This window comes from Podarcis bocagei, assembly GCF_964188305.1.
Source record: "Podarcis bocagei genome assembly, chromosome: W".
In the NCBI taxonomy this organism is placed as follows: Eukaryota; Metazoa; Chordata; class Lepidosauria; order Squamata; family Lacertidae; genus Podarcis; species Podarcis bocagei.
This window is the reverse complement of record NC_138131.1, coordinates 89,720,340-89,781,063: the sequence shown is the minus strand read 5'-3', so window position 1 is coordinate 89,781,063 and position 60,724 is coordinate 89,720,340. Positions and strand designations below refer to the sequence as shown.

Below are 60,724 nucleotides of genomic sequence, written 5' to 3'. Positions count from 1 at the left end.
TAAGAAGGCCTTCTTGTCTCTCCTTGCTATTCTTTGGAAGTCTGCATTCAATTTCCTGTATCTTTCACTATCTCCCTCGCATTTTGCTTGCCTTCTCTCCCCCGCTATTTGTAAGGCCTCATTGGACAGCCACTTTGCTTTCTTGCATTTCTTTTTCATTGGGCTGGTTTTAGTTGCTGCCTCCTGTATAATGTTGCGAGCCTCCACCCATAGTTCTTCAGGCACTCTGTCCAGCAAATCTAAATCCTTAAACCTGTTCCTCACTTCCACTGTGTATTCATAAGGGATTTGGTTTAGATTGTATCTTACCTGTCCAGTGGTTTTTCCTACTTTCTTCAGTTTAAGCTTGAATTTTGCTATAAGGAGCTGATGATCTGAGCCACAGTCAGCTCCAGGTCTTGTTTTTGCTGACTGTATAGAGCTTCTCCATCTTTGGCTGCAGATAATATAATCAATCTGATTTCGATGTTGCCCATCTGGGGATGTCCATGTGTAGAGTCGTCTCTTGTGTTGTTGGAAAAGCGTGTTTGTGATGACCAGCTTATTCTCTTGGCAGAACTCTATTAGCCTTTGCCCTGCTTCGTTTTGATCTCCAAGGCCAAACTTGCCTGTTGTTCCTTTTATCTCTTGATTCCCTACTTTAGCATTCCAATCCCCTATAATGAGCAGAACATCCTTCTTTGGTGTCACTTCTATAAGGTCTTGTAAGTCTTCATAGAATTGGTCAATTTCAGTTTCTTCAGCACCAGTAGTTGGTGCATAAACTTGGATTACTGTGATGTTAAAAGGTCTGCCTTGGATTCGTATCGAGATCATTCTATCATTTTTGAGACTGCATCCCAGTACAGCTTTCGCCACTCTTTTGTTGACTATGAGGGCCACTCCATTTCTCTTACGGGTTTCTTGCCCACAGTAGTAGATATGATAGTCATCCGAACTGAATTCGCCCATTCCCGTCCATTTTAGCTCACTGATGCCCAGGATGTCAATATTTATTCTCCCCATCTCATTTTTGACCACATCCAACTTACCCAGGTTCATGGTTCTTACATTCCAGGTTCCTATGCAATATTTTTCTTTACAGCATTGGACTTTCCTTTCGCTTCCATGCATATCCGCAACTGAGCGTCCTTTCGGCTTTGGCCCAGCCGCTTCATCAGCTCTGGATCTATTTGTACTTGTCCTCCGCTCTTCCCCAGTAGCATGTTGGACGCCTTCCGACCTGAGGGGCTCATCTTCCAGCGTCATAACTTTTATATGCCTGTTGTCTTTGTCCATGGAGTTTTCTTGGCAGGGATACTGGAGTGGCTTGCCGGTTCCTACTCCAGGTGGATCACGTTTGGTCAAAACTCTCCACTATGACCTGTTCATCTTGGGTGCCCTGCTCGGCGTAGTTCATAGCTTCTCTGAGTTCTTCAAGCCCCTTCGCCACGGCAAGGCAGTGATCCATGAAGGGGTTCCTGACCATACCGTGGCCCAAAAACGTGGTTTTGAAGCACGGATCCTCATGGATCCTAACGCTTTTTTCATTGGGCCAACCCAAACTCACCGCCAAATCACATATCATAGTCAGGGGCACAGCCTACACAACAAAAATCACGGATTCCCAGTTATCTGGCAACACCATGGACCAAAAACATGGTTTCGAAGCACGGATCCACATGGATCATCATTATTTTTGCACTAGATCAGCCCAAAGTCACCATCAGATCAAACATCATGTCCAGGGGCACAACATCCACCACAAAATTCACGGATCCACGGCTTCCTGGCCATACCGTGGCCCAAAAACGTGGTTTTGAAGCACGGATCCTCATGGATCATCACACTTTTTGCTTTGGGCCAACCCAAACTCACTGTCAAATCACACATCATGTCTAGGGGCACAGCCTGCACAACAAAAAACTCAGATCCACGGCTTCCTGGCCATATTGTGGACCAAAAAAGGTGGTTTTGAAGCACGGATCCTCATGGATCCTCACGCTTTTTGCACTAGATCAGCCCAAACTCACCATCAAATCACACATCATGGCCAGGGGCACATCCTGCACCACAAAAATCACGGATCCATGGCTTCCTGGCCACTCCATGGCTCAAAAACATGGTTTTGAAGCACAGATCCTCATGGATCATCACCCTTTTTGCATTGGGGAACCCCAAACTCACCCTTTATTCACATATCTTGTACATAACCACAGATCTGAACACAAACATCATGGTTCTACTGCTTCATGGCCCTGGCCAGATGCTACCCTGGATATATTGGCCAATTTTTAGGTGGGTGTGCTGGGATGGAGGAAACGGAGTCGGCTGAATCTCTATCCTTTAAGGATGGGCGTCCAATGGCTGGGCCAGAATGATTTCAGTTTGTTTTGCCAGCTCCCAGGTCTTCATGGGGCGCAATAGTCACCTGTAGCTGCCATCAGGAGTCCTGGTGTGATCCTGGATGCTTCTGTCTCTATGGAGGCATTGGTCACAAATGTAGCCAAACTGGAATTTTTGAATCTATATCAGGTTAGGAGATCGGTACCGTACCTGTCCCTTTCCAACGTAGCCATGGTGATCCATGCAGTAGTCACCTGCAGACTAGACTACTTTAACTTGCTGTACACCTGAGCCGGGGAGTGCAGGGTATAAATGTGATAGAGAGAGAGAGAGAGTGAGAGAGATAGATATGCAGGGCTACCCTTGAGACTGCTCCAGAAACTCCAAATGGTCTAAAATGCAGATGCATGAGTTCTTACTTGGACTTTGTGGAGAGCCCACATTCAGTTGGTTGTTCATCAGCTGGATTGGCTCCAGGTGGAGTATCGAATCAGGTTCAATGTTTTGGTGCTAATCTTTAAAGCCCTAAACAGTCTGTGACCTTTCTTATCTGTGGGAATTATCTTCCAATACACCCCCCATGAGTGTGACGCTCATCTAACAGCAACCTACTGGTGGTCCCTGGCCCAAAACATATCCAGCTGTCCTCAACCAGAGCCAGAGCCTTTTTGGTGGAACGCTTTGTCTAATGAGAACCAGGGCTCAGTGCAATCTATCTCAGTTCTCTCACTTGTCATGGTGAGTGGGCTTGCACATTCCTATGACCCTTGTGAGTGAAGCCATTGGGAATCTCGTACTCCCAGCAGGGTCACCCAAGGTGGTAAGGTCAAAGAAAATTAAATATGCTCAGAGTCCTGTAGTGATTTCATGCTCTTTATTGCAGCTTGTAAAACAGTGATTGAATTTCCCCCAAAACCTCAGGCTTTTATATACATTATTTACACAATGAGTCCCGTCTGACTAGCTGATTCTGCTTCCCTCCTGGAGCCTGATTGGTCTTTTCCTGCAAGCCAATCAGTTCTTGCATTCTAGGAACCTACTTGCCTATTGTTCTAGGATCCAAGCTTAGTACATAACAGGGAAGGAGTTAGACAAAGAATGATCCAAGAAGTCCTCAACGGCAGAACAGGCGGGTGATAACAAGCAGTGTGTTACAACGGCTCTGAAGGCGGATGAAGGCTGCAGCAGATAGGATCCACCAGTTTGTCATGACTACTCATGCCATCAGAACAGAGCCCTACTGCGAAGACTGTGCGTTGGTCAGCGTGCACTAATCTACACACATAAAACAAATTCACGCACAGGCGTCTTCCAAAAACCAAACCCAACCTCCCCAAACCCTCCCCCCATGGCCATCACTAAATGGCTACGGGGGCAGGAATGTGAAGCCCCTAGTCATGAACCGACACATGGGCGGTCAGCCGTTCTGACTCAAGGAATGAGGCCATTGAGCAGCTCAGCAGCTGTATCCATGACTGAGCAGCCCTTTTTAGGATCCACTATGCTCACCCCGAAAAGGGGAAGGGGCTGGAAACGGTGCCCTAAACATAGTATGCCTCCCTTTTTCCCTGACTGGATTACCACGCCCAGGTGGAATCTCTTTTCCCATAGTTTGAATCCATTATTCTGCATCCTAGTCTCTAGAACAGCAGAAAACAAGCTTGCTCCCTCTTCAACATGACATCCCTTCAAATATTTAAACATGGATATCATGTCACTCCTTAATCTTCTCTTCTCTAGATTAAACAAATCCAGCTCCCCAAGTCTCTCCTCATAGGGCTTGAATTCCAGACCTTTTACATTTTGGTCACCCTCCTCTGGACATGCTCCAACTTGACAATATCCTTCTTCAACTGGACACAGTATTTCAGGTGTGGTCTGACCAACCAACCAGAATAGTGTGGTAGCATTCCTTCACTTGATCTAGACACTATACTCCTATTGATGCAGCCCAGAATTGTATTGGCATTCTTAGCTGCCACATCACACTGTTGACTCATATTCAGCTTGTGGTCGACTAAGACTCCCAGATCCCTTTCACAGGTACTGTTGTCAAGCCAAGTGTCCCCCACCTGTGCATTTCATTTTTTCTATCCAGGTGCAGTACCTTACATTTCTCCCTATTGAACTCCATATTGTTGGTTTTGGCCCAGCTCTCTAGGCTATTCAGGTCATTTTGAATTCTGACCATGTCCTCTGGTGTATTAGCAACCCCTTCCCAGTTTGCAGTCATTTGCAAATTTGATTAGCACACCCTCTATTCCATCATCCAAATCATTTATAAAAATAGTGAATAGCACCAGGCCCAGGACAGAACCTTGTGGAACCCCAGTAGTCATTTTTTTCCAGGATGAAGGTGAGCCACTGATGAGCACTCTTTGGGTTCAGCCCATCAACCAATTACAAATCCACCTAACAGTAGCTTTGTCTAGCCCACATTTTACTAGTTGTTTTGCAATAATATCATGGGGGACCTTTTCAAAGGCCTTACTGAAGTCAAGGTAAGCTGGTACAAGGGAAAGCAGGATTGTAATTACCGTAAAAATTACTGATTACTTTGGATCAGCAGTTTCAACCTAACCCGCTATGTGGGGAGAGCCACGTGTTCCTTTGGAAGGCAAGTGGAATACAGTGTGATATACTGACAGCTGTTTTAAAAGATGTAACTGTGACTTAAAATCCAGTATCAGGGGAAAAAACAAAAATAGATGGTCCCTGTGTGGATAGTCATGTTTGCATGATGGGGCCACCTCCAGTGACCATGTGGCCTGATATAAGAGGGTTCTAAAATCAGTCCTGAAAGTAGACTGATTGAGAATGACACACGCATAGCTTTTGCTCTGCCATTAACAAGGTGAGCTGAAGCAAATTCTTGCCTCCCTTTGGGCTTAGCAATATTTCCTACAGCATTCTTGTTGAAGGGCATTGGAGAGTTAGGTGAGGGTCACTTTTCTGTTTTTTCATCAAGCTCCCAGACAAGAATGCTACAGCATCAGCCCCAAACACTCAGTCTCATAACAAAAAATACTCAACGGAGTTAGGGCTGAGGGTAGGGGAAGTACAATTATGATCTTTCCAGTCCTCTAGAAGCTGACCCTTTTGGTCATTTTGGTCATGGAGCCAAATATCTGTTTCCAAGTTTAAAGAGTCTAAACAAGTAAAGAACAAGCTTGCCCTTTACATGCAAAAGCCCTGAAATTCAGCCCATTGGGCAATGATAGGCTGGGAGGAGGGAGGTAAGGACTAGCACCTTCTCTGCCCTCCACCTCCAACAGCTACACCTGAAAGTTTCATGATGGGGTTCGATTTGAGAAGCTGAATGTTTATAAAGGCACTTAGCCAATTTCTGCCACGGAAATTCTGAACAGAAACACTCTGCAGGTTCAGCCCCCAAAAGAAACTGCTCTATGGTCTCTGTGTTGGGAAATGGGAACAGATCTTGCTCATCACCAACCTTCCCTCCACAAATCAGTATCACTATGAGGCTGAACTGAACAGCTTGCTCCAGAGTTTTAAGAGATACGTTTCTGTGGTGTAGTAGTTAAGAGCGGTGGACTCTAATCTGGTGAGCTGGGTTCGCTTCCCCGCTCCTCCACATGCAGCTGCTGGGTGACCTTGGGCCAGTCACACTTCTCTCTGAACTCTCTCAGCCCCACCTACCTCACAAGGTGTCTGTTGTGGGGGTGGAAGGGAAAGGAGATTTTTAGCCACTTTGAGACTCCTTCAAGTAGAGAAAAGCAGGATATAAAAACTAACTCCATAAATAAGAATTCTATGGAAAAGGACCATCCCTGCCATGATGATGAAAACTATATGTTTGGATTTTGCTGTATTATACCAACCTGTGGAATATGACAGTTCGCAGTTTCAAAATCTATTTGGCCACAGTGGATTGACAGTCTGGACACACAAAAACCTCTGGAAGATCTTTTGAATCAATGCCTATGCGAAAGCAGTGGTACCAGTCCTTGCAGTTTCCTTCACAGTAAGCCATAGTTAGGTCACCACTGGGCCTCCTGCACCCTTCCTTCAAGAAACATAGTGACCAGCAGCCTTCAAACAAGGATATCTGAGCAATAGGCTAGTGTATCCTTCCATCCCTCTGGGCATGATCGAGACACAGTAATGTAACTCTCGTTCAAGATTTGTCTCTTCTTGGGAGGAACAGCATCAATTTCCACTTGAAAATATTTGTCTTGTCCTTCAAAATAGGTTTTCCCACAGTACTGTATTATTTCTTTTGCAATCCAGGGTCTAATGGCAGCCATATCCTTTTGTATGAACTGTAATTGGGCAGCAGAAGCAATCAGATGGGCAATGGTACATGTGAAAGGACCGTAGTCACTGGAATTACGGTACCTTGCCTGGGTATATCAGTTGGTGCAAAAAATGATCAGCTGCAAAACTATAGGGATATTTTGAATCCATCTCATACAGACATGCTAAGAAGGATGTTATTGCATCAATCACAGAGTGGTTCAATCCATGTTTGGAATCTAGATAGAGCATGGTCTTCCTTTTAAAAATGATTACTATCAGTTTCCAGTGGACTTCTCTGTCATTTACTGGAATAATCAAAACATCTTTCTTTAGCACTCCAAATCTCAAACAGTTCTTCAGAGCTTGCACTGGCAATCTTTGACATATCTGCATGAAGTGGCAAGTACGGTAAGTGGGAAAATTGTTCCATTGTGACCTAGCTCTTTGGCCATGATCACCCTGGAGGCAAGAAAGGCATCTATTATGCGATCATTTATCCAGTTTGATCCTTTCAGTGTGTTTATGTCATAGTCATACACACAGATGTTGCCAACTGAACCCAAGTCCCATGGTTTGTAGACTGAGTGTGGGGAAGGTACAGTTGTGCCATGGGGGAACTGATGTACAAATCAGTGATTTGTCCAAACACTTCTCACTTTGTGTTGAGAATATGGGGCTGCTATCAAAATAATCAATATTGGTCACTGTCAAATCCTCTTTCCCACCTTTTGGCGTGGAGGTCATCTGAGGCTGAGTGCTTTCCAGGTGTCTCATAGTCAGTTGGTGATCTTAAGGAGTCAACCCCCTCAGCAGCCTGCACTGAATCAGATGCTGGAGCTACTGTTATCTTTTCCTGCAGTCTGGGGAACTTTCTTCCCGATCTACTCTTCTGTCTTTTATTTCACTTCAACTGTGTGAGCTGCAACTGGCAAGGCTTCCCTGGTTCTGGTGGCATGCCGATAGATTTTGTGGCAGCTATAATATGGTAACAAGTCCTGGATGATGTCCTGTACGGACTGTGCATGCATGGCTGCCCGTATGGTCGCCAGGAGAGCGGCTGCCCATACAGCCTGTACGGCCGCCGTGAGAGGAGCTGCCTGTACGGACGCTACGCGAGCAGCAGCCTGTACAGTCACCGTGAGAGCAGCTGCCCGTATGGCCCATACGGTCGCTGCGAGAGGGGCTGCCTGTACAGTTGCCGCAAGAGCGGCAGCCAGTACAGCGACCTTACTGTCACTCTCCCCCCAGCATGGCACCCTGGGGCACCATCACCCCGCTGCCCCTTCATATGCCCCTGTAGTCAATCAAATGTACTATGAACAATCTGAAGTCATGCTGGGCACAATTCACCACTAATCCTGTTCTTTTTCTAAAAACACGTGGTGGACTCCAGGAAAGCTGTCAGCAGGCAACATGATTCCCATGGGCACCACGTTGGAAACCCCCTATTTCAAAGTTTGCACTGACAAAATCTGTTCTCAAAAAAACTTGCAGTTAAACCTCCATTTATAATTACTACCCCTGCAAAGCAACCAACTTTTGTCCCAAAACCATTTGTAGCTGAATTGACGCAAGACAGGTGATTGTTTTTCATGGTTACTTTGGTGGTCTCCATCTAGTTGGTTTGATAATTTACATTCACAGGTAAGATCATCACAATCTCTGCCTTGGACATTCTTGAGGTTTAGCAGTGTCAAAAATTTCCAGGTGCAGTTCTTCACAGTGGAAGCTATGAATATGAATGTCATTTTATTTCAATGTTCTTGCTAATGCAGAACCATTTCAGATAGCGTTTGTATTTCGGTCATTCCATAGACATTGGTGTGATCTTACAATATAATTTGGTGGAGTCCATTTAACAATCATGCCGATCCATGAGGATTAAAGTATTTAATATAGTGTTTGTTCCTTGGCTGTGCTCTGTGGTTTTTGTGGTTCGTTCTGTGGTCATATACATCAGGTGTGATTTGATAGTGATTTCAGGGTGACCAAACATAAAAAAACCCTAAGGATCCATGGGGATCTGTGCTTCATGAGAATCTTTTTACAGCATGGCAGTGCCCCAAAGTGATCTGGCCATGAGCAGCATAGGTGGTTGGGTAATGAATATGGGGCGACCCAGAGAACTGTGGAGCCGTAAATTTTAAAAATATATATATATTCAATTTTATAAGGATAAGGAAGTACAGAAAGGGAAACGGGGGAGGGGATAGATAGATAGATAGATAGATAGATAGATAGATTAGAAATTTAAAAGACCTATAAAGATTATCAAATCCTACAAAGTACTACTACTACTACTACTACTACAAATATATTTGTACCCTGCCCATCTGGCTGGGTTTCCCCAGCCACTCTGGGTGGCTTCCCAAAAAATGAAATAAAAATACATTAAAAAGTCACACATTAAAAACGTCCCTAAACAGGGCTGCCTTCAGATGTCTTCTAAAAGTCTGGTGGCTGCCTTGACATCTGGTGGGAGGGCGTTCCACAGGGCGGGCGCCACCACCAAGAAGGTCCTCTGCCTGGTTCCCTGTAGCTTTGCTTCTTTCAGTGAGGGAACTGCCAGAAGGCCCTCGGTGCTGGACCTCAGTGTCCGGGCTGAACGATGGGGGTGGAGATGCTCCTTCAGGTATACTGGGCCGAGGCCGTTTAGGGCTTTAAAGGTCAGCACCAACACTTTGAATTGTGCTCAGAAATGTACTGGGAGCCAATGTAAGTCTTTCAGGACATGTGTTATATGGTCTTGGTGACCACTCCCAGTCACCAGACTAGCTGCTGCGTTCTGGATTAGTTGTAGTTTCTGGGTCACCTTCAAAGGTAGCCCCACGTAGAGGACATTGCAGTAGTCCAAGCGGAAGATAACAAGAGCATGCACCACTCTAGTGAGGCAGTCTCCGGGCAGGTAGGGTCTCAGCCTGCGTACCAGATGGAGCTGGTAGACAGCTGCCCTGGATACAGAATTGACCTGTGCGTCCATGGACAGCTGTGAGTCCAAAATGACTCCCAGGCTGTGCACCTGGCCCTTCAGGGGCACAGTTACCCCATTCTGGACCAGGGAGTCCTTCACACCAGCCCACCCCCTGTCCCCCAAGAACAGAACTTCATTATTGTCAGGATTCAACCTCAATCCACTAGCTGCCATCCATCCTCCAACCGCCTCCAAGCACTCACACAGGACCTTCACCACCTTCACTGGTTCTGAGTTGAAAGAGAGGTAGAGTTGGGTATCATCCACATATTGATGGACACCAAGCCCAAACTCCCTGATGATCTCTCCCAGCAGCTTCCTGTAGATGTTAAAAAGCATGGAGGGGAGGACGGAACCCCGAGGCACCCCACAAGTAAGTCTGAACACTCATCCCCCACCACAACTTTCTGGACACAGCCCAGGAGGAAGGAGCAGAACCACTGTATAACAGTGCCCTCAGCTCCCAGCTCCTCTAGACGGTCCAGAAGGATGTTATGATCGATTGTCGCGACCAAGGCAGTTTCAGTCCCTTGAGGAGACGTGAATCCCAATTGGAAGGGATCCAAATGGTCTGCATCCTCCAGGCGTGCCTGGAGTTGTTCAGCAACCACCCGCTCAATCACCTTGCCCAAGAATGGAAGATTTGAGGCTGGGCGATAGTTGGCCATACTGGCCGGGTCTGAATATGTTTTTTTAAGAAGCGGTTTAATGACCGCCTCTTTCAGCTGGTCTGGGAATGCCCCCTCACAGAGGGAAGCATTCACCACCCCGCAGAGCCCATTGCCCAGCCCTTCCCGGCTTGCTTTTATTAGCCAGGATGGGCAAGGATCAAGGAGACAGGTGGTTGGTTTCACGCATCCAAGCAGCCTGTCCACATTCTCGGGGGTAACGGATTGAAATTGATTCCATGCAACTTGACCAGACAGGGCTCTAGCACTCTCTCGCCCTGACCCTGCTCCCACGGTGGTGTCTACCTCCTTCCGAATATGAGCAACTTTATCTGCATAAAAATTTGAAAAATCGTTGCAGGAGGTCTTGGGGTCTTTACAAGGCCCCGGTGGTAAAGGTGGTTCCATTAAATTGCAAACCACCTGAAAGAGTCTCCTGCTACTATTTTCTGTAGATGCTATAGAGACGGTGAAGAAAGTCTTCTTCACCATTGCTATCGCCACTTGGTAGGCTCGACATTGAGCTCTAACCTGTGTCCGGTCCAATTCAGAATGAGTTTTCTGCCACTGGCACTCGAGCCGTCTCAGCGATTGTTTCCTCACCCGCAGCTCCAAAGAAAACCACGGGGCTGTCAGGGCTCCATGCAGTCGGAGAGGGCGCTTCGGAGCCAGACAGTCGATAGCCCTGGTCAACTCCACATTCCGGCAGGCCACCAGGGAATCAGCTGAAAGGCCATCAACATGGGATAAAGCATGCCCTACCACTCTCTGGAAACCATTTGGATTCATTAAGTGGCGGGGGCGGACCATCCACATTGGTCCCACCTCCCTGCAGAGGAGAAGGGTCACGGAGAAGTCCAGTTGCACCAGGAAGTGATCTGACCATGGCACTTCTTTTGTTTCACTTTTACCTAGTGATGACACTAGGTAAAAGTGAAACAAAAGAAGTGCCATGGTCAGATCACTTCCTGGTGCAACTGGACTTCATATCACCCATGTCACTATTGGTGAACACTAGGTCTAAGGCATGTCCGTGACTATGAGTTGGGCCAAACTTATTCAGGGACAGCCCCATGGAGGCCATGCTTTCCACGAAGTCCCAAACAGCCCCTTGTAAGGTCATGTTGGCATGGATGTTAAAATCCCCTAGGACAACCAAACTAGGTATCTCCAGGAGAACATCCGCAATGACCTGAAGCAGCTCGGGCAGGGAATCCTTGGTGCAGCGGGGAGGTCAGTACACCAAAAGGAATCCTGTACTGCCCCTATTGCCCAACTTCCAGAACATGCACTCAGAGAACTGGGTCTTTCATATGCGCAGAAGCGCCAAATTGCACCAGTGCCTGTGCAGACGTGGCGCTTCAGGATGCGAATGCTGTGGGTTGCGGACGTGCCTCAGTCACGGGTTATGTCTGCAACCCGAGGTTCCACTGTACCAATTTTGTTTTAGGGCTTAATTTGCAGTAAATTTTATTCCTTTATTCATAATTGTTCTCACTGTTCTACTGTGAACTGCTCTTAAAATTTTTGCATCCATTTTGTCATATAAGGTTTTGCTTGTTCGGGCTTGGTGTCATATTTGAGTAATAGTTTATAAATTTTACCCAGAAGGTAGAACTCTGTTATGATGGACTCAGATTCTATCTTTTCACTGATTTTCACTGTATGTTTGCCATACAGTCTTTCTTGAATCTGGATATTAGTTGACAGTATGTAAGCAGTTTCATATTTTTTCTCCTCTTTAATACTTTGGCATGTATTTGATCTGTTCTTGAAGATGAACCATATCTTGGTACAATATATACCGTATTTTTCACTCTATAGGACGCACCGAACCATAGGAGGGGGAGAACAAGGGGAAAAAAATTCTCCCCCTCTCCGCTCAGCGCCCCTTCAGCGAAGCGGGATGAGAAACGGAGCCCCTTCCATTTCTCCTCCAGCTTCACTGAAGGGGCACTGCGCAGAGAGGAAACATTGTGCAGTGCCTCTCCAGAGAAGCAAAGCCTGGAGAGCAAGAGGGATCGGTGTGCACTGACCCCTCTCGTTCTCCAGGCTTCAGGCGGCTATCCGCAAGCCTTCGGAGATCAGCAGGAACTTGCGCTGTACTCCAAAGGCTTCAGGCGGCTATCCCTGAAGCCTGGAGAGCGAGAGGGGTCGGTGCGCACTGACCCCTCTCGCTCTCCAGGCTTCAGCGAAAGCAACGCGTAGCCTCTGGAGCGTGGAGGGAGCGCTCCCTCTGTGCTTTGGAGGCTTCGTGTTGCTATCGCTGAAGCCAAGGAGCCTGCATTCACTCCATAGGACGCACACACATTTCCCCTTAATTTTTGGAGGGTAAAAAGTTGTCTTATAGAGCGAAAAATACGGTAGTCATATATTCTCCTATCGGCACTAATAATAATATTGCAGTGGTGACATTAACAGTGCAGGTAAGGGGATTTTTGTGATTTTTGTAGTGCAACTCATGATTTGTGAGTTGTGCCCGTGGCTATGATGTGTGATTTGATGGTGAGTTTGGGGAGCCCCAATGCGAAAAGAGTGAGGATCCTTGAGGATCCGTGCTTCAAAACTACCTTTTTGGGCCATGGCGCTGCCAGGAAGCCATGGATCCATAATTTTTATGGTGCAGGCTCTGCTCCTGGCTATGACGTGTGATTTGACAGTGAGTTTGGGTTGGCCCAATTCAAAAAGCGTGAGGATCCATGAGGATCCGTGCTTCAAAACCACATTTTGGGGCCTTGGAGTGGCCAGGAAGCCGTGGATCCGAGTTTTTTGTGGTGTAAGCTGTGCCCCTGGACATGATGTGTGATTTGACAGTGAGTTTGGGTTGGCCCAATGCAAAAAGCGTGAGGATCCACGAGGATCCGTGCTTCGGAACCACGTTTTTGGGCCATGGAGTGGCCAGGAAGCCGTGGATCCAAGTTTTTTGTGGTGCAGGCTGTGCCCCTGGGAATGATGTGTGATTTGACAGTGAGTTTGGGGTAGCCCAATGCAAAAAGTGTGAGGATCCATGAGGATCCGTGCTTCGGAACCACATTTTTGGGCCATGGAGTGGCCAGGAAGCAGTGGATCCAAGTTTTTTGTGGTGCAGGCTGTGCCCCTGGGAATGATGTGTGATTTGACGGTGAGTTTGGGGTGGCCCAATGCAAAAAGTGTGAGGATCCATGAGGATCCGTGCTTGAAAACCAAGTTTTTGGGCCATGGCATTGCCAGGAAGCTGTGGATCCGAGTTTTTTGTGGTGCAGGCAGTGCCCCTGGACATGATGTGTGATTTGATGGTGAGTTTGGGGTGGCCCAATGCAAAAGGAGTCAGGATCCATGAGGATCCGTGCTTCAAAACCACGTTTTTGGGCCATGGAGTGGCCAGGAAGCCGTGGATCCGAGTTTTTTGTGGTGTAAGCTGTGCCCCTGGACATGATGTGTGATTTGACAGTGAGTTTGGGTTGGCCCAATGCAAAAAGCGTGAGGATCCATGAGGATCCGTGCTTCAAAACCACGTTTTTGGGCCATGGGGTGACCAGGAAGCCGTGGATCCGAGTTTTCTGTGGTGCAGGCTGTGCCCCTGGGAATGATGTGTGATTTGACAGTGAGTTTGGGTTGGCCCAATGCAAAAAGCGTGAGGATCCATGAGGATCCGTGCTTCAAAACCACGTTTTTGGGCCTTGGATTGGCCAGGAAGCCGTGGATCTGAGTTTTTTGTGGTGCAGGCTGTGCCCCTGGAAATGATGTGTGATTTGACGGTGAGTTTGGGTTGGCCCAATGCAAAAAGCGTGAGGATCCATGAGGATCTGTGCTTCAAAATCACGTTTTTGGGCCTTGGATTGGCCAGGAAGCCGTGGATCCGAGTTTTTTGTGGTGCAGGCTGTGCCCCTGGACATGATGTGTGATTTGACAGTGAGTTTGGGTTGGCCAAATGCAAAAAGAGTGAGGATCCATGAGGATCCGTGCTTCGGAACCACGTTTTTGGGCCATGGAGTGGCCAGGAAGCCGTGGATCCGAGTTTTTGTGGTGTAGGCTGTGCCCCTGGGAATGATGTGTGATTTGACGGTGAGTTTGGGGTGGCCCAATGCAAAAAGCGTGAGGATCCATGAGGATCCGTGCTTCGGAACCACGTTTTTGGGCCTTGGAGTGGCAAGGAAGCCGTGGATCCGAGTTTTCTGTGGTGCAGGCGCTGCCCCTGGACATGGTGTGTGATTTGACGGTGAGTTTGGGTTGGCCCAATGCAAAAAGCATGAGGACCCATGAGGATCCGTGCTTCAAAACCACGTTTTTGGGCCACGGTATGGTCAGGAAGCCTTGGATCCGTGATTTTTGTGGTGCAGGCTGTGCCTCTGGACATGATGTGTGATTTGACGGTGTGTTTGGGGTGGCCCGATGCAAAAAGCGTGAGGATCCATGAGGATCTGTGCTTCAAAACCACGTTTTTGGGCCATGGAGTGGCCAGGAAGCCGTGGATCCGTGGTTTTTGTGGTGGATGCTGTGCCCATGGCCATGATGTTTGATCTGATGGTGACTTTGGGTTGATCTAGTGCAAAAATCATAAGGATTCATGAGGATCCGTGCTTCGGAACCACGTTTTTGGGCCAGGGCGTGGTCAGGCAGGCGTGGATCTGAGTTTTTTGTGGTGTAGGCTGTGCCCCTGGGAATGATGTGTGATTTGACAGTGAGTTTGGGTTGGTCCAATGCAAAAAGTGTGAGGATCCATGAGGATCTGTTCTTGAAAACCACGTTTGGGCCACGGTATGGCCAGGAAGCCATGGATCCGTGATTTCTGTGGTGGATGTTGTGCCCCTGGACATGATGTGTAATTTGAAAGTGAGTTTGGGCTGATCTAGTGCAAAAATCATGAGGATTCATGAGGATCCGTGTTTTTTAACCATGTTTTTGCGCCATTGCGGCACCACGAAACAGTGGATGCGTGATTTTTTTGGTTCCTCCTACAGACTAAGATGTGGTCTACAGAAGCATGGTGTTTTTATTTTGTTTCAATATAAAAATCATATGAATTCATGAGGATCCGTCCCACGGATCCATGTTTTTATGGTACTGCAGCGTGGCAAAGTGTTGGATCCACGTTTTTTATAGTCCAGTTTGTAGGCGTGCCTTCTAGGTGTGATTTGACACTGCATTTGTTGGAATTATTTTTTAAAAAGTGGAGGATCCATGAGGATCCGTATAGATCCGCCTTTTATGCAGACCCTTTTTTTATCTTATAGTTTGGAAATGTACATCCAGTTATTTCCCCTTTAAATTTTTTGGGGGGCCCCAAAAGAGTGGGACCCTAAACTATAGCTTGTTTAGCTTATACGTAAATCCGGCACTGTTCACAGCACAGGCCTGGCTAACTTGGTGGTGAGAGCTGCGAATAGGTCGTTTCCCCTCGCATTAGACCACTGTTTTGTGGGGAACGGGGCATCTCCACAAGACTAGTCGCGAGGTATGTTTGAAAAGCGCGCCTTTCTCGCCTTTCCGGAGCGCGCTGCATCCACAGAGGATCTCTCTTATGGAAAATCGGGTTCCAGCAAAACGCTGCAGGGTGGCTTTGCACAGAATAAATATTCGTAGTCGGACTACAACTCCCATCAGCCTCAGCCAGCATAGTCTGGCATGATGGGATTTGTAGAACAGTTTGGGGAGGGGGCACTTCGTTGGCTACATCTGATTTACCTTGTTTGATTATATCTTTTGGGAACAATTGCATAACTGAGTTGGCAATCCCAGCACACCTGACTTTTCAATGTCTTTGTTGCTTATTCTTCTGAAACTTTTTTGCTTCATGTAATTCTGTTGAGACCATTTTAAATTAAATGAGCTTTCTACAGAACACGGTATTTCTACTTTTAAAAAGGTGCCACCTGCCTCTTTGCTGTGGTACTGTATAAAAATATTGTAACTATGTTGGTATCCATACCACACATTAATGTATCTACAGTTACCATCCTAAAGTTTCTGGGGTTTTTTAAAAACGAAAATGTTTCTGAAGGAAATGTACTTGTTAGTAAACCAATCACATGAGGTGGAAACATGGAACAAAATAGTTGCAAAGCCAGACTATTATTCCAGTTGTGTATGCAGATGAAGCTGTTTCACAAAAAGCAGGCTGTCTCATTGTAAGTACAACTGTTTGTGTGAAAGTGTAGTTGCTGATTTGTACAGCTCCTCTATTATGTACCGTATTTTTCGCACCATAGGGCGCACCGGACCATAGGGCGCACCCAGTTTTTAGGGGGGGAATTCAAGAAAAAAAATCTTTTTTTCCCCCCGCAGCCCCAAAGAGCAGCGTACAGGCTGCACACAACCTCTCCCTGCCCGAGGGGTTGCGTGCAGCTATGGATCAAGCCAAGGCAGCGAGCGGGATGGATCCCGCTTGCTGTTTTGGCTTCCCCTAGCCCCGTGCAGCCTCTCCCTCCCGGGAGAGGCTGCGTGGGGCTAAAGAATCCATAGCCCCGTGCAGCCTCTCCTTGGCAGAGGGGTTGCGCGCAGCTATGGAGGAAGCCAAGGCAGCGAGCGGGATGGATCCCGCTCGCTGTTTTGGCTTCCCCTTTAGCCCCGTGCAGCCTCTCCTTGGCGGAGGGGCTGCACAGCGCTTTCCTGGCTTTACTGGGAGGCGGGGGGATTCCCCCACCTCCCGCAAAACCGGCAGAAGCCGCGCGCCTTTTAAAAGGGCTGCACGGCTTCTCCTGGCTTTCCTGGGATGCGGGGGGATTCCCCCACCTCCCGCAAAACCGGCAGAAGCCGCGCGCCTTTTAAAAGGGCTGCACGGCTTCTCCTGGCTTTCCTGGGAGGCGGGGGGATTCCCCCGCCTCCCGCAAAACCAGGCTCCCCCCCCGCCAGCCTTCTAGCCAAGTTGGGGGACAGCGGGAAGGGCGCGCTGCGCCCCTGCCGCTGTCTCCCGAGTTTGCGGGGCTGGCGACGGGGAGGAGCAGGCTTCTCCCCCCGCCAGCCTTCTAGCCAAGTTGGGGGACAGCGGCAAAGGCGCGCTGCGCCTCTCCCGCTGTCCCCCGAGTTTGCGGGGCTGGCGACGGGGAGGAGCAGGCTTCTCCCCCCGCCAGCCTTCTAGACAAGTCGGGGGACAGCGGCAAAGGCGCGCTGCGCCCCTGCCGCTGTCTCCCGAGTTTGCGGGGCTGGCGACGGGGAGGAGCAGGCTTCTCCCCCCGCCAGCCTTCTAGACAAGTCGGGGGACAGCGGCAAAGGCGCGCTGCGCCTCTCCCGCTGTCCCCCGAGTTTGCGGGGCTGGCGACGGGGAGGAGCAGGCTCCCCCCCCGCCAGCCTTCTAACCAAGTCGGGGGACAGCGGGAAGGGCGCGCTGCGCCTCTCCCGCTGTCCCCCGAGTTTGCGGGGCTGGCGACGGGGAGGAGCAGGCTCCCCCCCGCCAGCCTTCTAACCAAGTCGGGGGACAGCGGGAAGGGCGCGCTGCGCCTCTCCCTCTGTCCCCCGAGCTTGTGGGGCTGGCGGTGGGGCTCTCCTGAAGCCTGGAGAGCGAGAGGGGTCGGTGCGCACCGACCCCTCTCGCTCTCCAGGCTTCAGCGAAAGCCTGCATTCGCACCATAGGACGCACACACATTTCCCCTTCATTTTTGGAGGGGGAAAAGTGCGTCCTATAGTGCGAAAAATACGGTATACAGATTGTAAACGTTATTGCTTTGACAGTACTGTATGGGGTAGACAGTAAAATAGATGCATTTATATATCTGTATAGTACAGTACCTGGAAATCAATTAGTGATTCACATGAGGAGGAGACATGTGGTTTCAGTGTCCTATGGATTCAAGTTAAACTGCTCATGTACATGACAGACTTTCACTGACAAATTATTGGAATTGATTAAGAGGACTAGAATAACTTTATATGTAGAATGATTAAGAGCATTGTTAGTGGATTATTGCATACATACTACAAATAGGCCAGTTGCTATGCAGAAGAATAAATTTAATCTCATCAGAAATTACAATATTAAAAAACTGTTGGGGGGCAATTCCAGTCTCCCAGGACATTGTAAATGATAACAAACTGGCCATCCTGTAATAAGGATACTTTATTCAGACTTGCAATGTGAAACTATATATCAAGAGTTTCCTTTTTTCACTTGTGGGCTGAAGTAAGGCAAATATGTTTTTTAATTAATTTAAATGAAGTTGCTAAGATGGTATACAATTTGTGTTAGAAATTCGGATATATATTTTTGGCAAGACAGCTCTAAAGTTTTATTTTTCAAACAATGGGCTGTGATCAGTTAAACATCTGGATAGTTCAAATGACAACCTGGAGCTTTGAGAACTTGAAGAAGAAAAGTCCACATGTGTATTGGCTTATTCCAACTTCTTTTTATTAATGGTAACTGCTCCTGCTCAGGCTGCAGTCTGAGAAGCATTTTGTTTCCAGAAATTCATTCCCAATTGTGTAGATAAAATATAACCAATAGAATTCTACAGGATGGAGTGTTACTGTATGAAAACAGTCTAGATCCAAGGATCCCCAGACATGCACTTCCAGATGGTGGAAATGCCTAGTGCCTGGTTAATTTTGAGCACTGTATACAATTCATAATAAAAAACGGTAGAACATCCATCATTAAACTACCAATATAACACCTCTTATAACTCAGCAACAGTAGGAGCAGTTGACCTCCAAATGCCAAGCAGAGTAAATGACATAAAGACACCAGCAAAGAGGACCAACGTATTTCTAGTGGAAGGCAATTCTGTAATCGGGGAGCCATAACACAGAAGCCATAACATGAGTCCTTTCCAGAAGCAGGATGTTGGAAACCACAGAATGGGATGGTGCTGTTGTTCTCAAGTCCATTTTGTGGGTTTCCCACAGGCATCTGGGTGGCCACTGTGATAACAGGATGCTAGATTAGGTTGTCAATAGGCCTGAAGGCCTGATCCAGCAGGCTCTTCTTACCGTCTTGTTGTTTGCGTCTTGGTTTTAAATAGAACTATAAGAAGGACCTTTCTGTCAGATCTCAAAGCACAGGCTGGCATATAATGGGGAAAGGTGCTCTTTTAAGTATCCAGGCCATGCAGGACAATACACTAAAGTGAGCACCTTAAATTGGGCAAACACGTAACCAGCACAACTGTTTCAAGAGTGCTGTCACAATATTGTATCCAGTTTTGATACTGAATAGTGAGGTGGGAGCATTTTTGCACCAATTGGAACTTCTGAACTAGCTTCAAGGGCAGCTCTATGTAAACATATTGTAGTACTAAATGAAATGTTAACAAAACATACAAGTTAATTGGCATACAAATGCCAGGATATCTATTATTCACAACTGATTCTGTGAACTATCATTGTTATTTATGTAATTTTCACTGTCTCTATTTTCCCTGCATTCTTTCTGGCCACATTATACCCATCCACCCCAACAGCACCCATGTGTGCAATATTTTGACAGTTGAGGATCTCACTCTGTGCATCTGATGAAGTGCACTGTATTCCATGAAAGCTAATGCCATAATACATTCATTAATTTTAAAGATGTCTTGTTCAAATTACTTGTACGTCTATGACTTTGATCATGTTACTGAGAAATGACTTGAATTTTTTTTAGCAGCTAGTGTTAATGAGCAGCAAAACAGTATACGTGTACAAATAGTACACTTGTATGTGTCTCCTGTATTATATAATGTAATTTGCATTATATGTTGTAGCTATAGACCTGATAAGAGGCTTTTACATAGTTTCATGATAATCTGGGTTTAAGAAAAGTGTAAGAAAATTGTAATTCTCTTGGTGTATTGTCTTAATAGAAAGGTGCTCATCATATATTCTAATTAGGTAAAGTTTTATTGAGTTCTCAATGTTCAATCCTTACAGGTAGGAATTACAGATGAGAAAATGCCACTTTTTGGGAAAATTGTTGTCATTAAAAAGAATGGGAGTGATGGAACTCATTTTCCGCTGACTAAAAACTCTTGTTTGTTTGGAAGGTAAGACTTATTTATTGGAAGGTATTTTGAATGTTGGAATTTAATTGTCTGAACTGTTCTTTTCACAAAGGGAAACAGTAAAATCTTTGCTACAGGAAACTCCCATTTACATGGAGGTTACGTTCCAAGGCACCACATATTTAAGTGAAATTACATATATTGGGGCACCATTGAAAAAGCCTGCAACCACCTGTTAAACTTCTAGAAACGCTTGAAAAAAAGCCAGAAATCCACCCAGCTCCACAATCACTCTCCAAATCTACTTTCTTAAACTCTCAACTCTCCATAGGCGTAAAAGGCTCCTGGGACTGCACTTGCAAAGGCTAGACTCCATTTTTGCTGTTTTCACTCTTTTAGGGCCGTATTTGCTCCTTTTTGTGCCCCTTTTGGGGATTTGCGCGTACCTGCTTGCACTTTAAAACAGCAAAACTTAAGATGTCAATTAAATTGTCAATATGCCTAAGCACTGCATCAATGTGCACATTTTAGGTTTGCACACTGGTGTAAATTTGACCTTTTTGAGAGCTAGTAGATAGGAATTTGTCTTTACTTTTGGGTTTAAATTTAATTTTTCTTCACAGTTTTGAAACTCTCAAGTGAAGCTATAATATTTTTGTGGGCAAAAATTGTTAATAGCATGCTTTCAGTGGGTCAAATGAAAGGAGCAACATTCACTTGCTATTGGAGATATAAGCATCTTTGCTGTTCTCGAATTAATGTCTCGGGATTGTCTGCTTCAAGTTCACCATACATAAAAGTCAATAGAGAGAGCTCTTTTTCAACTTTAGAGAAATTTTTGAATTGTACAACCTGCTCTGAAAGGTTGAACTTTACTAACTCCAATAGTTATTCAACCTTTCTGTTTTACATAAGCAAGTGATATCGGCAACATCTGTGTTTATCATTTCATATCTTTGGAGGGTTTTATTGGATGCAGGTGTTGCTCTGGTTTAGAGTATCTTTTCTCCAAGTATCTACGTGAATAGGTACCAGTGGCCAAGTGCATATTTAATGAAGGCAGGGGAAAGTTTATGGCAGAGGTAGCCAACCTATAGCCTGTGAGCCATATATAGTTCCCCAGGAAGTTTTTTGTGTCCTCCCTTTGCAACCTTCCAATTTGTCCATTAAAAAAATACTATTTCTTCATCGACCAGTTCTACAGGTCCCCTGTTCTGATCCATAAAATGTATTCTTTCCTATGTATATATTTATATTTTACAGAATTTAATAAATAATAATAGATTATCAAAAAAGGCTTTTAAATAGTATTGATAGAATATAAAAGCTTTTTGAAGGCAGCTTGCGAACTGCAATTCTAGCCATGGACACATTTACACTTTGGGCATGCTTGCTTTGGCATGCAGATATCATGGTTCACCCTGGACCAGTGTGGCTCTAGACCCTGAATTGATTAGCCATCTCTGGTTTATGGCATGCCAACAGTAAACATTAGTGTTTTTTTCCAGTTAAAACAAGTTCAGTTTTCATAATACTACATAGTTTGTCTTTATAATTTTTCTAATATTTGAATAGTAGCATTATGGCATTTTTTATATTAAAAACCCCTTTATCTCTGTGTAATATACAAATGTTAATCTGAAAACTGCATGATTATATTTAAAGGAAAAGAGAGTGTGACATCAGAATTCAGCTGCCTCAGGTTTCCAAAGAACATTGTAAAATCGAAGTCAATGAAAATAAGGAGGTATGCATTCTTATTTTTATTTTTTTGTATTGATTTGTTGTGTGTCTCTTGGACCTTTCTTAATTGACTGAGCTGAATATTTTTAAATCTATTTTTAGGCAACTTTGTTTAACTTAAGTCCTGCAAACCCAACAGAACTCAATGGAAATATTTTTCAGCAGCCTACGTACTTAAAGCATGGAGATGTATTCACTATTATTGATCGTTCTTTCAGGTAGGTAACAATGCTATACACAGCTATGGATCTACTTAAATAAAATTACTCTTGTCACGTTGCCTAGGTTGGGTCAAGTCACTGGAATTTTTAATGAGTTTATTTTATGTTCAGGCAACTCCTTTGTGCAGGGGTTGCATTTTGAGTCATATTGTGTGTAAGCCCATTCCATCCCCTTCTGGGTCAGAAAATGGCATGCATGGAAGGCCACACATCAATTGGACGCATGCAAAATGGTCACCACCTGTATTTCACAACTTTTATATACTGCTTGATTGTAGTAAAGCCTCTAAGCAGTTATAAAAAAGAATACGTTAAAATTATCAGTACAAGACAGTTAAAAACAGGTATTTAAAAGCATTAAAAAGATAATTAAAATCAGTAAACAAAGGGAGATTAAAATGCATTGCATCATTCAACTTGTCTGCGTAGGCTAGCCTAAACATGTTTTAAGCAGGCATTGAAAATATTACAGTCAATACTCCTATCTGATATTAGTAGGTAGAGAGTTACAAAGTATAGGTGCTGCAACACCAAAAAATTGTGGTTTTGTAACTGCGGAATGAGTGTTATGTACGTTGTGCTGTGTCAGTTCTGCCGATAGAAGTGGTTGATGGGGAGTATATGGGGTAAAGTGATGCCACAGGTAAAGTGGTCCAAAACTGTTATGGGTTTGTATACTAATAGTGACACCATGAACTTAGCCTGGTAACAAACTGGCAGCCAGTGTAGATATCTGAGCAGAGGTGTTATATGTTGATAGGATCCCAATCATTTCAGCAACTGTATTGCAGCATTCTGCATTAACTGCAGTTTCTGGGTCAGTAAAAGTGAAACTTACTTACAGTGCATTGCAGTAATCCAGCTTTGAAATCATTAATCCATGAACTACTGAGGTTACCTGGGCTTCCATTGACAAAGCTGGATCCAAAAGCACCCCCAAATTGCATACCAGCTAATTCAGCTGAAGTGTGACCCCATCCATGGCACGTAATTGATCAGTTTATTGCACATGGGATCCAGACACCTATAGTGCCTCCACCTTGGCAGGATTCAACCTCAGCTTACTTTCCCTCATCTGTCCCACCACTGTGTCCGGGCACAGGTCCAGGCTCCATGTGGCTTCTGGTGGCTTTGTATAGATTTTAAATAGCACTGGGGGATACAATTGTACCCAGGGGTACTCCATAACATAACTGTCAGAGATTCATAAAGCACTCTTCTGGTGCTGTTCTCAGGACTGCAGTAATGGAAGCCCAGTAACACAGTGATACCAGTGTCCATTCCACTGAGTCATTTCAGGAGGATACTACGGGAAATGGTATTGAAAGCTGCACAAGAGTCAAGAAGCAAGAGCAATGTCACAGTCCCCTTGTCCTGCTCTCTGTAAAGGTCAGGTCTCAGGCAGCCAAAACTGACTCTGTCTCATAGCCAAGCCTGATCCCAGAACTCATCTCCTTTATTCACCTCCCTGACTACTCAATTTGTTGCTACTTACACTTCTTGTTTGGCTCTATGACTGTTAAGGCTGGTGCTTTCTTTGCATTATCCAGCCCAAAGAGTTTTCAACAACTGGTATGCAGCCAGGGCATTTAGCTCATCAGTGGGATAAACAAATCAATATTAAGCCTACCTAATACCTTTAAACAGGTTTGAATATCCACCTTCATTACTTCCACGGAAGAGGAGTTCCAGGTCTCAAGAGAATGAAACATTACAGGTAACTCCATGAATACAAGGAAATGCACCTTTGCATTTTGCTGGACTGAATGAAATATGTAGCTATAGGTTTCCATATTCCCAATCTCCTTAAGTGGGTTTTTTACCTGCAGATGTAGGGTCTCCCTTTTTTATGTGTGGATGGCAACTGTATTCACAGAAACGTTTTAATGTCAGCACTCTTCTCTCCAAAGTAATATATTACTGAGAATGTATGCTTTTAATAGATGTTTTGGAAGCATTCTTTTAACAGCACATTTTCATATCATATTTTTTTAATGATTATGCAAGAACAACTGTATTCAAAGATGATAGATTATTTTCAAGATAGCTGTTACTCCTAGTTTAGGGGGTGAAGATAAATAAACAGCTGAAGCTTTTTCTTAAGAATAAATGGAACTAGGCTAGAGGTGGTGGGTTCTAGTGAAATCTACTCAGTTAAATTATTCGATACCATATAAATATTTACTTCAAAAATAAACCAATTACCGTATTTTTCGCCCCATAAGACGCACTTTTTCCCCTCCAAAAATGAAGGGGAAATGTGCCTGCGTCTTATGGGGCGAATGCAGGCTTTCGCTGAAGCCTGGAGAGCGAGGGGGGTCGGTGCGCACCGACCCCTCTCGCTCTCCAGGCTTCAGGAAGCTCTGCGCAACCCTCGGGAGACCGGCTCAGCTCTGCCCGGGAGCCGGGGGCGAAGCTCCGCCCCGCTCCCGGTGGCTGTGCAGAGCTGCCTGCGGTCCTGGGACCAGCGCAGCTCTGCGCTGCCATCCGGAGCGGGGCGCTAAGTTCCGCCCCGCTCCCGGTGGCCGGGCAGAGCTGCCTGCGGTCCTGGGACCAGCACAGCTCTGCCCGGCCACCGGGAGCCGGGGGAGAAGCTCCGCCCCGCTCCCGGTGGCCGTGCAGAGCTGCCTGCAGTCCTGGGACCAGCGCAGCTCTGCGCCGCCATCCCGAGCGGCACACTGCAGGCAGGTCTGCACCGGCACCCGGAGCGGGGCGCCAAGTCCTGCCCCGCTCGGGATGGCGGCACACAGCTGCCTGCCGTCCCGGAACTGCAGGCAGGTCTGCACCGGCATCCGGAGCGGGGCGCCAAGTCCCGCCCCGCTCGGGATGGCGGCACACAGCTGCCTGCCGTCCCGGGACTGCAGGCAGGTCTGCACCGGCATCCGGAGCGGGGCGCCAAGTCCCGCCCCGCTCGGGATGGCGGCACACAGCTGCCTGCCGTCCCGGGACTGCAGGCAGGTCTGCACCGGCATCCGGAGCGGGGCGCCAAGTCCCGCCCCGCTCGGGATGGCGGCACACAGCTGCCTGCCGTCCCGGGACTGCAGGCAGGTCTGCACCGGCATCCGGAGCGGGGCGCCAAGTCCCGCCCCGCTCGGGATGGCGGCACAGAGCTGCCTCCCGTCCCGGGACTGCAGGCAGGTCTGCGCCGCCATCCCGAGCGGGGCGCTAAGTCCTGCCCCGCTCGGGATGGCGGCGCAGAGCTGCCTGCCCTCCCGGGACTGGTGCACTTCTCCCCATCGCCAGCCCCACAAGCTCGGGGGACAACGGGGAGGCAGAGCGTGCCTTCCCACTGTTCCCCGACCTGGTTCTTCCAGCCCCGCACCTGGGGGGGGGGGAAATAAAATTTTTTTTCTTTATTTCCCCCCCAAAAAACTAGGTGTGTCTTATGGGCCGGAGCGTCTTATGGGGCGCAAAATACGGTAATACTTTCCATAGGCACAATTTTGTGAACTTCTAAAACAAATAAAACATTCATTGATCTGATACATTGTGTACAAATTTACAGGTTCTTCATATTCTGCAGGAAGAACAGGAGGAGTTGTTGCACTGTCGGAATTCAGAATCTAAAAGTCCTCAGATTTCTGGTTGGTAGTTATTTTAGCTTATTTACCACTGTTAGGCCTTGAATGGTAAGAAAATGTAAAGCTACATAAACAGATACGTAGTAGTTGAAATCAAAGCATTTACTGGGATTCTGCTGTAGGAGGGAACAGATGAAGCAAGATTTGGTGAATTAGTTTCTCCTGTAGGGATGAATGTGATCCTTGATATGGGTTGTCTCCACCCATCTCTCCAGTAACAGGAAGCAAAATATTTTAGAGAATACACCTTGTGGGCTGAGAAAACCCCTTCCAGTTCTATTTCCTGCCAGTTCCACTGCAGGTTGTATTGTCAGCTGATCCAGGCATGGCAAAAGAGAAGAAGCGGGAACTGATATTCAGACAGCCACTTTTTTTGTTTGCTCTGGATTATGATTAGAGTTCACAAGTAGATAAATCTTAATTTTATATTACAGATTATGCTGATGTTTGTCAGTGTACACACACACACAGAGAGAGAGAGAGAGAGAGAGAGAGAGAGAGAGAGAGAGAGAGAGTCTATTGCATACACGGATAAGTTTTAAGAATCCATTCACTATGGGCATGCTATTCTCAGTATCGGTTGCAAAGTAGCTTCATATGAGTGCATTTGTGAATGTCTGAGCTGTATGTTGAGCTGTATGTTGAGCGAACTTTATGAATTAGTGAAGCACGAACCTGATACAAAAATAGCAGAGAAAGATGTTAGCAATGAAACATTTCTGCAGTCAAAAGAAGAACACTTAGCCAGAAAAGATGGTAATGATACCTTGGAAGAAGCTGCATCTCAGATACCACGCAGGATATCTGAAACTGGTCAAACTAAGAAGACTGAAGGTGTAATTTGGAATGAATTTGAACATTCTCGTTATATTAAAAGTCAAGAAATAAACAGTGTGATATCAAATCCAAGATCTCTTGAAAGGAACAGATCCAAAAGATCATCTTTGGGTCTTCAAGGTTATGCTGCAGAACGGAAGCAAGAAAGTGAAGGCACCAATCAGTTAAATTTCAAGAAAGCAGAAGAGAATGAACTAGATGGAACTGAAGGAATTAAAAATGCAAGTAATGATACAGATTTAACAGCAAGTAGACAAAGTGCAAAGTATTTCCATGAATCATGTTCCATAGTATCATTGGAACCTGCAGATAGAGCAGGGCGCCCTGAAAAGTCAGAAGAAGAGCCAACAAAGACAGCTGGTGTGGAAATCAAAGCTAACTTAACAGATACTTGCAGATCATTTGTAAGCATTTTGTCCATACCAAAGTCTAATAAGGAGAGTTTTCAAACTTATTCTAGTCCACGTAAGTTTTTTAAAATAAAAGGCAAGAATGAAGTGCTGGCCATAGAACCAATGCATACTCTGAAAGCAACAAATGAGATTGGTATGAACAACACACAAAAAGATAGAAACTCTGGAATCATTGCCTATTCATTTCGCTGTCGTAACAGTAAAAGCCCCCGGAGGAGCATTAAGCAAAATGAAGACTTTTTAAATGGGCGTTTTTCTACAGAGCAGATGCATATCAATTCAGAGGAGTCATTAGAAGTTCCTGTAGATACTTCTGGAACAGGTTGCATGTGCACACCTAACCAGCCACCTGAAAAAGAGGGAAACTGGCTCCAGGAGGAGGAGGAGGATGATAAAATAAAAGAACCAACAATGAAGGCCCACAACCAGAGTTTTGATAATAAACACTATATACCAGGTCATGAAAATAATGTACCAGTGCCAGCAGAGGGTGAGACTGCTTCAGAACTGAATGTGACAAGCGCATTTATTATAAAAAGAAAGTCAGGTAAATACTTGCAGTACAAGCCTAAGACTATCATTTTGAGATTGTTTCAGAAATTTGTCATGACTTTTTCTTGAACTTGTAATTTTGCTCTCTTTATGTAGTTTTATTCAAAGTCTGTTGGTTATTCTATTTATAAAACTTGTATGAATACCAAAGGAATTTGGTTACTACGATTAAGAGAAGTACAGTGCACTAAAAATAACCCCAACAGATTTTTCTCAATTTTTATCTCTTACTAGTTCTGTTTTTAAAATCTTACTTTAACAGAAAGTATCCTTACTATTTTGATACTGAAGTGTCATCATACACTCATTTTCTGACTATCAGTCTTGTATTTAGGTCCAAGAGACCTCTTTAAGGGCATACTGGGGGGGGGGGGATGATTTACTTCAAAGTGACTATGGTTTTGGTTTTTTTTGTTTTTTTTGGGGGGGGGTTTAAAAAAACACAACTTTATTTGTGGCGCTGTTGCAGAGGTCTCTGTCTTTACAAAAAAAGGGATACAGGAGGGTTTGCCCGTTTTCGAAACCCGAGTGGTAAACTCCCACCCGTCAATTACACCTTGGGAGCCTCTTCTGGTTTCTTGGCTCCTGACGGAGTGATTTGGGCATGCGCCTCAAAGGTGACAGGGATCTGGATTTCAGCAGACTGAATGGCCGGCTTGGGCAAAGGAGCCTCTATCGTCAACATGCCATCGGGGGAAAGGGAGGAGCGGACTGCAGCAGGGTCGATACCAGGGGGCAGCGTGTATTTTCTTGTGAAACATCTGGAGATGAACCCATGATCGTCCTGCCTTTCTTCATGCTTGCCTCTGTAGGCCTTTAAATATGACCTGAACCAAATTCTGCCTCTCATCCCTGCTACTGAATGGGTGAAGTTTCAGACTTGGCATAAGCCAGCTTCCCTTTTTTAAAAAAGATGGGGGGAGGGACGACATATGTTTAAAAAGAACAGATATTTAATGCTTAATATGGATGAATTGGTTAGAGTGTGGTGCTGATAATGCCAAGGTTGCAGGTTTAATCTCTGGATGGGACAGCTGCATATTCCTGCATTTCAGGGGGAGTTGCACTAGATGATTCTTCATGATCATTTACAGTTCTATGATTCTATGAATATCTGTAGGGAAATCACTGGTCACCCCAACCATCAGCATGCCTCTTGCCCTTCGGTCGGCGCCAGAAGGGAGGGAGCCTTCTAGGCTGGATGGCATGAACAGCTGTAACTTTTTTTTTTTTTAAGAGTTTTTAAAATATTTTATTAAGGATTTTCTTGTTTTACAGAAGTGTAGTGCCTCATATATATTTTTTCCCCATGTAACATTTTTACAAATCCGTTTCATTTGTTGAGGCATTAGGGGGAGAAGAAAATAAAAATAAAAATAAAAATAAAAAAAGGAGAGAAAAAGAAAGGGGGGTGGAGAGAGGGAAGATGGATAAGGGTGGGATTGGGTGGCGGTGTTTCTATTATGTTTAATGTATGTAGAGTTTGGTGTCAGCGTGCTTTTGTTGTTCACTTGTGTTCCTTTGGTGGTGAGAGAGGTTGGGGTTGGCCTAGGGTGTGATTGTTTGCTTGTGATTGGCTGTGGTGATCTTGGTTTTCGTGTGTGAGTGAGGTGGGTGGGTGTTTTGGATCAGGTTAGCCATATTGATTTGTATGCTGTTGGTGGATTATTGTCATTGTCCTGTTGGGCTGTGTGTGTGATAAAGGGGAGCCATACCGGGGTGAAGGCATCTTCTTCTGTTTGTCCCCGTGTCAGTTTCAGTTTATTAGTTAATTTTTCTAGTAGGGCTGTTTCCCATACTATTTGGTACCATTGGTCCATGCTTACTCCTGACAGGTCTCTCCAGTGTCTGGTTATGGTGTTTCTGGCTGCTGAGAGCAGGTGGGTTATGAGTTCTTTGTGGTGTAAATGGGCATTGTTGTCTTGGAAGATGTTTAGTAGGGCCAATTCTGGGGTGGTGTCTATTACTTGCTTAGTTATTTTACAAATTTCTTGTATGGCTGTTGTCCAGAACAGTTGGATTTTGGGACACTCCCACCACATGTGGAAGTATGTGCCTGTGGAGGTGCACCCTCTCCAGCATTTTGGTGAGGTTCCTGGGTGTATTAGCGCTAGTTTCCTTGGTGTTAGGTACCACCTGTAGGTGAGTTTCAAAGTGACTATGGTTTTAAAAATAGGCTTCTGTTGGTATCACCAAGAGTTTAACAAAAACTATTCGGAATATGTGACCTGACAGTGTTAAGAAAAGAGAAAGCAAAACAGAAACAGAAACAAATGCCTAAGTTTCTGTTAGGGATCTTCTACTGGAGCGCAGTAGAAGGAGTTTCAGTATAACCCTATAGAACATTACAAATATGAAATCAGTATTGCAGATTTTAACTATGAGTATGTTAAGTCTTCTGTCAGGACAAAACAAACCTGGAGCAGAAATAACCCCCTAGACCAGGGGGCAGCAAATTTTTTCAGCAGGGGGCTGGTCCACTGTCCTTCAGACCTTGTGGGCGACCGGACTATATGGGGGGGGGGGTGAACGAATTCCTATTCCCCACAAATAACCCAGAGATGTATTTTAAATAAAAGCACACATTCTACTCATGTAAAAACATGCTGATTCCCAGACCATCCACGGGCTGGATTGAGAAGGCAATTGGGCCGGATCTGTCCCCTGGGCCTTAGTTTGCCTATCCATGCCCTAGACTAAAAGTTAATCAGGGGGGTCCAAAAGACCTGCAATCTTTTGTGACAGGTTTTTGTATGCACAGAAAAAAATCTCCAGTGCTCTTGAATTGGTGCAAATACATAAAAGATGAAATTTTAGTTATCACTCCAGAAAACAATGAATTAACAATAAATAATATTCAAATTATACTGACACTCAGTATGTAGTAACCAATTCACAGAAGAAAAAAATCTTTTTCATCACTTAACTATCTTCTTGGTCATTATATCAGTTTCTGTGATGTTCCTTATTTTAGCCAACTACAAGTTTGAATAGGATACCTCATTCTCCATTTGGTTCCAATAATAATATTTGTTTATTATTATTGTTTATTAGCAAGTTCCATGTCAGCTTTCACACTTTAAAAGTATTTCATATAACCTAAAGCATCGTCATTCCAGGTAAACGTACAAAATACCTCAATATCAAGGCAATTTGAAAACTTATATTTTTACGTGTTTTTGGACAAATCCAATAGATTTCATTAATTAGTCTATCCCTGCTATCAAGTAATCCTGCTTATTTAACATAGTAAACAAAAATCAACAATAGCCTACCTTTACATTCTGAAACCACCAAACCTCTTGCTGATCATGAGGTCAGCAGTGCTACGGGGTGAGCTCCCATTGCTCTATCTCAGCTCCTGCCAACCTAGCAGTTCAAAAGCATACAAGTGCGAGTAGTTAAATAGGTACCACTGCAGTGGGAAGGTAAATGGCATTTACATGCTCTCTGGCTTCCGTCATGGTGTACCATTGCACCAGAAGTGGTTTAGCCATGCTGGCCACATGACCTGGAAAAGTTGTCTGCAGACAAATGCTGGCCCCCTCGGCATGAAAGCGGAGGTGAGCGACGTACTCCATAGTTGAAGCCAACTGGACTTAACTGTCCAGGGGTCCTTTACTTTTACCTTTTACTCCCTTTGTGATTGGAGCTAAATATTTATGTTGGAATTCAGAATAACTTTCTTCTGTCTTTCTTTTAGATAAATTACCTAAAATGAATCAACCTTCTGATTAGCTTTGTAACTTGGTATATTGAATTTGGTATGTTTTGCTCTTTTGTAGAAGTTAAGAAATCACCTAAAAAGCGGAAGGACGAAGAACCTGACATATTAATTCAGCCTCTTGGAAAGAGAAAGAGGGTGTCCTTTGGTGGGCACTTGAGTCCTGAACTGTTTGATAAATGCTTACCTCCAAACTCACCACTTAAAAGAGGTGCAACTCCAGCACGACTGAGCTTGCCATTTGGAAACTCGCCTCGAGCGGTTTTGAAATTTAGACAATCTCGAATCAAGGTAAATAATTTTCTGTACTGAAATGCCTCAAAAGCACCCAGATCAAGTCTTCTGCTTCTCATTCTTCGTGTGTGTGTGTGTGTGTTTCTAACAATCCTGTACATGCATACTTAGATATAAGTCCCATTGGGTGAAATCCAACATTGTGTAAGAAAACTCCTTCCCCTGTTGCTCTGTATGCCCCCCCCCCGCACCAAATCTCCAGAGGGTCCAAAGACTTTGAAGCAGGATTGGTGGACACATGAGAGCTGGGGTGCAGGGAAGAAGGCCCCCTTGAGAGTAAATTTGTTCTAATGCCACAATATAATTGGATATTATCCATTCCTTCCAATGGGGCTTACAAGTAAGTAGGTATTGGATCCCTGCCTAAAAATTTTTAATTCAGAAGTTGTCAGGGTAAATGAAGTGTCCTTGAGACAGGTTTATGATCTTGAATGCAGGGAAATATTATTTCCAGCGTGGGTTGAGCAAGTTCCAGTTGCTTGACCATTTGCTTCAGAGGTCTTGTTCCCTGACAAATGCTAGCAAGGGAAGACTTGTTTCCACCATGGGATGAGTGGGGTCTAGCCCCACTCCCTTGTTTTCACCTGCTGTACAATAACTCTTGAGAACTGGCATTTTTATTAAAAGTTGGATTATGAGTAAAAATAAATAAAATTGCAGCAAGGGACAACATGACTCCATCGTGGGTTGGAGCAAGTAGTTTGATGTTACTGTTCTGTATTGTGGTTTTTCTATTTAGTAGTTGTAGTGATTGTATTTCATTTTATCATGTTGTGTGCTGTCCTGTGCTTCGTTTGAGGAAGGCCTCTCAAAGATAAGTGTTTTATCTTATTTAAAAGAAATGAGCAGAAAAGATGTCTACTTGAATGAATGCAGTGCATTCTCACTGAATAAAAGTTCTTAATTTTGGCTTGACAGTGCCCTTTAAAAAAGGAGGAGGAAAGCTCTCATTTAAGGAGAAGGGCTAGGACAGGTTTGAGGAACCTCTGGCTTGCAGGCCAATCTTGGCTTGACAGGCTTCCCCATTGGCCCACAAGTGAGGGAGGCAGTTGGCCAAACCAGCTTAAGTCCCTTCCGAAGCACCCAACAATCAGCTGGTTGTTGGGAGCCTTTGAAGCAGTGCACAAAGCAGGAACCCAGTGGCTGATGCAAAGCGAAGATGTTCCTACTTGGTTCAGGTGTCATGTCCCTCCTTTCATTTCAGCAACTGGATTTACAAAGAAACAACTATTGAAATGATGTGGAAAAACACGTCGCTTTTAACAGTGCCTTGCTGCCTGCTAGTGCTTTGAAGTCTTAAATTTGGGGTTTCAGAGCACCAAATCCCTTGACATCATTTGTGATTTCAGCAGGAGGATGGCCCCGCACACTTGTAAAATTTGGCCTGCTAGACTGGCCTGTGGATCCAAAAAGGTTCCTTTTCTCTGGGCTAGGACATGATGTGTGTCTGTGTGGTTTCTTCCTAGGCCTCTTCATGTGTCTGGCCTTCCAGATTTTGGTGGATTATAGCTCTCATCATCATTAACCATTGGCTCTACTCACTGGAGCTGATATGAGTTAGGCCAGAAGTCGCCAAACTTTGAACCAGTGAGCCCATCTTAAATTTGGAGAAAGTGCTGTTCTTGCTAATCACAAAATGGCTGCCGCGGGTTAGCTTTTTATTATAAAATGGCTGCTAAGTCTAAAAGTATGGAAAAAGAGACATAATTATAGAATGATGCAGACATGCCACCCCATTAGTGAAGACATGAGCACATGCACCAACCACTACTGCATTCTCTCCCAGGAAGAAGCTCTTTATACTTTAATCCTGGCATCCAGTGACATGTGGACATGTTCATAGGTGTAGCTGGCTAAGTGCAAACAAACTGAGCAAGAAGAGCAAGCTATTTCTTATGTATTGTGGATTTTTGATGAGATACTTACTGAGGTATTTCATGGGTGCCAAAGGGGGGTCCTGCTACCTGCAGGACACCAAAAGGTTTCTTATCCCTATTTACCCAAGAAAGAAAGGTTAATTGAAAAGGAGCACTTAACAGTTTGTGTGTCAAAGTATGTAGCTCTAACTTCACATGCTTTTCTGTAGATAATAGGGGCACGGTTGCCAATGTAGATGTCCAAAATAATTTGTCTTAACAAACCAGCTTGTACAGATGTTATAGTAAGGAGATGCACTTGAATGAAGTACCAGTTACAACTACTTAGTTCCTGGGCAACTACTGAAATCTGTAAGTGGATATTTATACTTCAAATTGCTATCCTGTACTTCCTCTAAGGATCTCAGGACAACATAGAGAACATTTTATCTATTCAACCACTGCAGTATGATACGGTTGTAAACCTAAGTGGTACACTAGATTCCCAAATTCAGGTCTCCTCAGTTTAAGTTCTGCTTATGTGCTATGCCACATTTGATATCTCATTAGAAGTTCTTTGTATTAACTTTTTAAAAAATCCCTCTTCTTTCTCTACAGAGTTTCCCTGAAGGGGTTCAGCATGAGAATAGTTCATCTAAGAATGCTGCCTCACCCTCAGCACGCAGGTCTCCAGTTGCCTCGCCCACAGCACGCAGGTCTCCGGTTGCCTCACCCGCAGCACGCAAGTCTTTGGTTGCCTCGCCCACAGCACGCAAATCTTCGGTTGCCTCTCCCGCAGCACGCCGGTCTTCAATTGCCTCGCCCGCAGCACGCCGGTCTCCGGTTGCCTCGCCCGCAGCACGCAGGTCTCCAGTTGCCTCACCTCCAGCACGCAGGTCACCGGTTGCCTCGCCTCCAGCACGCAGGTCTCCGGTTGCTTCGCCCCCAGCCACTTTTTCTTTTGATGCACCCCAAAGAAGAGGTCGCTTTTCAGTTTCTCATGTTACCAGCCCACCTTCAGAAGAACAGGATGCTCTTTCCAGTCAGATGAACGGAGATGAAGAAGAGTTCACTGAAGTAAAGACATCTGAACCTACTGTTCAAGAATGCAAAGCTGCTCGTTCAACAAAGAGGAGCAAAAATGCTACTCCAAGAAGTTCTTTGTGTAGGAGAAGTGGAGTAATGGGTGTAATTCACTCTAAAAGGCAAAGTGGGGCTTCCAAAGCCAACTTGATAGGTTTGTCATTATTGCTTTGTTAGTGTCTTTTGATGTTCCACAAAACAATCAGATACAGCATATAGTATTCTAAAAGACTGCAGGGTTTACCAGCCTTTTTGGATCAGTGGGCACAGTTTGAATTTTGATAGAGTGAGGGTGCCCATCACAAAATAGCTACTATGAGAGATGTGTGGCCTAACACCAAATGGCTACAATAAGGAGTATGGTCTAACACAGAATTAGAGAGAGAGCCACCCTCAAATCTTATGCTAACCATGGGAAGTCATTTAGGTCCTACTAATCCTGATTGTGGAGATAACACCAATGCTGTAACGGGACATTACTCAGTACCAGGACAAATATACAAGGTGGTCACACCACACTCAATTTCATTTCACAGAAATTGCTCAAACTTGGGCCCCCAGCTGTTGTTGGCACACAACTCCCATAATCCCTAGCTAGCAAGACCAGTGGTCAGGGATGATGGGACCAAGTTTGAGAAACACTGGCTTAGAAGATACATGCACATTTTGTCCCCTATTTGTGGGAGGGCTAGACAGTTGTGGGTTTTTTAATTAAAAAAATAAAGCTTGGAATTGGCACATGTCCAGAGGTACTAATGAAAGCCTTCATGGGCATCAGGCTGACAACCCTGGCTTAAAAATGCATTAGAACAAATGAATCTACAAATCTAGAAAATGTTGGTTTTATTAAAAATGTGTTTTAAGCATAGAAATAACTAGCAATCTTGAACAATTATCATTCCAGTTGCAAAGTCTTGGGCAGATATAGTGAAACAGGGTGTTCCAAAATCTCAAGTAAGCAGTGCTGCAAAATGTGGTCTTAAAAGATCAGCCAAGAAGAGGTCAGCCAAGAAGAACTCAACAAAACCATCAAAGGTAATTCTCTAGCAGTGATCAAAACTAATACCCTGCATTTAGTAAATATATTGAAGCATTCCATTTTCCAGTCATTAAATGCCAGAGTCTGGAATTCTTTGAAACCAGGGATGGGAAGGGCCTTTAGCTTTTTGATAGATGGTCTGTATCCATGAAGTACCAGTTTCAGTCCCTGGCACTTCTAGACAACTTGAGATCTATTCCACCAAGTCAGAATAGACATCACTGGGATGGATGGACCAATAGTTCTGCTTTGTATAAGGCAGCTTCAAATGTCCTCCACCTTGCCCCCCCCCCCCAATAATTGCATGGAATTCCAGAGCAAATGTGCAGATCAGATTCTTTCCCCCTACTCTGAGTTTGGAGATGTGTTCTCTTGGTGTGCATGCCTTTTGGATAATGAAACCAGCCTGAATTACCACATTGGAGTATATATGAGTAATATAAAGCACAGCAGTTTGTAAAGTAGGTTAAAACTAGGCTTGGGAAAATTATGGATAAGTTGATGTTGCTAATGTTAATGAGTATGCATCATATTTTCTTTTGAGAGAGGATATGGTAAAATGAATGGAGATGAATTCTAGGTGCATGATGAGAGCAAGTAGAAAGGCAGCCAATGTCTGGTAGATGGAGCAAGACCATGTTTTGTCCACAAACCAAAGTGGCTTGCCCACACACTGGGCCACAAGCAAAAAGAAATAATGTTTTAAGAGCTGTGTTTGCTACTTAAAAGCTTGTAGGTTAAGTAAAACAGGCTGAATGATCTGTAAGAACAATGGCTTCTAGCCAACATTGTCTGCGCACATGCAAAGCAGATCTCCGCTTGAGAAACAGGACTACATCTTACTGTTTGTTGTCAAACAATTACCAAGTACCCAGTATCCTGAAAGTAAATGGGTAGACACTTCTAAAGCATTTCCAACGTAATATTAGCTTTTTGCAATGAGAGAAAGAGCCAGAAGATACATATGTGGAGAGGAAATGTAGCCACAAGTGAAAAGTTTTCAAGTGCCTTTCACACAGCTTTCCTCTTGTATTATAATAATTCAAACTATGAATTACTATTTGATTACTTTAGGAATAAAGAGAGTTTTCTATATTCAAACTACTACAATTACAATTAAGTCCTTTAGAATTCATGCTGCTTAATGTAATGTAGTTAGTTAACAGCATGTAATGAACCAGGAAGGTTCAGTTCAAACTTTAGTTCAGCCACGAAATCATTGGATCAGCCATACTCTGTCAAGCATCTAATCTGTAATATGGGTGTAATACTCTTGTAGCCTTACAGGATGTTAAGCAGTTTGAATACCATTCTGTACTATTATTCTCTTATTATCAAACACCTCTATATTAAATACATACATAAATGGACTTTATCAAATAAGATATGCAAAATTGGATTTCCCATGCTATTCTTGCAGTCTTTTCTCAGTACTACTTAAGTAAAAGGATGGAAATGACTTAGAATTGGCAAAAGCCACCCTAAGCAACAGTGCAACAATGCACTGAGAATTTTTAGTATGTTGTTGGGGAGGCAAGATGTGACTGGCCAGATGTGAGCTCTATGTTTGTAGTTTCTGCTGCTGCCAAGCAGCAAAATGTTTCAAGAAGGAAAAATGGATGAAAGCTCTGTCTGCTTTTTTTTGCTTGGATTTATTGTGCATGCTGGACTTGACATTCAGAATTGTATCCAACTTTGAAGTAAATGGTAATTGAGCTGCGAGCACCAGGACTTACATGCACTCTGAGCCTCAGTGATCAGACTCAAAGGTTTAATTGTATATTTTGTTTTCAGAACAATGTTTCCATGCTAAAAACGCCAATAAGAAAAGTCCAGGGTCACTTTACTACAGGATATGCAAATTCCCCTGCTCCAATTGTGATTGGAAAAGCTCATACCAGTATTGTGAATGCTGCTGTACAAGTCCCTAAAGTGATGATCAACTATCCTTTGAAGAAACATGATGACTTAAATGAAAGTTTTACAGGTAAATTGTTAGTGTTTTGGTGAAATGATTTTTTTTTCTTGTACAGTACCAAATATTTTGCAAGCCTATAAGGAGTTCACTTGCATCCCATGGAAAATGGTTGGATTGGTCATATAAAGAACTTGGTTGGTTTTACTGTCTGAAACAAACACATGCTGTTCTAACAAAATCAAACCTAGTTTGTACAAAGTAGCATTCTGTTTAAGTCAGTGACGGGCCAGAAAGACCTATGTTTAAATCTCTGCTCATCCATGAATCTTACTTGGTGCCCTTCAACTAGTCAATATATCTCAACGTATCTATGTTTTTGCAAGGATAAAGCTGTAGTAATGGAGAAAGTGCATGTATGTCACAAAGTTCCAAGTATATTTCGTAAAAAACCATTGGCTGCTAGTGCCATCTTAAGATATATTTATCCTATCACATGAGGAAGTTCACATCCTAAGATGGCACTTGCTATAAGACTTTCTTATGGCTTTGATCCACAGAACTGTGAATGGAAGGATAAAATAGATTGGTGCTGTTTTGTTAACTTTTTAAGAAGACCTGCTGGAGCTAACCCAAAGGCTTTCTGGGCCAACATACTGTTTCCCGGAGTAGCCAACCGGATCACTATGGGAAGCCCACAAGCAGGGCAGGATGGCAATAGCCTTCTTGTTTCACTGCAGCATGCTACTCTGATATGCTCCCAGTCCTCTAAAAGTGTAAGGTTAGGACTGGACTAACCCTAGGTGATATTGAACCCAGCAAGACGCTCAGAGCTGTAGGAATGCACAACCTGCAAGGAGCAGGGGGAGCAGTCTGAGAGAATAATCTTGCAAAGCCCTTTTGGGCCTTTGCTAAGATCAAAGCTCCCAATTGAGTATCCTTGGGCACATCCAGATTACCCTAGTTCTAGCTCTGGTTCATTCTGCTCCCAGGCATGAGGAAGTGACAACAGATTAGGAGTTAGTTGCTTTTCCTCACACAGCACATCTGTTAGTCAGAAACAGTCACCGCATGATCAAAATAAGCTTTCCGCTTGCATTTAACTATTTTTATATGCAAATCTGGGCAGATTTAATAGCTAGCATTTTTTAAATTGTATGTAAAACCTATAGTGTGTGTTTGTCTGTAGTACAGCATTAGGTGTACAGTAAAACTTTAAGAAATAAAAGCTGCTCAGTCTTATCAATCCCTAATTGCCAGAAAATTATATTGCGAACATGCATACAGGAAAGTGATGAATATAAGGCACTAAGTGGTTTTTAACATTGGCAACTTACCCATTCTTGACTATAGTAAGATTTTTATCCATGCCAATTTACCAACTCTCAGTTTTGCCAACAGATGGCACTGTGATATTATTTTAAAGGTAGGTCAATATCTAAACCAAGTGTAATACAGTAGTGATACCATCATATAATGGTCCAAAAATACGCAGTCATTTCATCATACTAATACTGGTTTTAAATGCCCCCGAATGAAAGTTGCTCTTTTGCTAAAATCCCTATTTACCTGTTTAATCTGGAAGCATGTGAATTTAGTAATTTCTCAAACTCATATTAGTCTTAATTATGAACTAGTCTTTTAATTCCGCCCTCTCCCACCCCACAATGATGGGTTTTTAAATTTAGATTAGATTTGCTTAATTCTGTTTTGCTATTCTCAGCAACGGGGAAAATGGGTATGCTGGGTACTGAAGGTCCATTTCTAGTTAGAAATCATTCGAACTAGCTAGTGAGATCTTGTAGTGAACTCAGTGCTTGTAGTGTAGCAGCATATATGCAGAGCCCTAATAAGGCCCTTTCCCCAAGTGTTTCAAAATATATAATACTGGGGGTTTGAATTGAGCACAGGTGTCCCGCTGCCCTACTCTTCATGCTGAGCCAGTCAGAGAACCCCCTCCCAGCAGAAAGCCACAAATAGGGTGTTCCAAGGGGTAGGGCTGAGATAGCCCAGAACTGATGGATCCCAAGCCAGTCTTGCAGCTTTCATTGGCTAGCACTGGGCCCAATCAAGACTTGATGCAGGGATCAGGTCCGAACCTTCCCTCTTCATTATATTTTTAAATTTTCTATACTTCAATATAGAGAAGAAAAGAGGTGTAGTTCCTCTGTTCCTGCCTGATTTTTGTTGACAGTTGCTGCGTTTTTTTACGGAAGCACAGCTTGCCAGAGTGAAAGAATCTTACTTCTTGGAGACTGGGAAGGAAATCAGGATTTTACATGGAAGCATAGGTGCTCGCTTCCCTATTGCAAGAATGTATGTGGGTTTATTGAACCATGCAATATAGATTTATAGAATACTAGTATAATTTAAAGTTGAAAATGTCTTCATGGCATCTTTCTTTCTTTGCCTACTAATCGGTAAAGGTAAAGCGACCCCTGACCATTAGTATCTGTTCATTTCTGCTTCCCTGGAGAAAATGAGTCCTTATTGAAAGGGTTTATGCTCTGCTTCCAAGGCATGTGCTCCAGCAACATTGGTAGGGCTTCTTGTGTTCCTGCTGCCATCTTTCAGCATGGGTACCTTCTCTTGCATTTGGTAAAGGGGCCCCTGACCATTAGGTCCAGTCGTGACCGACTCTGGGGTTGCAGCGCTCATCTCGCTTTATTGGCAGAGGGAACCGGCGTACAGCTTCCGGGTCATGTAGCCAGCATGACTAAGACGCTTCTGGCATGGAAACGCCATTTACCTTCCCGCCACAGCAGTACCTATTTATCTACTTGCACTTTGATGTGCTTTTGAACTGCTAGGTTGGCAGGAGCAGGGACCGAGCAATGGGAGCTCACCCCGTCACGGGGATTCAAACCACCAACCTTCTGATCGGCAAGTCCTAGGCTCTGTGGTTTAACCCACAGCGCCACCCGTGTCCCCATCTGTAAAGGTAGCATGTAATAAATCATTAGCGGGAAGAGGAATTGATACATCATCAACAGCTATCACAGTTTGTTCAGACTAATGGGTGATAAACTACCATGTGGCTGTAAACTGCCATGAACATTAATGTTTGAAAATCTTGTGTGATGTTGTAGTCTGGGATTGCACTGTATATAAGACTGTTCTTCTGGGGAGCAGTCAAGCAAAGAGAATGAATTCTTAATAGTTATGTTTTCCCTTGCTCCCAATTGCAAACAAACTACAGTGGTACCCCGCAAGACGAATGCCTCGCAAGACGGAAAACCCGCAAGACGAAAGGGTTTTCTGTTTTGGAGGCGCTTCGCAAGACGAATTTCCCTATGGGCTTGCATCGCAAGACGAAAGCCCATAGGGAAATGCTGGCGGTCGGGAGCAAAGACTTTCGCCCACAGCCGGCCTTCAGAAGAGGACCTCTTCTGAAGGCCGGCGGGGGGCAAAAGTCTTTGCTCCCCCCCGCCTGCCTTCCCCCCGCCTGCCCCGGGCGATCTTAAAATGCTGGCGGGCGGGAGCGAAGCGTTCGCTGCCGACCCCCAGCATTTTAAAATCTCCAAGGGACAGCAGAGAAGTCTCTGTCCCGGGGAGATTTTAAAATGCTGGGGGTTGGGAGCGAAGCGTTTGCTGCCGACCCCCAGCATTTTAAAATCTCCCCGTGTCCCGGGGAGGTTTTAAAATGCTGGGGGTCGGGAGCGAAGCGCTGCCGAGCCCCAGCATTTTAAAATCTCCCCGTGTCCCGGGAAGATTTTAAAATGCTGGGGGTCGGCAGCGCTTCGCTCCCGACCCCCAGCATTTTAAAACGCTGTTCCGAAGGGGGGGGCGGGAACACCTGCCCCAGCCGCCCCACTTCGGAACGCTGTTCCGAAGCGGGGAGGGGGGGCGGGGACACCTGCCCCAGCCGCCCCACTTCGGAACGCTGTTCCAAAGCGGGGAGGGGGGCGGGGACACCTGCCCCAGCCGCCCCACTTCGGAACGCTGTTCCGAAGCGGGGAGGGGGGGCGGGGACACCTGCCCCAGCCGCCCCACTTCGGAACGCTGTTGCGGGGCGGGGGGCGGGAACACCTTCTGAAGGCGGGCAGGGGGCGAAAGTCTTTGTCCCCCCTGCCTGCCTTCCCAGGGGCTTTTAAATCGCCCCGGACAGCGGAGAAGTCCTCCGCTGTCCGGGGCGATTTTAAAATGCCGCCCGCCAGCATTTTAAGATCGCCCCAGACAGCGGAGAAGTCCTCCGCTGTCCCAGGGTTTTTTAAAATGCTGGGGGTGGGAAGAAAAGCCCTTGTACCCCCCCCCCAGCCTTCAGAAGAGGTCCGGGGACAGACTGTCCCCGGACCTGGTCTGAAGGCGGTTTCCCTAGGAACGCATTAATTGATTTTCAATGCATTCCTATGGGAAACCGTGCATCGCAAGACGAAAAAACCGCAAGACGAAGAGACTTGCGGAACGAATTAATTAGGTCCAGTTATAGAGATTAATTTTTTTAATGTGTGGGCATCGAAATCTGTTGTCATTGTACCGCTTTATGTGCACCTTATGTCCTAAAGCACACAATGGCAATAGGAAAGCGACTGATTGAAAATGGGATCCTTATTTTACTGGTGTTCCAATTTGATGCTTGCAGTATATCTGAATGGGACACAGCTGGTGCTGTGGTCTAAACCACTAAGACTTGGGCTTGCCGATCAAAAGGTTGGCGGTTCGAATCCCCGCGACGGGGTGAGCTCCCGTTTCTCCATCCCAGTTCCTGCCAACCTAGCAGTTCGGAAGCACGTCAAAGTGCAAGTAGATAAACAGGCGGGAAGGTAAACGGCGTTTCTGTGCGCTGCTCTGGTTTCGCCAGAAGCGACTTAGTCATGCTGGCTACATTACCCGGAAAAACTGTCTGTGGACAAACGTCAGCTCCCTCTGCCAGTAAAGCAAAATGAGCGCCCCAACCCCAGAGTCGTTTGCGACTAGACTTAACTGTCAGGGGTCCTTTACCTTCACCTTTTTTAGAATATCTGAAAGGGTAATGGATGAAGCTGACTTGCATGATTTTTACACATTGATTCTTGAGTGTATAGATAATGCACATTAGGTTGTAAGTGTGGGAGCTCTGTGCAAAGGGTTCTTTTGAACAAACAAGCCATGGCTCATCTAACGGCACACATTGGATTTGAATTCCAGCATAGGACTACAAGAACCCATCACTAAGTAATGTTTAGGTGAAATCGTGAGCCCATTCTAAATGTAACTTAGTATTTCTAAGGCTATGTGTGGCTAAGAAGTGCTTAACTTGGTTGCATTTTATTCATCTTGAAGCATTCTTCATAATTACAACAAAACTTGAATAATTTTATTTATGAGATTCTGGAATATGAAGGTTTGGGAAAGCACTGTAAAGTGGCATAATCTGCAAATAGTGGTGTATTGTTAAAGTTAAGAATGATTAATAGCACAAGATATAAATATCACGTGGCAAAATATAAAAGCAAATTTATGAAGCAATGTAGTATTCCTCTGGGACTTCTTGGCTAATAAGTGTGTTTACTACTCTTCACAATCACCATATCCTGAGAAATAACATTGAATGTGCTTTTCTTTTTTAAGAGTCCATGAGAAATGACTGTGAAAATAAAGAAGCAAAACTGGAATCATCACCTAAACGAATATCTCCTTTGCCAAAACCAAAGGACAACAGTAAAAATATTTCAGAATTAAAAGACAAGTTGGGACATGTTGCATGTAACACATTTAGTGAATTAAAATCAGAAGCAGTGATAGAACCTGTTGAAATAAAGTGTGTTTCAGAAAGCCATCAGCTAAAGGGAATGGACTCTGAAAACGGACACAAAATTGATTTTGTGAAAAAAACAGTTGCAAATTCTGGGGCAGTAGATATAGAAATCATTGGACCATTGCCTTCAGCTAGAAGAACTAGAAGAGGGGAAGCTGATGAATCCAGATCCGTAAAAGAACATGATGCAAAAAATACACAGAGGCATACAAGCAGCACCCAGAGAGCAGAATCAGTCAATTGTGTGCAGGCTAATGAAAACTTTGACCAGAACATCACTGAAATAAATCTAAAGCAAGAATCTGAAAGCAACACATCTGCAGTTGAAAGTGAGGGGGGAAAGGCAGCTCAACAAACTAAGGCAAGTTTAGAATTAGAAGAAAATGCAGAAATACAAGACAAAATAAAAAACCAAAAATTTGAAACTTCAGGAGTGGAAAGCGCTGAAAATGTCATACTTAAAAGAAATAGAAGAGGAAAGGCTGCTTCAATACAAGCAGAATTGTTTACAACAAACACAGATGTTAATGAGGCTAAAAAGGAAAGTCTAAGACACACAACACCTAAAACACAGGTTTTGGAAAAGACTGCAACAGATGTTAAAGAAAATAATGTTAGGAGAAGGAAAGGGATGAAAGTTCATCTTCTGTGTGATAATTCTGTATCACTTGGGGAAAAACATATGCTTGGAGATAAGGATGGTGCTTATGAAGAACAAAAGAGTACTTCCATTGCGTCACAGCCAGGCATGCAGGAAATTCAAAATGAAGAGAATCCTGATGAAGCGCAAAAGGTGCCATTGGAAAGTGTGCAAACTCCTGAGGAGCATAGTCCACCAAGAAGGCAGACAGTAGCACCCAGGAGAGGAAGAATCAAGCGAGCCATTTCCCAGGAAACAACTACAGAATGTGACAGTAAACAGACAGTTGATACAGAAGACCAAAATATGCTTGTCACTGTAAAAGAGAATCGACCAAAAAGGGGCAGGGGAAGAAGAGCTGTTCCTGAATGCCAGATATCACCTCTTTTGGAAAACGTTGCTCTTACAAAAGAGAGTCCAACAGTGGACAGCTTTAGTTCTACCCAAGGAAAATGTTCTTTGCAAGAAACTCAGACTAAAGAGAATCTTGATGAAATGCCTAAGATGCCCTTGGAAAGTGAGCAACCTCTTTTAGAGCACAGTCCACCAAAAAGACAGAAGATAGCAAAAGGAAACCCACCGAGGAGAGGTAGAAGCAAACAAACCATCTCTCCTGAAACACTCACTGAATGTGACAGTAAACAAGCAGCTGATACAGAAGACCAAAATATGCCTGTCACTGTAAAAGAGAATCAGCCAAAAAGGGGCAGGGGGAGAAGAGCTGCTCCTGTATGTTCAGTGACATTGCCTCTGGAAGACATTCCACTTACATATGAGGGCCCAACAGCAAACAGCATTAGTTCTGCCCCAGGAAAGTGTTCTTTAGATGAAGTTCAAAAAGAAGAGAAACCTAATGAAACTGAGGAGGTGCCTTTGGAAGGTTTGCAGACTCCTGCAAAGTATTGTCCAGCAAGGAAGCAAAAAGTAGCAAAGAGAATGCTGCCCAAGAGAGGGAAAACCAAGCAAGACATTTCTCAGGAAACATCCATAGAATGTGAAAGTAAACAGACAGCTGATAGAAAAGACCAAGCCATGGTTGTCACCATAAAAGATAATCAGCTGGAAAGGGGCAGAAGAAACCCACTCAGGAGAGGTAGAAACAAACAAACCATTTCTCCTGAAATACTCACTGAATGCGACAGTAAACAGGCAGGTGATACAGAAGACCAAAATATGCTTGTCACTGTAAAAGAGAATCAGCCAAAAAGGGGCAGGGGGAGAAGAGCTGCTCCTCCTGTATGTTCAGTGACATTGCCTCTGGAAGACATTCCACTTACATATGAGGGCCCAACAGCAAACAGCATTAGTTCTGCCCCAGGAAAGTGTTCTTTAGATGAAGTTCAAAAAGAAGAGAAACCTAATGAAACTGAGGAGGTGCCTTTGGAAGGTTTGCAGACTCCTGCAAAGTATTGTCCAGCAAGGAAGCAAAAAGTAGCAAAGAGAATGCTGCCCAAGAGAGGGAAAACCAAGCAAGACATTTCTCAGGAAACATCCATAGAATGTGAAAGTAAACAGACAGCTGATAGAAAAGACCAAGCCATGGTTGTCACCATAAAAGATAATCAGCTGGAAAGGGGCAGAAGAAACCCACTCAGGAGAGGTAGAAACAAACAAACCATTTCTCCTGAAATACTCACTGAATGTGACAGTAAACAGGCAGGTGATACAGAAGACCAAAATATGCTTGTCACTGTAAAAGAGAATCAACCAAAAAGGGGCAGGGGAAGAAGAGCTGTTCCTGAATGCCAGGTAACAGCTCTTTCTCCCCTCAAAAATAACATTTTACCATTGCCATCCTCAACCAAAAGCAAAGGTGCTGTGGAACAGCCAAGTGAGGCTTTGGAAATTGCAACTGTTGCAAGTGAGAATCTGCCACGTAGAGGCAGAAGAAGAAAAGCAGATGAGGCAATTGCAGCAAGCTCAGTTTCTGCAAGTAAAAAGCCCATATTGCTTGATACTGGGAATCAAGAAGACATGCCAGAAGTTTTAAAAGGTGTGACAATAGATAATGTTTCCAAAAGAGGTAGAAGAAAGCAATCGGTTCCTTCTGAAATCTCAACAGAAAGTAATGGCCAACCAGTAAGTGACAACAGAAAGGTCTCTTTTGTAAAAGATAAGAAGATGTCTTTGGAAAGTAGTTCAGTTTTCCAAAACCAATCAAAGGGGAAGAGAGTAAAAAGAACTCCATCACGGGTACACCCTTCTCTCAAAGTAAGCATCACTCTAACATCACCACCTCCAGACAAAGGTGAAACTGCCAGTGAAAATGATGCAACTGGAAAAGGGAAACTTGAAAAATGTGGCAGAAGAAACAAAATTAAAATAGTGACACCTTTCATGTCTGTCAGAAGAAAGCACAACCTTCCTGAAAAGGAAGATTTTCAGGAAAAACAAAATGTAGATGTTGGAAAGCTAGCTATAGCCAATGAGAAAATAAGCAGAAGAGGTAGAAGAGTTGATGCACTTGTAGCACCTATTTCTGCTTCTCTCAGAACCAACCGTAGATTGAATGCAGGGGGTGATGATGCTCCTAAAGATCGACAGATGATTCTGAAGAACAAATCAAAATCTAAAGCAGGTATGTCCATGGTTTTTTCCTCCTTATTTCAGAGTTCTTAATGTTTAAGATTCTAAGCTTTCGATTCAAAATTAATGGAAAACCTTAAAGCTTTGGTGAAAAGTTACAGTAGCACACCTGAAATTTAGATACCATCAATTTCATTTCAAAATTTCTTTGTTGAAGATGCCATTGGCAATGTAAATCAGGGTGAGCAGACTTTACTAAAACTCTGAGGTCTAACAATGAGAACCAGATGTAAATGACATACAGATGAATTAAAGGAAAGTATGCCTCTGAACACATCCAGAGCTTTGGAATTAGGTTTCTGTACCAGAATTAAAGGGAGCAGACAGGCCTTTCATAACCCAAAGTCCACTTCTAGTTATATACCTTCATCTCAGCAGCCTTAGGTGGAAAGGGCTAGGAAGGGTGTTGCTATCACTAAACAAGTGGGAATAAAACTTTGTTGTTAGTTTGCTGCAAATCACCTAGAGATAAAACTCGAAAAACCATCCCATTATTGAAGTATATAGTAGGAGTGTGACTGATCTTCAGAAAGGTTCCAGTTTATAGTATATAGTGAGATGGCCACCGGATTCACATATTTCTTACGGAGAATTGAACTTCTGGATTCATAAGTGGGATATCTGGAAAAACTGGTGTTCTCCCTCTTCCCATAACTTGCTTAGCTGTTATTTAAAAATAGACTTTAAAGTTTATTGGTTTTTCCTGTTTATGAAACCTATTATTACTATTATTATAAATAACTACTATTATTAGTAAGAGTTCCCTAATGTCCTGAATGCTGTCGTTTATTTTGTATGGGTGGGGGAAAGAACTGTAGCCTAGGGAAAGCAAATAAACAGGAGACCTCTAATGCAGATATGTTTACAGAGTAACTTATATAAAGTCATTAATATTTAATAAACATTAACCATGTTAGGTGAGATCCAAAGGGCTATGCACAAAACTTGCATGTAGATCTTAGTACTTCAGAATTCCTCTTATGAGAAGCTACTCCTGGAAGTGGGATGAGATGAAGAACCCACAGTCAGGAGCGGTTTCAGAAATTTTTGTGCACAAGCCTTCGGGAATCTTTGAATCCACCATCATTAGTATTATTATTATTAAAATTAATATACTGCCCTATACCCAGAGGTCTCAGGGCAGTTCACAGAACAAAATAAGAATATAAAACCACAAAATATATTACCAAAATAAAAACTAACTCACCCCCACAAAAAAAAAAACACATTTTAAAAGGACATAGGATGTCATTCTTCATAGTTCTATAAACCATTTGTCCACTGAGGAGACAGAATAATTTTCTTCCTGCAGTAGCTGCCTGTTTGGCTTCCCTTTCTAACCACATTACCAAGGTGGATTGTTTTGAATCAGCAATTCAAAAAGCATGTTGAAAGCAAATTTTCTATTTATCATGTATTTCAGGTGCGCGGGAAATTTTCTAAACTCCTATCAGCCCCAGCAAGCCAATGGCCTGGGATGATGCAGAATTCAGTTCAGCAGCATCTGGAAGGCTAAATGTTCTCCACACCTGATATATTTCCTAAGCAATAATGCCAAATCTATTGCTCTGCTTTCCTTTGAACCACATCAGTGAAGCAGGACCACACTTGTCTAAGCTTGTTTCCTGAGGAGGTCACTTCAGTGCTGCTAATGCAACGATTTGACTTCACCCTTGGAAGGTGCCCTTCATTGTCTCTTGAGACAGATGGACGCCAACAATAACAGCAGCATATACTTTCACATTTCCCATTAAAGGGAATACCTTTAAAATATTTCTAATTAGATAATACTGCTGTCTTGTGATCAGCAGCTACAAACAAAACTGAAATGTCCATAACTGATAGGTTGAAGCAAAGTCTGCTTGTTACTACACAATATAGAACATTTAATTTTTATGAGTTGAAATAAAATGCCTTCTTTGGCAGCTTGAATGTCAATATATCTGAGGAATCATCTTGCTGTACTTAGAAAAGTCTCCTTTGATTCAAAGGTATCTAGCATTGATTTGGTTTAGAGATGAACTGTGGGGCTAACATGCTTACAGATTTTTAAAATAAGTAATGCTTAGAATTTACTACTTACTATTTTTTAAAGTTATCTGCTATGGTCTGAAATAGCTTTCAATAGGACAATATTAAATTTCCTCCATGTGAACTTTTTGGAAGCAGTGATCCTGAGGTGGGTTTGAGGGATCCTGCACCTTGCAGCCAATTTCCTTAACTGTGGCCTTATGTGAGAGATAGGACTCCAAACATCTACCACAGGGTTTCCCTTAGTTATAATGTCAAGTCAGTTTGGAAAGAGTGAATAACTGCCTGGAATGAACTGCTCTGAACAGAAGAAAGATATCTTGATAATTAGAATGATATATTTTTATCTAATCTTGCTACTAAAGAGAGAATATCAAAAAGTTTGGCCTCAAATCATCTTTCTTTTTTTTTTAACAACTAGAAAGCATTGAAAAGACACCATTAAAAAAAGAAAAAAAGAAAACAGTGAAAGAAGAACATTCCAAATCTACAGTTAAGCCTGCTGGAGAAACTGAAGGCAAGACAAGAGGGAGGAAAACAAAAAAAAAAGTTTTGTAATTTTTGGTACTGGGTTTGTGTAGTTTTTTTCCTTCAGAATAAATGGACATATATGGGTTGTAAAGTATGTTTTGCATTTAGAACCTTACTTTGTTTCTGTAACTTCAGTTCATCCTTCAACATTGATGCTTTCCCATCTGTATATACATTTTCATATATTTTACAGGGCTTTTTGTTTAACACTGTATTGTGTTAAGATAGTTTTAATTCAGGTGTTAATTGTTATCTGATGTTTACATTAAACCATACTGTCAGGGAACTGCCATCGGAGCATCAGGCGGTGGAGGGTCTCAGGGAGGAAGAAAGAGACTCAACAGCTGAGGCAGGAACCAGCAGGGGGAGGAGTGGATCTCTGAGGGAATGCGAGCAGGAGGGAGGGCTCAGAGACGCTTCCAGCGAGAACAGTGGGGAGGTATCTGAGTCTCCCATAGGGAGACCCACACCTCGCCGGAAACTGTCACGCCGTGAGTCCAGGAGACGCGTTTCCGTTAAGGAGCTTCTTTGCTGGAAACGCTTCCGCAGACAGCCACTGTCAGACTCTACGAGTGACTAAGAGCAGACATGTTTGTGGAGCTCTGTCACACACAGAGGTTTGTGGAGTCGCACAAACTCTGAGGGAGCACGATTTTACGCACAAGCAGCTAATCATCCCATTACAGCAGTCTGACAGTCTCTGTACGCTGCCTGTGCAGGAGAAAGCATCATGAGCGAACCAGCCGGAACCGGAGGAGCAGGAGTTGGCGCTGGTCCAAGCTTGGAAGAAAGGTACCGAGCGTTGGAAGTCCAACTTGCGCTGCAGACGGCGAGGCTTGAGGAGAGAAGGGCTCAGGATGCAGACAAGAAGGGGAGAGCCACTCAGTTCCCCAGAAAGGTACCAGGATTGGTGCAGAAGTTTGGGGGGGACCCCAAGGATTACCATGCCTTTAGGACAGAGATGCAATATGCCATTAATGTGCAGTTCGATGAGTTCCCTGATGAGGAATCGCGAGTTGCTTTCGTAATTGGGCATCTTGAGAAAGGGGCGCGGGACTGGGTTCGACCCCTAATGGCAACGCACAATGACGTCCTAAAGGACACGATGAAGTTCTTTAGAGCAATGGATATCATGTTTTCCAGCGATATTGAGGAAGGGGTGGTGCGCAGACAGCTAATGGCTTGCAAGCAGGGAAGCCGATCTGTCCGTGAGTACTGGACTGAGTTTACCATGCTGATTCACAGACTGGGTTGGGATTTATCGGCGGCACCTATTCAGATGCTATTTGAAGAAGGTCTTTCTTCGGCTGTGAAAGACGAGCTGTCCCGGAGCCCCAGGGCGGTGTCTATGGATCAGCTGACCAAATCTGCGCTGACCATAGGAGCGCGTCAGGAGGCAAGAGCCTTGGAGAGGCGGGAAGGGAGAGGGGAACGTTGGAAGGAGTTCCGCATTCCAGACATTCCTGAGCCAGCTTTCCCGCCGGCAGAGCCGATGGAAATCGGAACAGCGCGCGCGCGCGCATTTTCAAAACCCAGTGAGGGGGTTAAGAAGGAGGGAAAAGGCGCCCGGAAATGCTATCTCTGCCAACAGCCAGGCCACTTTGCCAGAGTCTGCCCCCAGAGGAAGGAATGGCAAGGGATGGTGGGAGCTGTTGAGGGAGGAGAGCAGGGAGAAACGGAGCAGGTAAAAGCCAACGCCTGGTTGCCACAGTCGGGGCACTGCAGCCAGGCCAAAGAGCAGTGAAAGTGCCCGTGCCAGAAGCTCCTCAACCTGCTCTAGTTATTGATGTGTCGCTAGAGCTGCAAAATGGACACCCCCTAAAAATAAAGGCGCTGTTGGACTCAGGCAGCTCCTGCAATTTTATGAGCAAGGAGTTTGCTGCTGAACACCAGATACAGACGATCCCTTTAAGCAACCCCCTGCAGGTGACCACGATCGATGGCAGGGAGTTGTTGGGAGGAGGAGTCAGCTTGCAGACCGTCCCAATGATAATGAGGGTGGCAAGGCACACAGAACTGATAGCGTTTAATGTGGCCACCTTGGGAGGCGCTCCCATTATTTTGGGAATGAGCTGGCTAGCGCTACATGATCCGCTGGTGGGCTGGCATCAAAGAGTGGTTTCCTTTGGTTCAGCACATTGCTTAGAACACTGCAAAGGGGAAAAGGGTTCAGCAGGGGCCCAAGCCACCCTAGCAGGGACTGAAGTAATGGAGAAGGTGAAGGTACCACCACAGTATGCAGATCTCAGCGACGTGTTCAGCGAGAAGGAAGCTGATCAACTACCCCCTCATAGGCCCTTTGATTGCCAGATCAATCTACTCCCTGGAGCACAGCTTCCTGTGGGCAAGTTGTATGCCATGTCAGACAGAGAAATGCAGGAGTTGCGAGAATTTATTGACAAGAACCTGAAGAGGGGCTTCATCAGAGAGTCCAAAGCAGCGGGGGGTAGCCCAGTGTTTTTTGTGGATAAAAAGCACACGGACAAGCCGAGACTTGTATGTGATTTTAGGAGGTTAAATGCAGTGACTGAACCAGTGACTTTCCCTATGCCCAGGATTGATGATATTTTGACCAGGGTGAGGAAGGGAAAGATTTTTACAAAGCTGGATCTAAGGGGGGCGTACAACCTGATACGTATAAGGAAAGGGGATGAATGGAAAACCACCATGTTTACCCCTTTGGGGGCATTTGAATATCTCGTTATGCCTTTTGGATTACAAGCAGGCTCAGCGTGCTTTCAATCTTTTATGAACCACGTACTGGGTCCTTTGCTCTACAAGAATTGCGTTGCCTTCCTAGATGATGTGTTGGTGTATTCGGAGAATGAGGAGCAACATGTGAGAGACGTCAGAGAAGTGTTGAGCAGGCTGCAAGCCAACAGGCTGTGGGTGAAACTGGAGAAGTGTCAGTTTCATACCAAGGAGGTGGAATTCCTGGGGTACCGCCTGTCAGACAAGGGATTGGCCATGGATAAGGTGCAGGCAGTGCTGGACTGGAAAACACCCAAAACCAAGAAGGATGTGCAGAGGTTCCTAGGGTTTGGAAACTTTTATCGTAAGTTCATCCGAAACTTCGCCCACCTGACGGCGCCCATTACGGACTGTCTCAGCAGTAAAAAGAAGTTTGTATGGACGGCGGAGGCGGAGCGAGCGTTTGAGGAACTGAAGAGGGCCTTCGCCTCGGAAGAACAACTTCTGCATGTGGACTTACAAAAGAAGCTGAGGGTCGAAACAGACGCATCTGACAGAGCCATAGGGGCGGTGCTTCTTCTGCAGTCGGGGAAGGAGGAGTCAGAGTGGCGACCGTGTGCCTTCTTTTCGCGAAAGCTGAACAAATCCGAGAGGAACTACACGGTGTACGACCGGGAACTTCTTGCTATTCATGAGGCTTTCCGGAAATGGAGGCACCTGCTAATTGGTGCACAACATAAGGTGCAAGTGTGCACGGACCATAAGAATCTAGAGTATTGGAGAACTGCGCGAGTGCTCAACCAACGGCAGTTGAGATGGGCCCAGGAGTTCTCCAAATTTAACTTTGAGATTTGTTACGTGCCAGGCCCAGAGAACGTTAGGGCGGACGCTCTCTCACGCAAACCTGAATATTTGGAGGGGGAGGGAGCACCCGAAGAGACCCATGTCATTCCAGAGGACCGCTGGGTGTGTGGGGCGGCATTGGTGGGGCAAAGGGAGTTGGTAGAGGGCACGGTGCATGATGAATACGCCCAGGACAAACTCCGGGGTCTCAGGAGGGAGGGAGACAAACCCGGGGGTTTTGAGGAGAGAAACGGGGCATTGTACTACAAGGGAGCGTTATATATACCCGAAGGGGAATTGAGGGAGAAGGTACTCAAGCAACTGCACGATAGCCCCACAGCAGGGCATTTTGGGCAACACAAAACCATGTGGCTGGTTACCAGGGAATTTTGGTGGCCCAAGGTCAGGGAAGATGTGCGGGAGTATGTGAGAGGGTGTGAACAATGCCAACGAGCCAAGGGGGAGAGGCGGGCACCGGCAGGTTTATTAGAACCACTACCCACACCTGAAAGACCGTGGGAAGCAGTGGCCATAGATTTTATGACTGATCTGCCAAGGTCTAGAGGGAAAACAGCCATCATGGTTGTGGTAGACCTGTTAACTAAAATGGCCCACTTTATAGCCTGCTCACATGCGGTCACAGCAGAAGAAACAGCCAAATTGTTTGTAGAAAATGTGTTTAGGTTGCATGGCGCCCCCTTGAGGGTGGTTTCAGACCGAGGGAAACAATTTACTTCCAGGTTCTGGAGGAAGCTCATGAGCTTACTGCATGTTGAGGTTAATTTCTCAACGGCCCGTCATCCAGAAACCAACGGGCAGGCGGAAAGAGCTAATGGTGTCCTCCAGCAATATTTGAGGTGTTATGTGAATGACAGAGAGAATGATTGGGTGGAGAAGCTGGCGTTGGCAGAATTTGCCTACAACAATGCAGAGAACGTGTCCACGGGGATGAGCCCCTTTTTGGCTAATCACGGGTGCCATCCCAGAGCCTTCCCAGGGGGGGAAGGGGAGAACTGGAGCGTTCCAGCTGCAGAACAGTTCGTTGAAGAAATGGAAGCGATCCATCGCCAGCTCCAACTCAACTTAAACAGGGCTAAGGAGGAATATAAGAGGCAGGCAGACAAAAACAGAAGGGAAGGTGAAAGCATCAGGGTGGGGGACCAGGTGTGGCTGTCAACCCAAGGGTTGCCATTCAAAGGGGGTTGTAAGAAGTTAAGACCCAAAAGGCTGGGACCATTTGAAGTCATGCAGCAGGTCAACCCAGTGGCTTTCAGACTCCGGTTACCGAACCACATGAAGCTGCACCCAGTTTTCCACAGGTCATTGCTGTCACCGTATAAAGGGGACAGTGAAGGGGGGGTCACTAGGGGACCAGCAATGGAGGAGAAGGAACACAGCTACCATGTAGCGGAGATCCTCGATTCCAGGTGGAAGGGAGATCAAGTTGAGTATTTGGTAATGTGGGAAGGGGAACCGGAGTCGGAAAACACCTGGGTTAGGGCAGAGGATGTCAATGACGAATTTTTAATAGAAACTTTTCATCAGAGGTTCCCACGCAAACCTCAGCCTGTAGCGAGGTTCCGAAGGAAATACTTTGCCACCACCGACGAGGAAGAGGAGTTGGAGGGGTTCACAGATTCCGAAGAGGAGGAGGATTCAGCGAGCCAGGACGGCGATCGATGGAGGGAATTGTTCGAGACGTCTGAAGATGAAGAAGATTCTTTTCGGGGTTTTAACCCTTCACCTCCCAGGGAAGAGGAAATGGGAGGGGGTGAGGGGGGCCCTGGAGGGGAGGTGGATGTCAGGGAACTGCCATCGGAGCATCAGGCGGTGGAGGGTCTCAGGGAGGAAGAAAGAGACTCAACAGCTGAGGCAGGAACCAGCAGGGGGAGGAGTGGATCTCTGAGGGAATGCGAGCAGGAGGGAGGGCTCAGAGACGCTTCCAGCGAGAACAGTGGGGAGGTATCTGAGTCTCCCATAGGGAGACCCACACCTCGCCGGAAACTGTCACGCCGTGAGTCCAGGAGACGCGTTTCCGTTAAGGAGCTTCTTTGCTGGAAACGCTTCCGCAGACAGCCACTGTCAGACTCTACGAGTGACTAAGAGCAGACATGTTTGTGGAGCTCTGTCACACACAGAGGTTTGTGGAGTCGCACAAACTCTGAGGGAGCACGATTTTACGCACAAGCAGCTAATCATCCCATTACACATACCTTGTCTTAAAATAGTATCCTTTTATATTGTTCCAATCCCTGGTGAATATAACTGCTAAAAAAGCATGTTAGACTATTCTCTGTACGCTGGCAACATTCAGTTAATGCTTTAGAAAGGATAAGGCAAGGATAGCTGCATTGTTATCCATAGCTTAGTATATGTACAATCCCTCTACCCAACTACCAGCTATGGCACTTTAACAACTCTAGGAGAACAACAATCCATATATAGTAGTGTTAAACAGAACTGATTATACTTGGCCCCTTTCTTTCCACATAACATAGTCATTAGGGCTTGCCAGGATGGGAAACAGACCCTTCTCTTTCCCAGGCCACATACCTTTGAATCATGATTGTCACTTTCTCTTCAGTTCCAGTCCTTCTCATGGTTGGTGGTATCAATTCAAAACTTAAATATTTAAGGTTAAGTGCCTGGTACCTATAGTTACAATATCCTAATTGGCAGGGCTAGGAAAGTTCTGCTTGAGCTGTTAACAGGATAACTTGAACAGTGCAGCTGGCATTAAATTGAACCAAACAGTAGTCTAGTACTGTAGAGGTCTTGTCCTTTTTCTTATTGCAGCATTCTAAGGACACCTTTCCTAAGCTCCCACCTCAGTTCAGTTGTCAGTACTGTATATGATTTCAGTTTTGTATAGATCTCATAGTAGCTGCTTTTCTCTCCTCCCCACCCAACATGAATTCTAAGCTGCCTGTGAATTGCCAAGCCAGCAATTGGAGGATAATAAAGTTTACAGAAGCTTATGTGTATGCTAGCCTTTTGAAATAGATTCAGTTTTAAGGAATAGCACTATTTACTGCTAATGCCTAGAATTCTTCATGTTTGATGAAAAATGTCTTATTTTGAAGGTTCCAGTGAGAGAGAGATTCTCCTAGTTGAGTGACATACCCTGCCCTCAACATCCCTGCATGAATACTACCCTTCTTGCTATCTTCAGCCCTTCTAGTTCCCTCTTGTTTTATTTCAGTTTTAAATACTACTGCTCCAAGAACAGAACTTCAACTCTCACTGGATGGCACAGAATTTGAGGGTGGACTTTCTTGGTTGGTGTAGGCGTGCTTGGTGATGGACCTTTGAAGATGCCAAGTCACAGGCCTAAGGTGTATTCACCTGACACTCATACATGATGCTGCCCACCTTGTTAATTCTTTTTTAAAATAATTTTATTTTCAAAAATAAGGGAGAGAAAAAAAGAAAGAATAAAGTTACATCAAAATGTCATACACATTCACATATCGAAATTACTGAATCTCCTGACTTCCATCCCATCCATGTATCCTCTTAATTCTGTTTTCATCTGCATATCAATACTTCTCCAAAAAAATTATCTTCCTAAATTATCTGTAGATTCTATTACATTACAAGTGTATTTAAAAACCTGCTAATGTTTTAACCTGTTTGCAGTGGCTTTGTATACACATTATAAACATTTCCCATTCTTTTAAAAATTTCTTTTCTTCGTGGTTCCTGAGCTTCCTAGTTAATTTTGCCATTTTGGCATACTACATCAACTTGATCTTGTAGCATACATGAACAGTTTCTTCTGATCTATCATTTCCCAGATTTTTAAAAATTACATTACATTTCCAGCACATGATAAAAGGTACCCTCTTTTTCTTTACATTTCCAGCATATATTGGTACTTGTTTTATACATTTTTGCTAGTTTTACTGGGGTTAAGTACCACCGATACATCATTTTCATATAGTTTTCTTTCAGTGAAGAACATGCCGTGAATTTCAGATCAGTTTTCCGTAGCCTCTCCCAATCAGTCATTTGTATATTGTGTCCCACATCTTTCTCCCATTTTATCATCACTGATTTCACCTGTTCATCTTTAGTATCCCAACTGAAATTTGATCACTCCTTGAGGCTCTGGCATTAATATGGGGCCTGATTATGGCATGGGGAGCTCAGAATCAACTAATAGGAAAATGTGAATTTGCTGGTTTGTAATGGACCATAAAGGAAACGAAGTGGATCTGTACAAGACTGCAAATGTGTGGGCCTTCTGCTTCAGCTGGCTGGTAGTTAGAAAGAAAAAAGGCAGAGCTGAGAGTTGAATGATACAATCTGGAAGCTAGAAAAAAGATTCAGGCTGGGAAGCCAGTGCGAATTTGATGCTTGGTTTCTGTTTAATTCAAGGCTGTGGCTAGGGAAAAAGCCTGACCCCTTGGGATGTTAATGTGTGAATCAGTCTCTCACAGGCTCATGTTGTATATATGTGTAAATAAGCCATACATCCTAAAGTCTTCGTTGTGCCTCATTCCAAGGAAGCCAAACCCTGGGGAAGCACCTGGAAGCCCTAGAATCTTGCACTGCTCAGAGATTGGGGTGGCATGCAGCAGTGCCTTAATGCTACAAAAGAAAGCCACGAGCAATGGGAGATGCCTGGGGACTTGGTTGGAAAGGGCAAACACAAGATTCTGGCTACAGTTTGGTAAAGATGCACAATCAAGCAAAACTGCCGTAGTTTTTTCTTTAAAAGCTTGCATCCGGATAGCTGTGCCTGCTGACTGAAAAGTGCCCTAGCGCCTGCTGCCGCCTTTGCCTGATAAGATTGGCATTCTATTTCTAATCTTTTCAAAACTTGGCAGGGTTAATGCCTTGAGGGAGTATTAAAAACCCTGAAATCTTCATGTCCTTTGGACCAAGGACTCCTAAGTTACACAACCATGTCAGTTCAAAGGACAGATCATCAAACGATGAAAGGCAGACTCATTAACCCACCGAACTTTTGACCCAGGATTTCAAGTTCAGAGAAATTGAAAAGCCCCCACCCACCGCCCCATGCCATTGCCTCTCCAGTTGCTAGTATAAATTGTCTACTGCTTTGAGTAGAATTGTGAAGTTACAGGGTATCCCAACCTTTTATTTCCATGTATAACAGGGCCAGGTCTACCAGAAATAAAAAATCTGTTTACAAGCAAGCAGTTACAGCTTCTGGATGTGAAAAGGATAGCTAATTAACTTGCTTTCATGCTACACATGGATAGACTAACAAATCTGATGTCAGTGGATCTGGTCTGAGTATGTGGTAGGATTCTGTAGTATGAAATTAGAAAGGTGGGACTTATTGCTGCACTTCAGTGGAATCTGAAAATTCTGGTACCATATGTTACTGTGTTAATAGATTTCTTATCTTTTATCCCTTTCTGTATAGATAGATTTGTGCAAAGAAATGTCAGTGCCAAAGGAGAATTTATTTTTTCTTGTTTATTTCTATACTGTGCTTCATCAAAAGACCCAAGAGCAGGCTACAACAATGAAATAAATAAAAATATAACAGTACAACGCAATTAAATAAACATCACTCAATTGTCTACATATTACTGTACAGGCATTCAAAGAGAGGGGTTTTTATCGGGCACCTAAAAGAACTATGTTGTTGTGTTGGCATCAGCTGGACTTCAAGGGGGCATTCAATAACTCGGGTGCTATTTGCAAGAAAGTGAGTCACAAAGTCCCACATTTCACTGAGTGATGGAACTAATAGGGTTTCTCCAGCAAATCTCAAGTTGCAGGCAGTATGATATAGGAGGAGCCACACCTTCAAGTAATCTTTTATATTGTGACTTTATATTGGAGCAGATTGTTACTATTTATGTTTGATATTATTATTATTAATAATAATAATTATGTGTGTTGGAAGCTGCTCAGAGTAGCTGGGGCAACCCAGCCAGATGGGCGGGATATAAATAAAAAATATTACTAATTGGGCCCTATCTAAGATGCGAAGGGATTTAAACATTACTTTTGGGATAACTTTTAAACTCCACCCTTCGATGAGTTTAAGGCAGGGGGTCAGCAAACCTTTTCAGCAGGGGGCCGGTCCACTGTCCCTCAGACCTTGTGGTGGGCTGGACTATATTTTGGAAGAAAAAAAAATGAACGAATTTCTATGCGCCACAAATAACCCAGAGATGCATTTTAAATAAAAGCACATGTTCTACTCATGTAAAAACACGCTGATTCCCAGACTGTCCTCTGGCCGGCTTTAGAAGGCGATTGGGCCTTAGTTTGCCTACCCATGGTCAAGGTGTGATACATTGTTCTTCCCCTCCCTGTTTTATCCTTACAACAACCCTGTGAGGTAATTTGGCTGAGAGATGGTAATCCAGTGAGCTTCATGGCTGAGTGGTGATTGAACTTTGGACTCCCAGGTCCTAGGCCCTGATGTCGCTGAACTGGAGTCCAACAACATCTGGAGGGTCACCCTCTGGTTGACCTAGCTTCTTCCAAATGCACCTGAAGCTGCATGGCCACCACACCTGTGAGCACCTTAAAAACTTGAAGAGGCCGACTAGTATAGTATCCTACTCTTGCAGTGTGCAACCAGAAACCTATGGAAAGCCCACAAGCAGGATATGAGTGCAAGAGCACTTGTGCCAGCTGCAACTGCTGTTCCCAGATGTACTGCCTCCGATGCAGGAAGTAATACACCCCAAATTGGCCAATGGTATCACAACCCACTGCCTGGCCACACTTTTCTTCTTGAAGCTGGATTTTGTGCTGTGGAACTTCACATTCACAGTCAGCACCCAACAGCCTTGCTCTGGTGTTATTCTGCTTATGTCTTAGAGTCCAAAAGGAACTGGCCCTCCTCCCCAGCAGCAGCCTCTCTGCAGAACTCCCACCCCAAAGAAACCTACCCATCCTGTTCAGTTTTACTTGTTCTGTTAGGTCTGTTAGGTGATGCCAGCGGAAAGGTTTAGTAGACTAGGAGCCGGCATAGATTTTTATGTTTGGTGCTGGCTTGGTGTTGATTTGATGCTTCCATGCATAATTTAAATGGGTGTTGTTTTATACTGATATTAATGTTAGATGTCCCAAGGGAAGCAAGTGTGCCAATGTTTGGAGGGGCACATATCTTCTACCAAATGAATAAACCCATGCATTGTGGCCTCCCACTATGTCTGTCTCTGTGCCTGTGCCCTTTAAGAGTGCCCTGTGGTTGCCTGCTGCTGCCCACGGAGAACCTATGGCTGCGATCTTGTTTTGCACTGTCAGTTATCCCAAGGTGAAAGCAGAGGCATGCTGAAAAAAGGCTCTGAGTGTCCAGCTTAGGAATTTACCTCTTGATTAGGTAAACAAGTAGAGAATGAAATGAGTTAGGCATCTTTGTTTTACTATAAGATAACAGACTGTGTAAATAAGCTCCAGGCTTATGCATTATGCCCTCTGCATAATATATGACGTGTTTTTATTTCCATCTCTTTGTTGAAAATGCTTAGCAGTGTGGGTTCAAGACAAGGTTTAAGCCTTTCAAACATTTTACTAAATGGGTAGTGTCAAGAAAGTGAGTGTGTGCTTCTTATGTTAACAAGATGCAAACTTCTATTTACATTTTCAATCTAGCAGAGTCAGTGACTGCGCTTGATTGGAAATGTAAATAGAAGTGTCAGAGCTGCTTGAAGATCCTAGCTCACAGAGGATCACGCTAGCCAGCGATCATTAAGTAAAAGTCTTTATTGAATTACAGTTTCCATTCTCACGCTGCTGCGCGCAAACTCTACGTCTAGTAGCTAGATCGGCGAAGCTCCGTCTGAGTCTCCGCCCCGTGAGCACCAGCTTAATATCCTAGCCTTGCTCCACCTTTTCCGCCTGACTGTCCTCCTCTGGGTCCTTCTACCCCCCGGGGCCTCCTCCTTCCGGGATTCTTCTGACGCTGACCCGGACCCTCCTGCCTCCTTGCGCCGGGCTTTAGGACCTGGTTCCCTTTCGGGGCTGCTTACTGCGCCGCCTTCCTCTGCATTTGAACTTGGCGCGCGCGCCCAACCTTCCACCTTCCTCTTAACCGTTTCTTCGCTCCCCGATGGAGGTGTGGCCACTCCTGACTCATGCCCTCCCTCCTGTGGTGAGCTGCCAGCGCTTCCCCCCTGGCTCCCTTCCTCTTCCCTGCTTCCTGGCGGTGACGCTGGTCCCGATTTCCAGCTGCTCCCCCCTGAGTCCCTTCTGGCTCTATCTTCCTGGGGTGCCCCCCTTGCCCTGGCCACTGGTGCTCCTTTCTGTGAATCCTCTGATTCACTGGAAAGACTAGGAGATCTCGGGTCGT

The 60,724-nt window shown here is 44.7% G+C and overlaps 1 protein-coding gene and 1 long non-coding RNA gene across 2 annotated transcripts; both read left to right on the top strand.

Moving 5' to 3' along the window:
- Positions 1-20,049: 20,049 nt before the first annotated feature.
- On the top strand, positions 20,050-23,800 carry LOC308578280. Its single transcript, XR_014003856.1, has 4 exons — positions 20,050-20,159; positions 21,783-21,864; positions 21,963-22,078; positions 23,729-23,800. It is a non-coding gene; the product is annotated as an uncharacterized lncRNA (long non-coding RNA).
- A 3,174-nt stretch (positions 23,801-26,974) lies between these two features.
- On the top strand, positions 26,975-38,381 carry LOC308578227 (uncharacterized protein; the record flags this gene model as incomplete). The annotated part of the gene is made up of 6 exons (XM_081178473.1): positions 26,975-27,459; positions 31,250-31,479; positions 33,957-34,575; positions 35,326-35,456; positions 37,255-37,447; positions 38,368-38,381. The coding sequence occupies exons 1-6, from the start codon at positions 27,015-27,017 to the stop codon at positions 38,379-38,381; spliced, it is 1,632 nt and encodes a 543-aa protein (XP_081034599.1). The 5' UTR covers positions 26,975-27,014.
- Positions 38,382-60,724: the final 22,343 nt, after the last annotated feature.